The following is a 72,089-nucleotide window of genomic DNA, read 5'->3' on the forward strand; positions in this document are numbered from 1 at the left end:
TAATTGAGTTTTTAATTTTTAATTAATATTTTGACGGGAAATTGTTGGCCTCACCGGAATCTAAACAAATATGTGTGAAAAAAGGAGTAAAGTGAGACAAAATGAGTTTCAAGGGGCAAAGTGAGACTCAAATACACTTTGAGGGGGCATATCATAAAATAAGCCTTAATATTTTGGGAGCTTTAAGCCCTGTTTGGTATCCTACTTTAAAAAGTAAGTTCAAAAACTATGATTCTTGTTAAAAACATGAGTTTTCAAAGAGTGATTTTAAGATCATAAACTTGTTTAGTATTGAACTCCAAACTATTTTCAAGATCTAAAAAATTGGAATTAAATGAGCCCAAGAGAACATGTGTTGTATGACAACATAAGTTAAATGAGCCCAAGAAACACTATGGCTAAAATACAAGGATGGGGTTTTGCTTCATCTTTTGTATTGGCTTATTTAAGCCACACTTAGACCATTTTCTTTCTAGGGTTTGAAGAATCCAACTTTGGAGCGGGTTTGAGAGGAGAGAAATCTCCACTCTACCATGCTAGAATGGGCCACCAAGAGGAGAGGGCTAGCACCTTACCTCCTCTTGGTCATCTTCTTCATCTCTTACACTACTTTTGTGTGTATGAACTAGAGGGTATCTACTTTGGTACCTTGTGAAGACTCTATGAAGCAAGCAACAAGGAAGAAGGTCTTTACAAAGGTGAAAACTCGAAGACCATCAAAGAGAGCTTCAAGGATAAGAAAGTCACATCCTTTCCTCCCTTTTTCTTTTGTGCATAAGTGAGATTAGACCTAGAAAGATACTTGGAATTTGGTAGCATTAGGCTTAATAAGATATAAAAGTCGCTTCGGCCTCTTTAAATGTTTGATTCATGTATGTTGTAGCTTAAAATCCATGAGTTTAAATTAAACTGCATGTTTCCTTCATAGGCTGAGTTATGGAGTCTCCTTAGAGGTTTGCAAATGGCTTGGGCTAAGGGTATTAGGACCCTTGATGTTGAATGTGACTCTTTTATCTGTTGTTTCTCTGATGGCTAAGGCTTCTGGAGAAATGAGGAAACAAGTAAGAAGTTCTTGGAGAAATAAGGTGAAATAGCAATGACAATGGATGGGCTGCCAGACAAGTTCTTTGCGTCCCTTATCATGGAAGACATTAAAGTTGATCTCCTTGAACCCGGTCGTACTGTTTGCTACCCCCTCGTTTACTGAAGGGAGGCAATTTCATGCATGGTGGAGTCTTTTGGTGTTGTCAATGTTGGGGGGAAATATTGTTGTCAAACTGGTGCTTCTCTCTACACTAAATAAAGTGTGAACGGCTTGGAACCAACCATTCAGTGTTTCAATTTACAAATTTGTGCTCATGATTATAGTTCGCATAATTTGACATGCAAGCAATGCTTAATTGCATCGCTCCTCAGGCTGATACCAATTCAAAAAAGTTATTTAAAAAAACCAGAAGTTTTAATTGCTTAACCTTTTGATCGTAACATGATACAACTGAATCATGAAAAAAGAATTGACTATTTGAGTAATTCATCAAAATCGCATTCCTCATCTAATTGTATTCGTCATCATAGATCCATTATATTCGTCATTTGCAACATATGTATCATCATCATGGCCTTGTCTGGCTTCAGCCTCTTCACTATATCCATTACTTTCATGCTCAAAATCATCATCATGGCTGCCTTCAAAACTGTTCTTCTCAGTTTACAGTTGCATATCACCATGACTGCCACGATTAGACTTTGTGCCTTTTTCGAATGCAGGTGCATAACCCTGATTTTACACATGGGGAAAAAAAATAGAAAAGGTTCTAGCAATTACTCGCAGAAAGACACCTCTATTCTCTAAAACCCACCAGGATTTCTACCTAGGAATTACATTGCATGGCAAAAAAAACTATTCTTTTGGAAACACCTCTCTTTTGGAAACGGCCAGATATTAGGCATATCCTGCTTAGTTTTCTAAACTTGATAATTAATTTATTTGCTACAGTCAATAACACAAGACTAAAGAATATGGAGAGAGAGAGAGAGAGAGGAGGTAATAACATACAGTTTGGTGATATGGCAGGTAGTATTTTTGTCATGAGATACCACAAGTGATGGATGGATTATTCTCTGGCGTTTCAAACTCGCTTCCATTGATGGCAAATCCAATGCATTGCTCTCCTCCACTAATAGGCAGGGCTTTCATGTCCCATTGCTTGAATATTGCGATCAACGCGCCATCATGCATTCTCAATTCAATCATTGCGTACACATCACATAACGTATTTATGCTATACCTGAAAGATGGCTAGTACCTTGGATGGATCGGCAGAGTAGCATTTTGAGCCATGGACACATGAAACGAGCGAAGTGAAAGCACTGCACCTAAAAGAAGCCAAAGGACGCCGAAAGAGGCCATTGTTGTTTCAGACTTTCGATCCAATCGCATGTTCAAAATCGCCTAAGCGCGGCGGCTAGGTGGCTAGGCGGTCGCTAAGCGGGCTTGAGGCGTCTAGGCGTCGCTAGGCGGGCTCGAGGCGGCTAAGCGGGCAGAGGCTGCTAGGCGGTCACTAGGCGGCGCGAGGATGCTAGGTGGTCGTTAGGGGCTAGGCGGTAGCTAGGCGGGCTCTAGGCGGCTAGGCGGTAGCTAGGCAAGCGCGTAGGCGAGTTGGGTCTTTTCGTTGCCGAACCCGAAGGACGGCAGCGAAACCAAAGAAAACAAATCGAAGCTTGAGTTGATAGAGCGAAATGGCTTGACTGCGAGTGCAAGTTTCGTTACTCCGCGAGTGCAAGCTTGGTGTTCGTCTGGGATATATTTCAAAAGTATAGCCGTTCGGCTATACTATTAAAATATTCCAATGTCTTTGAATCGGCAATAAAGAAACAAGACCTTATTGGATATTTTGGACGACAAAATGTCAAATTGTCAAGGATGATGAATTGCCAAGCAGTTTGATGATGTGGAAACTAAGCCCTACTAACGTCATCATAGAATCGATTTTTTTAACAAAAATATTCTTTTACTGGATAATTATCCTTCTTTTATTTGACACAAGTTTTCAGCCATTAGATTAGAGTACAATGAATGGCTAAAATTAAACAAACTAATTTTTTTATTATATATAATTATATGTTGTAATTACTTTTTTATTGACTTTCCCATTCCATTTTCTCTCTTCGTATTAATATTTGGCTAATTTTTTTATATACCCCCTGAAAATGTATTTGAGTCTCCCTTTTGCCCCCTGAATAAGAACGGATCCATGTACAGGCTAGGCTGGGCTCTAGTACGGGGTAAATTTTTTAAAATACTAAACTTAGTACAAATTTTATAAGCTAATCCTACTCCAAAAAATATTTGCCCACAATCTTTTTGTCTCCTGACCTGTGATTGTTTTTTGTTTAATATTAGCTCACCTCTTTTGACTAAAAAAAACACATTTATGACTATTTTTGGAACAAATAACATGGTAGCAATAATAAATTACTATCAAAACAAACATGGGAAATATTTAATGTCTGCCAACATGAAAATTTAATAATTTATTCATGCTCTATGTTCCCTAGTAGCCGTAAACCCCCTTTCCTTTTTTGCCAAAATAAACTGTAAACCCCTCTTCTTTGGCTATATTTTAAATATTTTTACAAGTATCAACTAATTAAGTTGAAACTCCAAGGCCTGAGGTTAAATAGTGGTTGGTCTGGTCCCTCTGTAGTTTAAATTGCTTATGTTGAATTGCATTTGCATTGCTTCTTCTAGCTGCATAGTATTTATGAGAGAAAGAGAAAGGTTTGTTATAGATTTTTTATTTTTTTGTTTTTTAAAGATGTTATTTTATTATTTTATTTGTTACTTTCTAGATTTGAAATATTTTAATTGTTATTATTATTATTATTATTATTATTATTATTATTATTATTATTTTATTTGGAGTCCCCAGAGCCAAGAAAAATATTAACCCACTTTCTTGAATCCGTCCTTACCCCTGAAACTCATTTTGTCTCACTTTACTCCATTTTCCACACATATTTGCCTCACTTTGCATCGATTCCGGTGAGGCCAACAATTTCTGATCAAAATATTAATTAAAAAATCAATTTCTAATAAGATTAAATATTTAAAACATAATGTATATTAATTGAGTTTTAAATTTTTAATTAATATTTTGACAGGAAATTGTTGGCCTCGCCGGAATCTAGACAAAGTGAGACAAATATGTGTGAAAAAATGAGTTTCAAGGGGCAAAGTGAGACTCAAATACACTTTGAGGGGGCATATCATAAAATAAGCCATAATATTTTGGGAGCTTTAAGCCCAATTTGGTACCCTACTTAAAAAAGTAAATTCAAAAACTATGATTCTTGTTAAAAACATGAGTTTTCAAAGAGTGATTTTAAGATCATAAACTTTTTTGGTATTGAACTCCAAACTATTTTCAAGATCTAAAAAAAATTGGAATTAAATGAGCCCAAGAGAACATGCGTTGTATAACAAGTTAAATGAGCCCAAGAAACACTATGGCTAAAATACAAGGGTGGGGTTTTGCTTCATCTTTTGTATTGGCTTATATAAGCCACACTTAGACCGTTTTCTTTCTAGGGTTTGAAGAATCCAACTTTGGAGTGGGTTTGAGAGGAGAGAAATCTCCACTCTACCATGCTAGAACCGGCCACCAAGAGGAGAGGGCTAGCACCTTACCTCCTCTTGGTCATCTTCTTCATCTCTTACACTACTTTTGTGCATATGAACTAGAGGGTATCTACTTTGGTACCTTGTGAAGACTCTATGAAGCAAGCAACAAGGAAGAAGGTCTTTCCGAAGGTGAAAACTCGAAGACCATCCAAGAGAGCTTCAAGGATAAGAAAGTCTCATCCTTTCCTCCCTTTTCTTTTGTGCATAAGTGTGATTAGACATAGAAAGATACTTGGAATTTGGTAGCATTAGGCTTATTAAGATCTAAAAGTCACTTCTGCCTCTTTGAATGTTTGATTCATGTATGTTGTAGCTTAAAATCCATGAGTTTGAATTTAAATGCATATTTCCTTCAGAGGCTGAGTTATGATGTCTCCTTAGAGGTTTGCAAATGGCTTGGGCTAAGGGTATTAGGACCCTTGATGTTGAATGTGACTCTTTTATTTGTTGTTTCTGTTATGGTTAAGGCTTATGGAGAAATGAGGAAACAAGTAAGAAGTTCTTGGAGAAAGAAGGTGAAATGGCAATGACAATAGATGGGCTACCAGACAAGTTCTTTGAGTCCTTTATAATGGAAGGCATTAAAGTTGATCTCCATGAACCTGGTCGTATTGTTTGCTCCTTCAAAGTACCCCTTCATTTACTGAAAGGAGGCAATTTCATGCATGGTGGAGCCTATGCTTACCCTGGTGAGGAAGTTGAGATTGAGGCCAAGGCTTTACAAGTTTAGAAGGTTGTTGATGTTGCCAGTGTTGAGTTAAGGAAGAAGAAGACATGCTCAGGGCTATCTTACCAAGTACCTTGCTCTCGTTAGCAAAATCTGAACAACTTGGAAGTTGGTATCGAGACAATTCAGTATGTGTTCCTATGTAAAGATTTTCAACATTGAATAAATTTAGAGTGGTGATTTCCCCACTCCTTTTTCTCATATTTTATCCACTTACACTCCTTTTTTATAACTAAAAGGAGTGTAAGTGAGATAAAATAGAGTGTGGAAATCATTGCCCTAAATTTAACTGAATTATATAAATTCACAATTTGAGATACAAACCAATGATCAAATTTTCATCAAACTCATATATAATTTTGAGAAGTCTTTTGGTGTTGGCATTGTTGGGGAAATATTGTTGTCAAACTGGTGCTTCTCTCTACACTCAATAAAGTGTGAAAAGCTTGGAACCAACCATTTAGTGTTTCAATTTACAAATTTGTGCTCATGATTGTGGTTCACATAGTTTGACATGCAAGCAATGCTCAATCCCATCGCTCCTCAGACTGATACCAATTCAAAAAAGTTTAAAAAAAAAAACCAAAAGTTTTAATTGCTTATCCTTTTGATCATAACATGATACAACTGAATCATGAAAAAAGAATTGACTATTTGAGTCATAATTTGTTAAAATTTCATTCCTCATCATAATTGTATTCGTCATCATAGTTGCATCCATTATATTCGTCATTTGCAACATATGTGTCATCATCATGGCCTTGTCCGACTTCAGCCTCTTCATTGGCCGTGCGGCTATACTTTGTTTTTTTCCTAGTATAGCTGCGCGGCTTAACTGTTTTGACCGATGGCGCCTAGCACTAAACATGTCCTTTTTTTAATATATATATATATATAGTATAGTCGTGCGGCAATACCCCTTTTTTTATTTTGTTTAAAAAATAGTACAGCCCGAACGGGTATACGCATTTTTATTAAAAAGGCTCACGTCAACACTCCTCCTTAAGTTGGTGCATATACGTCACCAATGCCAACTTGGTAAGTGAGTCATAAAATACTCTTCCATAAACAGCTTTTGTTAAGACATCTACTAGTTGATCTTCTTATTTTACGAATGCTAGGCAGATTATCTTATTCTCAATTTTTTCTTTGATGAAAATTCCTATCCACCTCAATATGTTTGGTTCGATCATGTTGAACTGGATTGTGAGCAATATCGATAGCTGACTTGTTGTCACAATGCAACTCCATTGGCTTTTCTGGTTTGAAGTTGTTGGGGTCTTTTTCCGTCGGAAGGCTCATCCGAGCTTGTTGATTCTTGGACCGTCATAGAGTGGTGAATCAAACCTTTGTTGCCCCTTTTCTGAGTTAGCGAGAACTAGACCCAAAGTATCCCGAGGGAGAAGCAAGTCACATGGGAGTACTTTGTTCTTCTTTCAGTGACTGTGTGTTTTGTGCGGATGTTTCCGGCGACTTGACGAAGAATTGAAGATGGTGCATTGATGTTACACAGACTTGGCATGAGAGTTTGCTTTGTGAATTAAGATACTACTAGACTTGGCATGAGAGGTTAGGTGTTTCAGATATGGGATGGAGCTTTTTAGAGAGAGAGAGAGAGAGAGAGAAAAAAAAGGGTGGCTTGAGTAGATTTTCAGTAGCTTGACGAAAGCTTTGTCAAGCTCTTGGGTGGCTTGCCAGAAGAGAAAAAAAGGAAGAAATGGAATAACAGAGCTTGAAATCGAAGGGTTCCAGTGGTGAGTGGTGATGCTTGCTCTCTCTGGATGTGTTTATGGGAAGGAGAGGAAGAATATGAAAGAACACGGCTTAAGATTGAAGCTTCCAGTAATGAGTAAGGATGTTGTTTGCTATGGATGAGTTGAACATGACTTACTGATGTTGATCTAAGATTATAGCTTAGCATGAGAGCTTGGAGTGTGGGAGCTAAAGACCCACAAGTTTAGCAAATAAGAATGCTTGTGCTTGGGTTGGTGTTTGATACACTTGAGTTTGGGTGTTGAGAATTTATTGTTTGAAACTATGGCTATGGTGAGTTGATTATTTGGCTGTGATGGTTGTTGGGGTGCTTATAGCAGTCAAATGAATGGGGTTTCAAAGAGCATGGTTGAGGAAAGAAAAGCTTAAGACTTTGAAGGGTAAGGTGTTTGTGACAATGATTCTAGAGAAATTTATGAGTTTTAGAGGTGGGAGGATAAAAGGAAAAGTTTGAGGCTTGAAAGCTATGATGTTTATGGCTTGGAATGGTATGAGAAGGAAGGAAAAGGTTGGAGTTATGGTTTGTGAGGCTTTATAGGGAAAATAGAGGATTACAATGATAGAAAAATAGAAGAAATGGTTGTGATAGCTGAGGAATGGCTGGGATGACCACTGGAATGCTTGCAGCAGCTGAATGGAGGAAGGAAAGTGGTGCAGTGGTTGCTGAAGGGGGTTGATGGCTGCTGGGATGCTTGCAGCAGCCGAGGAAGGGAGTGTTGGCTGAAGAAAAATTGGTGCCTTTTACTTGAGCCATGAATGCCAATTTATAGAGGGTGAGGGTTTTCCTTTATTTCCAATAGGTAAAGGGAGGTGCTAGAACTAGCCTATTTCCAGTGGTTAAAAGGGAGCACTAGGGCATGCTATTTTCCAGCAAGTGAAGTTAGGTACCATAAACTGATTATTTCCTATGGGTAAAAGGAAACATTGGAAACTGATTGTTTCCAGTGGGTAATATGAAGTGTTGGAAAAGTTTTGTTTCCAACGGGTAAAGCTAGGTATTTGACAAATGACTATTCCCTATGGGTAAAAGGACGTGCTTGAAAAATATCTCATTTGCTCACTCACATTGGAGAACTCTAAGTAATGGGCTTGGACTTTGGTGCTCCCAAGTAGCTAGCCCAAAGTCTCCATTATCCAAGAGCTTCCGTGGGCTTTGTAGACCTCCGTAACCTTCGACACCACAATCCCTCATGCAAGCCCTGTAAACCACATTACTTGGGTTCATGTGAGCTTGATAGGTGATTGGCATGGGAAAAATGTATTATTAGTTTGGCATGGCATGTGCACTATTTCTATATTTATTTAATGAAATAAATCCCAAAATACAGCTTGGATTAATGCATGACCGACATTATATGTTATATTGGGCTTTAAATGTCTTTAGGCTTCTTATGATTTTTTGGGCCTCAACAGAAGCCCAATTCGGTCAAGAGTCTTTTGATCCACAATAATTCACAAACTCCTTGAATCATTCCTTGATACTCTACTTATGCACTAGAGCGTCTATCTGTAATGGAACTAGCCCAATTGGCATATGTATATCCAACAACTTCAAGATCTCCATTTTTTAGAACATTAATCCCTTCCCATGAGTTGATTTTAAGTATCTTAAGATCCGATCAACTACATTCATATGAGAAACACTAGATTAATACATAAATTAACTAACCACACTCACAACATATGCAATATCTAGTCTTATGTGTGCCAAATATATCAACCTTTGAACAAAGCATTGGTACTATTCCTTATTGGTTGGTACTTGGTCCATGTCTTCACACAACCTGTTTTAGTAAGCAGATCCATTACATACTTCCTTTGAAACAAAAATATACCAATTTTTGACTTTGCTACTTCGATTCCGAGAAATTACTTTAGATTACCTAAATCCTTCATCTCAAATTCCTAAGAAAAATACTTTTGCAGCTTCAGTTGTTCTCCTGTGTTGTTTCTAGTTATGACAATGTCATCCACATAAACAATCAATGTAGTAAGTTTTCCTTCATCACGCTTCAAGAACAGAGTGTGATCTGAATTACTGTGTGTATATCCAAAATTCTTTATAGATTTAGTAAATCTACCAAACCATGCCCTGGAAGATTGCTTTGACCTATATAATGACTTTCTAAGCTTGCAAACTTGATTCTTCTTGTCACAAGCTAAATTACATCATGGGGGTAAGTTCATATATACTTCTTCCAAATCTCCATGTAAGAATGCATTTTTTACATCAAACTGATGTAATGGACAATCGAGATTTGCCGTTAGAGACAATAAGACTCTAATAATGTTAATCTTGGCAGCTGGGGCAAAGGTCTCCTAATAGTTTATCCCATATCTCTGTGTGTACCCCTTCGCCACTAATCTAGCTTTATATCTTTCAATGGATCCATCTGCTTTAAGTTTCACAGTATAAATCCACATGCATCGTCTTCTTTCCATGAGGTAAGGGTACGAGTTCCCATATGACATTCTTTTGGAGAGCTCGCATTTCTTCATTCATGGCTTATTTCCATTTTGGGTCTTCTAGTGCTTTAGTTACACGGTTAGGGACAGATACACCAGCCAACTACTTCACAAAGTATATACGTGACTCTGATAATCTGTTGAGAGATATATAATTATTGATGGGGTATTTCCCTTTGGCTTTAAGATTTGCTTCATATTGTACTCGAGATTTGATACGATTCTTCCTTTCTAAAAGTTGATATGTAGGTTATGTGCCTTCTGAAATCAAATCATCATGGGCTATTTCATTAGTATTATCAATTTCAGGGAAAGATGTTACCTGAATGACTTCCTGAGCAGGTGATTAGTGTGGTACTAGAGCTTAAGGATTCTCTGGAGCAGGCAAAATCTCATAAAATGGTTTAATTTCCTCCTTTTGATTTTGACAACGTGGAGACAACCGGTCGCTATCTTCTATCAACCGGTGGTTTTAAAGCAAGTTCTCCATGTTCAAAAAACTAAGGGGGCGACTGGTCACATTCCACTGGTGATTGGTTGTTTTGAAGTAGATTCTCTCGAACTAAGGAGGTAACCGGTCTTTCCACTGGCGACGTCGTTTTGAAGCGAGTTGCATCCTGGGGAAAAGATAAAGAATTTTGGGAGTGGTTGATTCTCGATTCTCCTCCTGTGATACTGAGAAATATACGTCGTGTTCTCGGAACACAACATTGATGGAGGTATAGACCTTCTGACTAGGAGGATGATAACACCGATATCCTTTCTAATGAGGTGTATAGCCAATGAAAACACGCTTTTTAGCTTGGGAATCCAATTTTCTTCGTTGGTAATCATGTATAAGTGGACAAATACAACACAGCCGAAAATTCGAGGTTCTAGGTTTGGGGTGTGAGGTATTTGGATATGGTGGTGAAGTGTTTGAAGTGGTGTTTTACAATACTGAAGGGAATCCAATTGACAAGGTATGCTGTAGAGAGGACAGCTTCTCCCCAAAAAGACCGAGGCATATTGGCATCAAACAGAAAGGCATAAACTATTTCCAATAAATGTCTGTTCTTTATATCAACCACTCCATTTTGTTAGGGAATGTAGGGGCATAAACATTGATAGATGATGTCATGATCTTGTAAGAACTAGTTAAGATCATGGTTGAAAAACTCTTCACCATTTTAGGAATGAAGAACCTGATTTCTGGCTTGAAACTGAGTCTCCACCATTTGATGGAATTGTTGAAACTTGGAACTAACTTCCCCTTTAGTTTTGAGAAGGGAAACTCAAGTCATGCATGTGTAATCATCTATAAATGTGACAAACCATCAAGCTCCCCCCAGAGTGGTCATTTTAGCATAGCCCTAAACATCATAATGAACAAGAGAAAACGGAACCAAATTTTTATTTGAACTTAAGGGAAAAGGAACATGATGACTCTTGGCCAATTCACAAATGTCACACTTAAAACTAGAAATATCTAAACTAGTAAATAAGGATGGAAATAACTTCTGTAAATATCCAAACGAAGCATGTCCAAGAAGCCTACGCCATAACCGTACTTCGGCAGTTTTCTTCTCAACACTAGCACCCCCAATCTTGAAAACTTGACCGACTTTGGCTTCACCGTCAGGTGCCAAGTCCAGTAGTAGAGTTTGCCCCTCCTAGTACCATTACCAATCGTCTTGCTGCTGAGAATGTCCCGAAAAACACAATGAGTAGGCCAAAATGTTACAATGCAATTCAAAGCCGTAGTGATTTGGGCAACAGACAAAAAATTATGATGAAAGGACGGAACAATCAAAACAGAATCCAAATTAAGGGAGTTAAAGAGAGAGAGTGAACACTCCCTAATCACAGGGGAGGAGGTACCATTAGCATTAGACACCATCAATTGAGGAGACGGTGTATGAGAAGCAATTTATCCATAATCAAATGTCATATGATCAGTGGCTCCAGTGTCAATGATCCATTTGTGTTTCTTTGATGAAGTATTTAAAACATAACCTTGGGTACCTGTTGTGGCTATAGAGGCAGATGCTAGACCGATGTAATCGAAATAGTAAGACTTACAAGATCTTATTCAAAAGATGTGTTTAGTGATTTGCTCATATTCTTACAAGGAGCTTTGAAAGGGTCCCACCAATCAGGATACCCAATCAATTTGTAACAGCCAGCACGGGTATGTTTGTTTCCACCACAATGGGTGCATTTCGCTTCGGACGAGATCATGTGGCCTTAATCTGAGAAGAGCCATCGATAGAGATCTGGGCACCCCTTTGACATTGAGTGACAATGATAGCGATTTCTGGCGCACTAGTCATGGTCAGATCGTTGTTGAGCTTCGCGATGAATATAGGCAAATGTTTGGTCAAGGTCTAATTTAGGATTTTTTTCGTAGGATTTTCCCCTAGACTTGATCAAACTCAGGGTCAAGACCAGCAAGAAAAATGCGAACATGAAGATGATCCAGATTTGGCGCTCACGTCGGCATCGCAGGTGCATGCGGATAAGACTGCGATGGTCAATTTCTGAAAAATGCTTTGCTGCTGGCAGTATATTTGTGAAATGGTGCACCATTATGTTTAATAGTGAACGCCCGTTTGTTGATATCAAAAAGATAAGCTTCATCCCTACCATCATAGTAGGTCTTCTTGACGGCAGCCTAGATTTCTTTGGCTGTACTTAATCAGATGAAGCAACTTATCAAGTCGAGAGACATGGAGTCAATGAACCACCCCTTGACCCAAAAGTTCTCGATACACCATTTACTGTAGGTGGACGAGAGCTGAGAAGGCTATGGAATGTTGGCAGCAATACACATCTCCATGACTTGAGACCATAAGGCATAATTGGTCTTAGTCAAGGTGATGCCAGTAGGGAAAGGGAAATTGTCATTATGAATAGTGAGGATTTGGGGAATGGAGGTGGAGTCGTCAGTGTGGGGAAACGAGATGACATCCATGGCAGCTGAACGATTTAAGGGTAAGATAAAGGTATGTATTTAGGGATTTTGATAAGAGGATTTGAGGAATTTAGATTTGAGGGATTTGGATTTGAAAAATCGAAATATGATGAATTTGAAATATGAGGAATTTGATTTAGGGTTTGTGTTTGAATATGAGAAATTTGATATGAGGGTTTAAAGACCACCTAGAATCGATTGCTCTGATACCATGCTAAAATATGAATATGGTTTGAATACTTTAGGCTAAGTTGTATTTTTCTCCATAATTAGGTATATATAGGAGTTTACATGAGTGCTTTACAAGAAAATATATACTGTAATCAATGAGGATAGTATCTCCTAATTATACAATGATTTGTCAACTATATAAAATAAGAAAGTAAATCCTTTAATTAATCAAGGAAATAAATCTCCTTGATTAATTAGGAAGGCTCACGTCAACATTTCTCGTAAAAATGAGGGTTGTTCATGAGTAAGCCTCTCAAAACTGAATCATGCACTTATTGTTTGCTTATATTGTAATAGGTGCATTAATAACACCATATGATGGCGTTATGTTCGCATAGAAATTTTTTTGTAAAGATGCTACAATTCTTGACTTCACACATCATCACGCCTTCTACTTGAGTTTTTCTTTTTTCTTTTTTTAATTGTGAAATATACGGTTGTATAAATTTGTCTATATTTCAACCAACTGTCTTTTGCTGTTTCCCTATGGATATGGTTTTACCTCTTTTATCCATTCAAGGCAATGTGTCTTTTTTCGGGGGTCGCTCTATGACTAGCGAGGAGAGACTTGCTCTTTCAAAGTTTTTATACTTCCAGCTCCAGTCGTCATCATCCATCATCGTCTTCACTCTATCATCGTGATGTAATTTGTAAATCACCTTATCGCAGCCTATGTTGGTTCACTCTTGTCTCTGTTTGATCCTAGATCAGTTTTCTTCTCGATCCGCCCGTTATGCTCTTTTTGTTCTTGTTGTGGGACTGGTTCGTTGGCGTCGCTTAGGGCTTGCACTATGAGCTTTATGCCCTAATGTCGGACTCGCGTCTCGTCCCTTCTCAGAGTCGGCTGTTGGTATTCTTGTTTTCTTTTGGCTACTAGTGCGTGTGGTGGTGTCACCCTCTCACGCAAGCCAATCACAAGGGTTTTGGTTCCGATCTGGTATTGGTCTTCTCCTTTCCTCATCGTTGATTGAGTAATGGTGCCCTTGGACAGTATGGCCTTTGTGTGTTCTAGGATCTTTAGTGTGGGGCATAAGTTTAGGCAACTAGGGTTGTTAGTTGTGCCCTATGTTCCTCTCTCTCAGGGTTCTGTTGTGCTAGGGCTCTGGGATACAAGTGGTGATCGAGATTTTACTATTGTTGAACAATTTATATGCATAGATGAGTTTGCTGCTAAGATGATGGAGGCCAACCTCGAGGGGTCTCCTATTTCTCCCTAATGTGCTCGCCAGAATGTTTGTGGGCTTGGCATCCAATAAACGTTCCCATTATGATGTTCTTCTATTGGAAGTTCGTCAAGCTAAGAAGTCAATCTTGTTGGGGTCTTGTTTATGGGTTTTTAGTTTATATTTAGCTGTATGTTTCCTTGTTTTGTTGATTTCGTGCAGCACTTCTCTACTCTACACTGACCGAAGAACTATGTTTGGTCATAAGAGGTTTTCTTCGATAGGTTATGAGTTGAAGTGAGGTGCTTCTTAGGGTTCCTTTTCACTATTGTTTTGTGTTTCCTTCTCCGTGTTCTCTCCTAACTTCTTCTATTGGTATGACTTGCAGTTTGTGCGGGTGTCAAAGGACTATGAGTTTACTTATAGACAGCTTCTTTTAACAGTTAGGATGTTCTGCAGTCCTCTCTTGTGGGTCTACTATTGCAGTTCTCATTGGAGGTCTTTATGTAAGTTTTCATTTTTTTATTTGTTCTTTATTGTACCTGAATCAAACTCTCTTGTTAGTCCATGACATGCATGGTACTCTTTCCTCTCCTAGGGTTTGTCCCGTGAGGTTGTCCTACGAAGGTTTTAAAGAGGTCAATGTACCGTGTCTCTTTTTGTATGCCTTTGGTTTTATGAACGAAATCTCTTTCTATAAAAAATAAAAAAATAAAAAAAATAGCAATGTCTGGATTTTGATTAAGAAGAAACAAAGTTGATCACTATACTTCTAAAACTTCCAACGACGGTTTCCAAGTCTTCTCAATGTCAATGTTGTCGTCCATTCGTTAATTTACGAAAGAAACAAAGCACAATCCAAATACATATAGACAAGAAATTCGGACCGTCAACAATATTATATTTTAACTTCAAGAAAAGTCAACTTGCAAACAATAAAAATCTAAAATACAACAAGATGTTGGCGTGACTTGTGGATATTTACTTACTTTCCTTACACACCAAGAATTCCTATTATAATTGTAATTGATTTACTTTAATTCCTGATTTCCTACTGTAAATAGATTTAGGAATTTATTATTTACTTGCCCATTTAGGTTTCATTGTATTATAAATATTACCTCCTACAAGAAGAAGAACACACAGAAAATTCCCACAAACAAATATTCTCTCATAGTTTTCATATTTTAGCATGGTATCAGAGCGGCGATCCTGGAATTGTTGACTCTAGTTTCAAACCATCGCCGCCGCTATAGGGGTTGATGATTTTTTCATCCCTCATAGAGGTAGCACCACCAACTCCTTCTCAACCCACCATAACCGAGTTGAGTGCCCAGATGGCTCAGCTCCTACAAATGCAGACTTTGGCCTCGAATCTGATCTGAATCAGGATCCTATTTTGACAACCCCGACCCGGTTATGACGGCACGACCCCAACTCCGACTCAACGGCGGCCCGACCCCACTCGGATAATAACCCGACCCGACCTCGACCTAAATTTGTCTCGATTGATCCGATCCCGACTTTGACTCCGACTCGGCCCGACTTAGCTCGGATCCCGATCCGAATTCCAACTAAACATGTATCCTATGCATCTTCCGCTGCATAGATTATGACTTCTTGACTAACGACCCCGAACACATGGATCAGAATGCACATATTGTGGTGATCCGAGACACACTCGTGAGACTTGTTTTAAATTGCATAGCTACCCCGATTGGTGGGCTACTCTTAAAGATCAAGGACAACGTAATACGACCAGTAATGAATGCTGGTTATGGATTTCATACTTCGCTCAGATTGATTCCAAGGGATGGATAATTAATTCCGGTGCAACTGATCATATGACGTTTGATCCTAATGATTTTCTGAATACTACACAACCTCAACGAACTTGTATTGCAAATGCCAATAGAGTTACTTATCCTGTGACAGGGGTTGGCACTGTTGAACTCTCATCCTCACTCTCCTTTGTCTAATACTTTACTTGTTCCATCTTTATCCAATAAATTGTTGTCAGTTAGTCAGCTTACTGAACAATTGAATTGTTGTGTACTCATTTACCCGAGTTTTTGTTTGCTTCAGGATATTCATACTAAGGAGATTCTTAGTCGTGGTACTAAGGGAGGAGGGCTATATTATGTAGATGACTTCAGTCTCGACGTGGCTAACAATGTGACGCATCCCTTTGATAGCAAACAACAGCAAATCTAGTTGTGGCACCGTCGATTGGGACATCCGTCTTTTAGTTATATGAAGCATCTTATACCAGATTTATTCTCAGGTTTCAAGGACTCCGACTTCACATATGATACTTGTATTTTGGCCAAGAGTCACCGTGTGCCTTACCCTTTGAGCACAAACAAGTGTACTACTCCATTTACGTTAATTCACTCTGATGTCTGGGGACCTTCACCTATCACTGCTCTTGTTTGTGCTTAATAAATCACGGTCATGAACTAATTGAAGGGACTTCCCTTTGGCCCTGGCGCCTACCATTTCGTCAAGCATTTCGCCTTCCTAAAAACAAAAGAAAAGCTGCAAAGGCAGAATCCTCTCGACCTCGTGACCACAGTATTGAAGGCCAAGGCTGAAGGCCGTAAAAGACACGGCTTAAAAAAGCTGTGGTTGAATCACCACGTGGCCTCAGGGCCCCACGCTCCATTTAATGAAGTAATGCCTCTGACTTCGCAGCAAACCCACTAGCCACAAGAAGCATTTAATGTACAAGGGAAGTGACTAAAGTCAGGATTTGGTGATGGAAATCAGGGTGGTTAGGCGCAGACATTCTCACAAGTAATCTTACGACTTAAGGTTGGATCACCAACCACCAGACTAGGGCATTAAATGCGTTCTCACGGCCAAGGGGCAGAACCCACGATCAGGCGGTGGTCAAGATTTACAGAGATTTATGGGGGTCACACCACCATGCTTCTCAACCCCAAACCGCCATACTTCACGATCCCAAATGCCGATTTGACTATCCACTTGCCCCGGTCAGACTCCACCGCGCAGGTCTTGTCAGCCTCGAATGTCCCTTCAAGACTCCTATAAATATTAAGCTCAGGACCACATTCATCAAACACCAAACCAAAAGCCTCCCACGGACCAAATTATATTTTCCTGTAATGCACTTTCAATACCTTTATTTGTTTTCTTAGGAGTAGTTGTAGATTGTAAGGAAAATCCATTCATCAATATATCATACGACCCTTGATTTTCAAGGCGCCGGAGTACCATCCCTGTTATCACATCACTCACCCCATATATCATACGACCGTCTCTCTCTGAGCAGCGCCGGAGCACCGGCTAAAACACGCCACCAACACCACCACCAAACGGCCTTGTAGCTCGGGCCGTGAACAACGGCGAGATCGGCTCCTCTCTCGCCACGATCGTTTGATTAGAGTCAAGCGCAAAGCAGCGCAACATTTAAACCATCTTCTACCCGAACCTCATCATCATCTCGGCACGATAGATTGTGATGGCACGCCCACGCACAACCGCTGCATCTAAAGAATGGCGTCACGTGTTGGCGCATCCTTCGCCGGCGAGCACGGGCCGTGAGATTATGCGACGGACAAACGGCTCATTCTAGTGTTCGATGGTTTGTCACATTCATAGATGATTGTACACGGATGACATGGCTTTATTTGCTTTGAAGAATAAAAATGAAGTGTTTTCGTTTCGATCCTTCCACAAGCAGATGAAGCTTCAGATTTAATGCTCAAATCCAGATTCTTCGCTCAGACAATAGTGGAGAATTTGTCAATGATGACTTTCAAACTTATTTCCAACAACATGGAATTATCCATGAGACGACTTGTCCTCAGACACCGCAACAAAATGGTGTTGCTGAATGAAAGAATCGACATCTTCTTGAAACCGCCCGAGCACTTCTTATTGGCGCTCATGTTCCTGGCCATCACTAGGATGATGCTATTGTCACCGCAGTTCACCTTATCATCTGTATGCCTTCTGGTGTATTGACCTTTAAAACTCCCTTACAGGTGCTTGCGCAGCACAGACCTCTGCTTACTATTTTGGTACTTACATCCCGAATCTTTGGATGTGTGGCTTTTGTTCATCTCCACAAAAATCAACGTAGCAAACTTGATCCATGTGCGCTTCGTTGTGTTTTTGTAGGTTATGCCACTCATCGAAAGGCTACCGTGTTATCACCCTCCTACCCGACGTACCTATGTCACTTTGGATGTGACCTTTCTGGAATTTGAGTTGTTCTTCCATGACCCATCTTCCAATTCTACGCTTCAGAAGGAGATACACAGTGAAGAAGCGAATTAGAGCAACTTGGAAAACAAAGAAATTCTCCTCTGTACAGAAATGATCGATCGTCTCGAGTCTGGAGCACGAGATTACTCTTTGCCGAAAAGGGATCAATCGCCCATTCATAGCGATCAATTGCCTTACCCACCTGATCCATACAAAGATATTTCTGATCCGAGTCTCACACCTACAGACAATACAGAACAACAAGATGAAGACCCCCTCTCTAACTCAACGGTCCCAACAGACTAATCTCCTGAGAATATCCTTGAGGTAACTACTCCTACTAGACTTGTGCATTTAGAAGATAAAACTATTGGATATCAATTACCTTTCAGGAAAAATTGTGGGAAGCCACCAAATCATTATTCACCTGATATTGGCAAGACATCCAAGTATCCAATTGCAAATCATGTATCCACTGAGAAGCTGTCTAAACCACTCAAGGCTTTTGTGCACCAGTTGTCTACTATCCATATTCCGACCAAGGTCTCTGAAGCATTGAAAGAACCTAAGTGAGTCCAAGCTATAAAAGATGAGATGAAAACTCTTGAGAAAAATCAGACTTGGACATTGGAGACAATACCATGAGGAAAAAAGACTATCGGATGTAGATGGGTGTTTACTATAAAACACAATGCAAATGGATCTATCGAGTGATACAAGGCAAGACTTGTGGCAAATGGGTACACACAGACTTATGGTATAGAATATGAAGAAACCTTTGCTCCAGTTGCAAAGTTAAACATCGTCAGAGTCTTATTGTCCCTTGCAGCTAATTTGGATTGGCCACTACACCAGTTTGATGTAAAGAATGCTTTTCTACATGGAGAACTCACAGAGGAGGTGTACATGGACATTCCTCCTGGATATAATACTACTTAGACTGGAACAGTTTGCAGGTTACGAAAAGCATTGTATGGATTGAAACAGTCACCACGTGCATGGTTTGGACGGTTCACCATGGCAATGAAGAACAATGGTTTCAAACAGTGTAACTCAAATCATACTTTGTTCTTGAAACATCGGAAAGGGAAGGTAACAACATTAATTATCTATGTTGATGATATGATTATTACTAGGAATTATAAACAGGAAATATCACAGCTACAAGACTATTTGGCTACTAAGTTTGAGATGAAGGATCTAGGTGGACTCAAGTATTTCTTGGGAATTGAGGTGGCTCGATCGCAGCAAGGCATATTTCTATCTCAAAGGAAATATGTCTTGGACTTGTTGACAGACATAGGAATGCTAGATTGCAAACCTGCGGACACTCCTATTGTTCAGAATCATCATCTTGGAGAATATCAGGATCAAGTTCTAACTAACAAAGAAAAATACCAAAGGTTAGTGGGAAGATTGATCTATTTGTCACATACTCGACCAGACATTGCTTATGCGGTGAGCGTTGTCAGTCAATTTATGCACTCTCCAAGTGAAGACCACATGAATGCAGTTCTTTGGATACTTAGATATTTGAAGTCTGCACCTGGAAAAGGACTTATGTTCTTAAAGCATGGTCATCTAAATATTTATGGTTATTCAAATGCAGATTGGGCAGGTAATGTAACAAATAGAAAATCCATATCGTGTTACTTCACATTCGTGGGAGGTAATTTGGTGACATGGAGGAGCAAGAAACAGAATGTAGTAGCTTTATCAAGTGCAGAAGCCGAGTTCGGAGGCATGACTAAAGGGATTTGTGAACTTCTTTGGTTAAGAAAGTTGCTTACTGAACTTGGTATAAACCTACATCCACAATGAATCTCTTTTGTGACAACAAGGCTGCTATAGCCATTGCACAAAATCCAGTTCAGCATGATCGTACTAAACATGTTGAGGTGGATCGACACTTCATCAAATAAAAGCTTGAGGCTAAAGTGTTTCAGTTTCCTTTTGTGAAATCCGAGGATCAATTGGCAGATATTTTGACAAAGACAATTTCCAATAAAGCATTCCACAATTCACTGGATCAGTTGGGCATTTGCGACATCTATGCACCAACGTGAGGGGGAGTGTTGGCGTGACTTGTGGATATTTACTTACTTTCCTTACACACCAAGAATTCCTATTATAATTGTAATTGATTTACTTTAATTCCTAATTTTCTACTGTAAATAAATTTAGGAATGTATTATTTACTTGCCCATTCAGGTTTTCGTTGTATTATAAATATGACCTCCTATAAGGAGAAGAACACACAGAAAATTCCCACAAATAAATATTCTCTCATAGTTTTCATATTTTAGCACAAGATACAAGAACTCAAACAGAGAGTCTCTCTGCCATTGCCCAGCTGAAAATTGATTGACTTCAAATGGAATCGTTTGCATATGTACGAGGACGGCGTGCCAGCAACCAAACATAAACAAATACCATGTCAAACTGAAAGGTCAATTGTTTGCTTTCGAACACTTCCATAAAGAATGAACTATAGTTCCGAGGATATTTGTTCAGATATGAATTGGTAAAAACAATGGCTACGCTGGAAACTTTTTTTTTCTGTTTTACAAGGGGGCAAAACCCAGCAAGCAAAGAAAGATTAAAAAAAAGAAACAAGAACAGCACCTTTGGTAGCTTTAACTCTGCAGTGATCTGCATTCTGCACTATATAAGATATGATTATTCTGCAAACAGTCTCCACAAAAAGTTAGATATGGTTTTCAATAATTATGGGAAAGGGATCATCCCACTACACTCACCAGTGGCGGATCCATGAATTTTTCAAGGGAGGTGCAATGTTTAAAAGGCTAAAAATTTACAAAGGACTCAAGCAAGACCCTGGGTTCAAGTCGTAACATCTGAGTAGTGTGTTAAAAAAAATAAGGCTAAAAATTCACAAAAAAAAAATTATACAACCAAATGCCGTTAGAATTTAACCAATACTAATGTCATTCATAATTAAAACAAATAAGAGTTTTACATCTACAACTAATTGATTATAGTCTATATGGATATCAATTAATATGAACAAAATCCTTGTCATTGACACAATTAGTTTACCAAAATTCATATCAAATATGAACAAAATCTATGTCAATTACATATTTAATCTAACAAAAGTCAATACCAATTAATCTAACCAAAAGCACATGTAAATTGGAGGTCATGAAACAAAAGTACACATGATTAAAAGTTTGGGGTAATTTTTGGTGAATTTTTTGGCACACATATGAGTTCTTTAATTTAGACCAATTAGAAATAGACATGTGTTGGCTTGATATTGGAAAATTTTAAAAAGAATCAAAATCAGAAGCGCTAACGTCTGACGCGGAGTCTTCTTCTTCCTTGAATTGTGCCTCTACAACTTAACTTCAAATATTCTAGAAAAACTTCGAAAATTCATAACTTTGGTTGTGGAGCTCCGATTGATGAGTCGTTTTCTCCTACATGCTCATGAGATCGAGCCCAACAATATATGGTAAATATTTAGGGTCTCACAATGCAGCAAACAATACAACGTCTTTGAGGCATTTAGTCGAACAATTGGTAGGCACGAGCAAATGGGCAAATTATGGCATCCCCAAGGAAGTTTCCGGCGAGGGGAGGTGCAGCTGCACCTCCTTGCGCCTCTGTGGATCCGCCAGTGACTCACAACCAAAGCTTATGTTCCTGCTGTTTCTCTTCTTTCTGTTCAACCCTTTTGCATCTCCTTTAATCTTCAACTTCCCAAGCTTTTCCAATGTCACCACCAACATATCCCTCGAGGGTGTTGCTGATATTGATAGCAACCTCATCACTCACCAGAAATCCAGGAGAAACTGAGAACGTCGGTAGAGCTACCTACCATGTGTTGGAAAAAATAACAATCAGTGACTAATAAAAAAATGATTATATATATCAACAAAATATAAACACCAATGAAATTGAATTTATAACAAACTGTAATTTGAAATACAGTAAATAATAAATAAATGAACTAATAACTTGGATTCGAGATAGAGGCTTGTAGATTTGATGCAATGTCCAAAAGATAGTATTTCACCCCTTCTCGGTGTTTGAAGTTCTATAGGTGACTGCCCCCAGAATTCAACTATCTGTATTCTAAGCCCTAGTGGCAAACTTTGATTGTTTTCCTCTCAAACAATATGAATGTGCTTGTAGAATGTTTTTTTCTGTATTAACGAATGAGGCTTTGTTTGATTTAAATAAACTTCTAAAACTTTATCAGAAAAGTCACAACTATTAGAAAACAGTTAAAAAAACCTAATCCAAATTAATAAAAAAATATTAATTCGAAACTAAAAAATATTATCAAGACATTCAAGTTCGAAGTTCCTCTCCTTCGTATATTTTTTTTTAACCATAAACAAAGGTACATCTAGAACTTCCGAATCGGGTCGGGTCATTAATCATGACCAATGACTATGCATTTGCTGAAAACCCGAACTCTCAAATCTGAATTCTAACCATTTCCAATCCAAGCCTTCTTAATCCACCGAAAAAGACATTTTAGTTCCCACAAAACATGTGTCAGACTCTCAGCCCACGCCAACCAATAGAACTCCACACAAAAGACACAAAGTAATAAACAAGAAAATTTAGACCATGATCTTTCTTTAATCTTAAGGCACCAGATTAATTATTAGGAACAGATGCTGAATGATGAGGCCAATATTGTGAAAACAACTAATTGGCTTGAAATTGGATCACTTAAACTTAATATATTCTACCAGGACGGCAATCCTGCATAAGTAATTAAATAAGTGCATGTCAAGCGTGATCAAGTTCAAGGAAAATTATTTTGATTTGAATTGGTAAGAAACCAACTGCTGATTAAAGCACTTTCAAATATTAAACTCTCTATACACTCTCTGTTCTATTTTAGACGCAACAATTTGATCTGTAACCTTACCAGCAAATTAGAAATGGTTGTCATTCTTCTTCTCTTGTTTCTATTAGCCCCTTGTGCAACCTCATTAAACTTCAGTTTCCCCAGCTTCCCAAATGGCATCAACACCTATCTCTCGAGGGAGATGCTTCCCTCGATGGTTTCCTCCGACTCACCAAAAGCGCTGCTGACCAGGTGCGATACCAAAGCGTCGGCCGAGCCACCTACAGCCAACCCTTCCTCCTCCGCGACAACGCCACCGGAAAACTCACCGACTTCACCACAAATTTCACATTCGCCATCGACTCGCTAGGCAACACAACCTATGCAGACGGGCTCGCCTTCTTTTTTGCGCCAAAGGGGTTTGCACTCAACACAACAATAGGCGGAGGCGGCTCTCTTGGCCTCCCCGTCAAACACTCAGGAACAAACGAGTCCACGAATCTGTACCCGTTTGTGGCAGTGGAGTTTGACATCTTTTACAATGTAGAGGCTGCTATCAAAGATCCCAGGGGCGATCATGTTGGTATTGATGTCAACTCTGTCAAGTCTAGAGTTACCAAGGCGTGGAATGGGCATTGGTAAGAAACCAACTGCTTGAATCTTCAATTCCTTATTTATGTAGATACAAGGAAAATTATTTTGATTTGAATTGGTAAGAAACCAACTGTTGATTAAAGCACTTTCAAATATTAAACTCTCTATACACTCTCTGTTCTATTTTAGACGCAACAATTTGATCTGTAACCTTACCAGCATATTAGAAATTGTTGTCATTCTTCTTCTTTTGTTTCTATTAGCCCCTTGTGCATCCTCATTAAGCTTCAGTTTCCCCAGCTTCACAAATGATGACATCAACAACCTATCTCTCGAGGGAGATGCTTCCCTTGATGGTTTCCTCCGACTCACCAAAAGCGTTGCTGACCAGGTGCGAGACCAAAGCGTCGGCCGAGCCACCTACAGCCAACCCTTCCTCCTCCGCGACAACGACACAGGAAAACTCGCCGACTTCACCACAAATTTCACATTCGCCATCGACTCGCTAGGCAACACAACCTATGCAGACGGGCTCGCCTTCTTTTTGGCGCCAAACAGGTCTGCACTCAACAGACGTATGGGCACAGGCTTCTCTCTTGGCCTCCCCGTCATAGACACGGACAAAATCGAGTTCACGTACCCGTTTGTGGCAGTGGAGTTTGATATCTGCTCAAATAACTACGCTTCTGTCCAAGATCCCTCCGGCAATCATGTAGGTATTGATGTCAACTCTGTGAAGTCTAATGTGACGCAGCACAAGCAAATAAGGTTTCAAACGAAAACCTTGAGTAACAAGGAAACTGGAATCCACCAGAAATTAAGAGAAACTCTCTTTGATTAATTTGATTAAAATCTGAACTGCCAAAAAACGTTAGACGAACCCGTCTAAATACACAACTCTCAACCCTTGTAACTGCTAGGGGAGTTATTACAAATAAAACTAAACAACAGAATTAATTCGGAGACTTAACTACGTAACTCCGAAACTGAAAAAACAGAATTTATTTGGAATTAACTCCGAACTTCGAATGCAGTTTTGAAAGGCCAAACGACTCACCACGTCCCTTTTCTTGCTCAACCGCGATTAAATCTGCCATCTGTTCTACATCAGTCCTCTCTACCTCCGAAGAACTCGACCCCGAGTTATGATCTGGATAAAGAACCTCATCTTCACGGAACTCATATAAATCTGCAACATTAAAAATATTGGAAATTCCCATGGAATCCGGTAACTCAATAACATAGGCATTATCATTGATCCGTTTGAGCACTTTGTAAGGACCATATTTCTTCGGTTTAAGCTTGCTGTAAGTGCCAACTGGAAACCTCTCCTTCCTCAGAAATATCATCACAGAATCGCCTTCTTGAAACACTTTAACACGTCGATGCCTATCCGCAGCAGCTTTGTACTTAGCATTTGTTTGCTCAAGTTTCTGCTTGACTTCATCTCGAACGGCTACCACTTCCTCAGCCAAATTTTTCGCTGCCATACTGGTTTGCTGGCCTCTGGCAGTTTCACCAAATCTACAACATGGTTAGGTATAGCAGTATAAACAATGGAAAATGGAGACTTCCCAGTAGCGCTATGGACTGCACTTTGTTGTATGCAAACTCCACTGCGGTAATGCATAATCCCATTGTTTGGCTTCTCTCCACAGACGCTTCGCACCATATTGCCCAATGTCCGGTTTGTAACCTCAGTCAGCCATCGGTTTGGGGATGGGCAGTGCTGCTACGATTCAAAGTAGTCCCAAACAGTCTCCACAAAGTGATCCAAAAATGACTCAAGAACTTGGTGTCACGATCAGATGTAATGGATGTAGGAACCCCATGCAAGCGAACAACCTCCCTGAAAAACAGTTTGGCTATATTTGATGCATCGGCAGTCTTTTTGCAGGCTATGAAATCGCCATTTTGAGAACGATCAACCACCACAAATCTGAGTCCACTCCCTTTGTGTTGGGGCAATCCGAGGACAAAATCCATAGCAAGATCCTGCCAAATATCGTTAGGAACTGGTAATGGCATATATAATCCAGTGTTTTGTACCTGCCCCTTCGAAGTTTGACAAATGTAGCACTTGCGCACAATAGTTCCAACATCACGTTTGAGCTGTGGCCAGTAAAATCTCTCCTCCAACAATGCAATTGTTTTGTCACGGCCTAGGTGGCCACTTAACCCTCCACCATGCAAGTCCCGAATGAGCTTCTCCCTCAAAGAAGAAACTGGAATACACAGCTGGTTGCCTTTGAACAAATAACCTTCATTGAGAAAGTAATCTGCCATTGGCTCTTGATTAGTGCACTTAATCCAAATTTCCCGGAAATCATCGTCACCTGCATATAATTCCTTGGACATTCAAACCCCACAACTTCTTGAGTCAGCGTGACTAATAATGAAGCTCTCCTACTCAGCGCATCTGCCACACGATTGGTCTTGCGGAGTATGCTTGATATGAGCGAAAATTTCTGCAAAAGTCATCCATCTAGCATGCATTTTATCAATATTTTTCTGGCTGTTAATATACTTCAACGCTTGATGATCTGTAAACAAAACAAATTCCTTCTAGATAAGATAGTGCTCCCATTGCTTCAAAGCTCGAACAACCGCATAGAACTCTTGGTCATAAGTACTCCACTTTTGGCGTGCATCGCTCAACTTTTGAAAAGAACGCAATTGGCGCTTGTCTTGTGAGAGCCTGGCTCAGACTCCCACACCGCTGGCATCACATTCAACTTCGAAAACTTTCTCAAAGTTTGGAAGAGCTAGAACCGGTGCGGTGCAAAGCTTTTCTTTTATTTCTGCAAAGCTTCTTTCTTGCTCCTCTCCCCAATTTGAACCGGCCCTTCTTCAAACATTCTGTGATAGGTGCAGCAACGGTGCTAAAATGCTTCACAAATCTTCTGTAAAAGGTGGCCAAGCCATGGAAGCTTGAACTTCAGCATGTCTTTGGAGCTGGCCAGTCAAGGATTGCCTTGATCTTCTCGTCATCTACCTGGATACCATTCTCACCAACAACAAAACCCAAGAACAGTAGCTTATTTGTGCAGAAAGTACATTTTTTAAGGTTCACATACAACTTATTTTCTCTCAACACATCTAAAACTTGTCTCAAATGCACAAGATGTTCTTCTTTTGTGGTACTATAAATTAAAATGTCATCGAAATAAACAACGACAAAAGAACCAATGAATGGTCGAAGAACCTGATTCATGAGCCGCATGAAAGTGCTAGGTGCATTTGACAATCTGAATGGCATCACCAACCATTCAAATAATCCGTCCTTGCTCTTGAACGCTGTTTTCCATTCGTCTCCAGGTCGTATGCGAATCTGGTGGTATCCGCTTCGCAAATCTATCTTAGAAAACACCCTTGAGCCGCTAAGAACGTCCAGCATATCTTCTAACCGTGGAATGAAACAATGTACTTGACTATTATCTTGTTGATTGCTCGGCTATCAACACACATTCGCCAAGTTTTGTCTTTCTTTGGAACCAGCAAAACAGGCTGCGCAGGACTCAAACTCTCCCTGATAAATCCTTTCCGCAGTAATTCTTCAATCTGTTCTCTCAGGATGTCATTCTCCTTGGGGCTCATCCGATAATGGGGCAGATTCGGAAGGCTAGCTCCAGGCACCAAGTCAATTCGATTGTTGTATGTCCCGCATAGGAGGCAGCTCGTTTGGCAGATTTTGAAAGTAGTTCTGAAATTGATTCAAAATCTGCTGCACATCTTGTGGAATGTCACCTTCTCCTCCGCCAATTTTCAACAACCCCTTCAACACCAAGGGACAAAAACACTCCGCTTCTTTGTGACCCTCGTTCAACTCCTGCTCATTGTGAATTAGGGTTAGAAAACTAGAACTCCTCGTCTTGGGCTCAGCAGTTGCTTTGGGGCTGTGTGGTTGCCATTGCAATTTTGGTTGTTCCAAGAGAACAAATTACATTATCTCGTCCCTTGAAAGTTGCATCCACATCAAATTGCCAAGGTCGCCCTAACAAAATATGGCATGCATCCATGTCAATAACATCACATAATATTTCATCTCTGTAATGCTTACCAATTGTGATGGCACTCGGCAAGTCTCAGGCTACACGAACCGAAGGGCCTTTTTTAACAACCTAGTGAGTAAGGGCTGACGCGAGGCTCCGTAGATAACTGCAAATACTCCACCAATTTCTTTGACACGAAATTCTCGCAACTTCCATTGTCGACGATCACATCACATACCTTGTTTTTGATTGAGCAGAGGGAACGAAAAATACTATGACGCTGCCCTTCCTCCTTTGGTGCCAAAAGAACTCTCTGCAAAACCAAGGTAATCTTCTCCATTCCTTCCTCAACTGCAAATTCAGCCCCTACATAATCATCTTTTCCGACTTCATCGTTTTCCTCATCTTCATCGGCTTCTTCGATAAAGTTGGCCTGCTTCCGTTCTGGACAAACATTAGAACGATGCCCTGGTTTTTGGCAACGGTAACATATGTCCGTCATGGGCTTAGCATACGGATTCTGGGACTGATTTCGGGGCTGCCCTCTGTTGTAATTCCGGCTGCTACCTTCGTTGAAATTTTGTTTTGTGGCTATTGCTTTGGTTTTGTCGATCCTCCAAGATTCTGCTCTTGTGCTTTCCCCTTATCTCACGAGCCACTAGAAGCACCAGCAGTATATTCGAGGCTTCAAATCGTGTTCTGCGGAAGTTGGGTTAGCGTTCTCCTTCTCCAACAATTCAGCCTTCAATGCCATGTTAATCGCCTCACTGCAAAGTCCATATATTCTGCATACCAATTTTTTCTGGATGGAAATCTTCAGCCCATTATTTGTACCTCGCGACCTTTTGGTTGTCAGTCTCGGTCAAATGGTTTCGCTCTGCCAAACGCATGAATTCTTGGTATATTCAGAAACTGAGCGGGTGCCTTGCGCCAGCCTAGGTACATACTGATGAGAATCTGCTCATAATCTGTGGGCAAGAATCGTTCCATCATAAGCGACTTCATCTTCCGCCATGTTCGAACCCGCTGCTTTCCTTGCCTCTGCCGTAAATTTTGCAATTGATCCCACCAAACAGCCGCTGTAGCTTTAAGACGGAAAGCTACCATCTTCACCATCTTATGCTCAGGAACCTCCATAATATCGAAAAACCTCTCCACTTCTACAAGCCAATCCAAGAAGTCTTCAATCTTCAGATTTCCCCAAAAGTTAGGAATTTCTGCTTTAATCCTATAGTCGCCAAAATTCTCGTAATTACGATTACGATTACGAGGATTATTAGCCGGTGGTGGTGGTTCTTCAAGTTCTTCTTCTGACTCTGACTCACTATCCGGAATAAGTTGCCTTCTATTATCTCTTCTCTCGCCATCTCTACCTTCTCTTTGATTATTATCCCTGCCTTCTCTTCTTTCGTCATCCCTGCCTCCTCGCCTATAGTTGCCACCAAGAGCTTGCAATAACAATTCGCATCTCCCCAAATTGGGTGGTTAGGTTGTCGATCCGTTGGTTTTGAGCGTCCAGGATCCGCTCGAGTAATTGGGGCTGGGACATCAGCTTCACGATCACCCATGATAAGACAAGAATACCAAGACGGGAGAGACCCGCTCTGATACCACTTGACGCAGCACAAGCAAATAAGGTTTCAAGCGAAAACCTTGAGTAACAAGAAACTGGAATCCACGAGAAATTAAGAAACTCTCTTTGATTAATTTGATTAAAATCTGAACTGCCAAAAAACGTTAGGCGAACCGTCTAAATACACAACTCTCAACCCTTATAGCGCTGGGGAGTTATTACAAATAAAACTAAACAGCGAAATTAATTCGGAGACTTAACTCGTAACTCAAACTGAAAAAGCAAATTTATTTTGGGAATTAACTATGTAACTCCGAAGCGGAAAAACAGAATTTATTTTGGGAATTAACTATGTAACTCCGAAACGGAAAAACAGAATTATTTTGGGAATTAACTATGTAACTCCGAAACGGAAAAACAAAATTTATTTGGAATTAACCCGAACTTCGAATCACGATTTTGAAAGGCCAAGACTCACCACGTCCCTTTTCTTGCTCAACCGCGATTAAATCTGCCATCTGTTCTACATCATAATGTTACCAGGACGTGGAATGGTAGTATAACACAGGGACAAGTCAATTATGCTTGGATTCGTTATGATTCTGGATCGAAAAATCTTAGCGTTACCTTTACTAGTTATGAAAATGGTGTCCAGGTTAGAAGGTTTTTTTATTACATGGTTGATGTGAATGAGATTTTGCAGGGTTGGGTGATTGTTGGGTTCTCTGCTGCAACAGGTGCTATGACTGCTCTGCAAAGATCAACTCATGGAGTTTCAATTCGACATCGCTGATTGTTGAACCCGGGTCAGAAATGCATCAGCATTGGACTTGTGGTTGGGCTGGTTGTTGGTGGGTGTGTTCTTTTGGTTGGTGGTTTTTGTTTGGTTTGGTTCATTTTTGGAAGAAGGGAACAGGGGAAAGTAGGGACAATGATGAAGATCCTATGATCAACGATCAATTGATGGCGAATTCGAAAGGGCGGGCCCAAGAAGTTTTCGTACAAGACATTGGCTCAATCGACAAATGATTTTGATGAGAGAGAAGCTTGGAGAGAGGGGTTTGGTGGGGTTTACTGAGGCTTCGTAAAAGACGAGGCCAGTGATTGATTCCCAGCACTGACTCACCTACACACAAAGAAAAGACACCATGTTTTTCCCTCCAATCAATTACGCATTGTCACTCTCTCCTTATGCTGGGAGTTCTCAAGTACCAAATTGCCAAAACACTCAAAGGATTTACCAACATGTTCAGATATTGTAATCATCTAAATCTATCATTACAACAACAAATTAACACCAACCAATTGTCAATTGATGCCATTAGCTAATTCCTATGCCAACCAATAGAACTCCACACAAAAGACACAAAACATGTGTCAGACTCTCAGCCCACGCCAACCAATAGAACTCCACACAAAAGACACAAAGTAATAAACAAGAAAATTTAGACCATGATCTTTCTTTAATCTTAAGGCACCAGATTAATTATTAGGAACAGATGCTGAATGATGAGGCCAATATTGTGAAAACAACTAATTGGCTTGAAATTGGATCACTTAAACTTAATATATTCTACCAGGACGGCAATCCTGCATAAGTAATTAAATAAGTGCATGTCAAGCGTGATCAAGTTCAAGGAAAATTATTTTCATTTGAATTGGTAAGAAACCAACTGCTGATTAAAGCACTTTCAAATATTAAACTCTCTTACACTCTCTGTTCTATTTTAGACGCAACAATTTGATCTGTAACCTTACCAGCAAATTAGAAATGGTTGTCATTCTTCTTCTCTTGTTTCTATTAGCCCCTTGTGCAACCTCATTAAACTTCAGTTTCCCCAGCTTCCCAAATGGCATCAACACCCTATCTCTCGAGGGAGATGCTTCCCTCGATGGTTTCCTCCGACTCACCAAAAGCGCTGCTGACGACGTGCGAGACCAAAGCGTCGGCCGAGCCACCTACAGCCAACCCTTCCTCCTCCGTGACAACGCCACAGGAAAACTTGCTGACTTCACCACAAATTTCACATTTGTCATCGACTCGCTAGGCAACACAACCTATGCAGACGGGCTCGCCTTCTTTTTGGCGCCAAACGGGTCTGCACTCAACAGACGTGTGGCCACAGGCTTCTCTCTTGGCCTCCCCGTCATAAACACGGACAAAATCGAGTCCACGTTCCCGTTTGTGGCAGTGGAGTTTGATATCTACTCAAATAACTACGCTTCTGTCCAAGATCCCTCCGGCAATCATGTTGGTATTGATGTCAACTCTGTCAAGTCTAATGTTACCAGGGCGTGGAATGGTAGTATTACACAGGGACAAGTCAATTATGCTTGGATTCGTTATGATTCTGGATCGAAAAATCTTACCGTTTCCTTTACTAGTTATGAAAATGGTGTCCAGGTTAGAAGGTATTTTGATTACATGGTTGATGTGAACGAGATTTTGCAGGGTTGGGTGATTGTTGGGTTCTCTGCTGCAACAGGTGCTATGACTGCTCTGCAAAAGATCAACTCATGGAGTTTCAATTCGACATCGCTGATTGTTGAGAATGCAAATAACAACAGACCAGTAGCCCCTGAGCCAACCCCCATTGTTGAACCCAAGTCATCAGGAAGTGCCAATATAAGACTCTTGATTGGGTTGGGTAGCGGTGGTTTTCTAATCTTGGTTGGTGGCTTGTGTTTGGCTTGGTTCACCTTTTGGAAGAGAAGGAGAGTAGCAGAGGAACGTGATGAGAACCCTTTTGTTAATAAACTGATTCATGAGGAACTTGAAAAGGGGACCGGCCCCAGGAAGTTTTCATACCGTGAGTTGGTTCGAGCAACGAGTAATTTTGAGGAGGGAGAGAAGCTGGGAGAGGGAGGATTTGGTGGCGTTTATAGAGGCTTCATAAAAGAGTTAAACTCATATGTTGCGGTTAAGAGGATATCCAGCGGATCTAAGCAAGGTTTGAGGGAGTATGCATCAGAAGTGAGGATCATTAGTAGACTTAGGCATCGAAATTTGGTGCAACTCATTGGTTGGTGCCATGAAAAACAAGAACTCGTGCTTGTCTATGATTTCATGCCCAACGGCAGTTTAGATTCTCATCTTTTCAAAGAAAAAGGCTTGTTAACTTGGCAGATAAGATACAGTATTGCTCAAGGTTTGGCCTCTGGGTTATTTTATCTACATGAAGAATGGGAACAGTGTGTGCTGCACAGGGATATCAAGTCCAGCAACGTTATGTTGGATTCAAATTTCAATGCGAAACTTGGGGATTTCGGGTTAGCTCGACTTGTGGACCACGGAAAACAGTCACAAACAACAATTGTGGCTGGAACCAGGGTTACATGGCTCTGGAATACGTTACCACAGGAAAGGCTAGCAAGGAATCCGATATCTACAGCTTTGGAGTTGTTGCTTTGGAAATTGCTTGCGGGAGGAAACCCATCGATCTCAGTTTAGAAAGTGGCCAAATCGAAATGGTGGAGTGGGTGTGGGAGCTTTATGGAGAAGGCACACTTATTCAAGCAGCCGATCCAAAACTTTGTGGACATTTTGATGAGAAACAAATGGAGTGCTTGATGATTGTTGGGTTGTGGTGTGCTCATCCGGATTATAAATTCAGACCTTCAATACAACAAGCGATCCAAGTGCTTAACTTTGAAGTTCCATTGCCCATTCTCCCATCCAAGATGCCGGTGGCCACCTATTTTGCTCCTCCAACATCACTCTCTACAGTGACCACTGACACTACTAGTTCTGAAAGAGGTCAAACTGAGTCTCATGACACGGTTATAACACCGATTCCTCACAATTCACCCCATCTTCTACAACAAAATGCGTCTCCATCAACATCATTTCAGTCTCCACAATAAGTCTAAGTAATAATTGTGATAAACTGTATTAAAATCTTTTGGAATTTATCTTTCAATTGTATGCATTTAATAGTTGACAGCATTGTTGTGTTCATGTTGCTAAGTATTTAGGAAAATAGAAGAGAGAGGAAATCTGTAATTAAGGAAGAGAGCTTCGAGAATTCTAGAATGGTGGGAATCAAATCTGTTTTTCTCATTACCACTATACACGTACAGTAGAGCCTTTATACTTAGGCTTTGCTTAATGGTTAAGCATTTGAGCTAACAACCTCTAACAACCTTCACGCGCCTCCACATGTTAAACATAACTAATTACAGACACGTGGTATACTAATTCTAATCATTAGCTAAACATCCCCCCTCAATCTCAAATTAGGGACCTAATCTGAGATTGGTACAATGCTTAGAGAAAACGGGACTATGAAGACCCTTAGTCAAGACAATGCCGACAAATTATCGCAATACAGAATGGGAGGCTCAGACAAATATACATGTAGATCAACAAGAAGCTGCTGAATCCAGACGACATTTGCTGAGGCATTAGCAAGAGCCACATGCTCGGCTTTAGTGGAACTGCGTGAAACAGAACCTTGCTTCTTGGATTGCCAGGAAACCGGGTTAGACCCCAAGTACACCACAAAGCTTGTAGTTGATCTGCGAGTGTTAATATCACCCGCCCAATCAGAATCGCTATAAGCGGATAAAAGTAAGGGACACGAGCGAGAATAAGTAAAACCATACAGGTGTGCCACTGTAGATAGCTTGAATCGTTTCACCAGAAAGAAATGATGCTTGGTAGGATTATTCATGAATTGACCGACAATATTAAGAATGAGCAATGTCGAGCCTTGTAAAGGTGAGGTACTGTAAAGCACCAACAATGCTACGATACCGTTTGGATCCTTCAAAGTGATACCATCAATGAGTAAAATCTCTGTGTGAGGTTTCAAAGGTGTAGGACAGGGTTTACAAGAACTCATCCCAGACTTTGCTAACAAATCAGTAGCATATTTTTGTTGACTAACAAAGATGTCTCCATTAAAGTTATAGGAAATCTAAAGACCAAGGAAATAAGTAAGTGTGCCCATATCCTTAAGCACAAACACTGATCCAAGCAACGTGATTACCTCTGAATGATCATGCGTTTGATCCGGTGAGAATAATATAAATCGACATAGAGTACTTGAGAACCATAATAGCGGAGTCAGATACTTCAAAAATAAATTGGGATCACTGTGAGACATCTTGAACCTAAGCGCTAGAAGAAAACTAGTGAACTTAGCATTCCAGGCTCTTGAGCTGTTTTAAACTCATACAATCACTTCTGAAGTTTACAAACATAGTCAGGATGGTGAGGATCTTCGAACCCCTGAGGTTGCTTCATGTACACTTCCTCCTCAAGTTCCCCATGTAAGAAGGTGTTCTTTACATACAATTGATAAAGAAACCAATGATTGTAAGTTGCCAAACTGAGAATGATCTGAACTGTAGCATGACGAACAACTGGGCTAAATGTCTCTTCATAATCAAAACCAGCCTATTGACTAAAACCCTGAGCAACTAGGCGTGCTTTATATCTAGAAATGGAACCATCAGAGTGCCTTTTTAACTTATAAATCCATTTTGAACCAACAATGTTTGTATTAGCAGGAGGAGGTACCAACACCCAGGTACCTTGCATCTGTAATGTTGAAATCTCTTCGTCCATGGCCTTGGTCCAATCAGCCGAAAAAGAAGCAACACGATAGCTAGAAGGTTCATCCAGAGAAGTAGTATCATAGATACCAGTGTAACACTTGTAGTTAGAAAAATCCTTCTTTTTAACAACCCCAGTTTTAGATCGAGTAAGCATAGAATGAGAAGGGCCTGCCGGAGCAGATTCAATAGGAAAACTTGGTTGCACATACGCATTAGAAGAAGAACTAATATAATCAATAGAAGGTAGAAGAACTTGTAATTGCTGCTCAAGCAGGCTGGTATATAAGGCTCGGTGAGACAGGCAATCGGGAGGCTAACAGTGCGGAGGTGTAATACTAGGAGCACTAGAGGAACTATGAGAAGCGGGCACTGAAGGTGATGTAGCAGGATGTAGGTAACATCGCGAGGAATAGGTGATAGAACTGTTGAAGTAGAACAGGGTGAGGTAGTCAGAGATAGGCGGTGCTTGAAAGGAAAAATGGTTTCATCATGAATAACATTTCGAGACACCAAGAATTTGCCATCAGAACAATTGTAACATAACACTCCTTTATAGCCCAGTAGATATCCCATGAAAACACACATAACAGATTCGAGGTTGAAGCTTAGTAATATTAGTGGCTCTCAAACATGGATAGACAGTAGTACCAAAGACACGGAGGTGTCTTATATCAGGATGCTTAGGAAGAAGCCTATAATATGGATATTGATTAGAAAGCACTTTACTAGGCATGCGATTAATCAAATAGGCAGAATGAGCCATAGCATGAAACCAAAACTGATCATGCATAGAAGCTTCTTGTAAAAGGGTTATAGAGGTTTCTAATAGCGGCGATTCTTTAAGCTCGATAAGTCCATTCATGGGGGTGTGTAAGGGCAGGAAACTTGATGGACAATGACGTGAGATGCGAGAAATTCATTGAATTGAGTACTCATATGTTCACCACCACCATCACTTTGAAAAAACTTAATAGAGGCATTAAAATGAGTTGTAAGAAAAGCAACCAATCTGGTAAACATTGTAAACACCTCAGACTTGGCATAGAGAGGATATAACCACAGAAAACCAGCGTATTCATCAATGAAAGACACTACATATCGATAGCCAGAAATTGATTTACATGGATAAGGACCCCAAACATCACTGTGGAGTTGATAAAATGGAGAAGATGCCTTATTGTGATGACTAGAAAATGGTAACCGATGCATTTTACCACCTAGACAAAAAGAACACAACCTAGAAATTGAATCAGATACCACTGGGATTTGAGCAGCTGTAAGCATGAGTTGAACAACTTCATTTGTAGAATGTCCAAGCCTACTATGCCAAAGAGATGACGAACTTGTTGACCAAGAAAAGCACTTTTCTGTGAGTGAGAGGCTCGGCTACTAGCACAAACTGAACTACTACTACTTGAACCAACTGAGGATAAAGAGGTAAGAATAGGATACAAGCCATGATCACTCTTGCCCTGGAGAAGCATTTTGTTGGTGACTTTGTCCGGTATTAAAAATCCATATTGACCAAAGATCATGCGACAATTATTATCATGACATAGCTAATACACAGATAAGAGATTTGCTGTAAGTTGAGGCACATATAAAACTTTAGAGAGATTAAGAAAAGAAGAGACAGTGGGAATATAAGATTTGCCAATATGAGCAATGTACAAACCTTCCCTATTGCCGACTACAACATTCTCAGCTGAATTACAAGGTGTAACATTATGCATTATAGTCATGTGTGGCACCATATGGTGACTCGCTCCACTATCGGCAATCCACACTGCATCATGAGAGAAAGAAGCTTGAGCTGCCATAGCAGTGAGAGAGGATGGTGGAGGAGATCCATGATAGGCATAGTTGGAACGATGATAGCAATCCAATGGACCATGGCCCTTCTTGCCACAAATTTGACACTCAATAATGGAAGAGCCTTGAGATGGGGTAGAATTGCAAAAAAAGTAATTTGCGGCTATGTGACCTGTCTTACTGCAAATTTGGCATTCTAGAATAATACCAAACTTAAGAGGACCCAGAAAACCACGACCAAAAGGCCTAGAACCAAAAAATTTGCCTCGGCCACCAAAGGAACCAAACAATCGACCATGTGTATGTGAGCTCATATAACCAATAGGAGAAAATGAAGTCACTGAAGGAGTAGGGAGAATACTAGCACCAGAGAGGTTAGGAGAAGAGGTAGAAGAGGTAGATCCAGTAGAGGTAGAAGAATGGCTGAACATACCAACCATAGGAGAATAGGGCAATATCACACAAGAATCAGCGGCTTGTTCAGCTGCAAGCAAATGATTGCGGAAATCTTTGAAAGAAATTGTAGCGTCAAGAGCAATAAGCATAGTCTTGATCATGTCATACTCAGAAGGAAGGTCATTCAACACTGCAATCATCAAATCATCATCGGAGACGAAATACGGCGACGACAAGGCGTGATCGGGACATGTTAGAGGTGAAGTAAGAACTTCTCGATAGAATCAGCGCCTTTTTTAGCAGTTTGAAGCTTTGTCTTCAAGAGATTCACATGAGCACGAGACATAGTAGCATATCGATCCGTCAAATTCATCCACGCCTCAAAGGTAGTCTTAGATCCGATCACGTATTCAATCGCCTCATTGGAAAGTGTTGCAATCAACAAGCTCAGCAACGCTTTGTCAACCTTCAACCAGTCTTTATATGCAGCAGTGATTTTCGACGTGACACCTTCCTCATCGAGAATTGCATATTTCGGTGGAGCAACAATGACTCGGGTCGTCCAAGGATATTTTAGTCAAATATAAGGATATATGGTGAATTTCTGATATATTATTTCTTCTCTCAAAGGAGGTGTATTATAGTGTACAATGCCTTTTTACCAAAGGAAAAGATAAAAGCTAATCCTGATAGAATAGGTAATACAATATTTACAAGAATCCTTATATTAATTTCCTACCTAAAATAGGACTCACGCCAACACTCCCCCTCATGTTGGTGCATAGATGTCACCAATGCCCAACTTGTCAAGTGAGTCACTAAATGCATGGCTAGACACTGCTTTAGTCAAAATATCTGCAAGTTGTTCCTCTGATTTCACATGTGGTACACTAATCACATTGCTTTCCAATTTTTCATTAATAAAATGTCTATCAATCTCCACATGTTTAGTACGATCATGTTGGACTGGATTATTAGCTATGTCGATTGCAGCTTGACTATCACAATACAATTTCATGGCATCTTTAGTCACGAAGCCCAATTCCTTTAATAATTTCCGAATCCACAACATCTCACATACGCCATGTACCATGCTTGATACTCAGCTTCCGCCTGGACAAAGAACAAACCTTCTGTTTCTTGCTTCGCCAAGTAACAAGGTTACCACCCACAAATGTAAAATAACCTTGATGTTGAATGCCTATCAGTTCGATTTCCTGCCCAATCGGCATCACAAAACCTTCAATTTCCAAATGTCCATGTTTTGAGAACATCAGCCCTTTGCCAGGTGCGACTTCAGATACTTATGTAAAATTCGCATAACTACTTCCATATGAACTTCACTAGGCGAATGCATAAATTGACTCACAACACTAACAACATAAGCAATATCTGGCCTGGTGTGAGATAAATAAATAAGTCTTCCAACTAACCTCTGATACCTGTCTTTATTTGTTGGAACTTGATATGGAAGAATCTCAAGATTATAATTATGCATAATAGGAGTATCAGCAGGTTTACACCCAAGCATCCCAGTTTCATTCAATAAATCTAACACACATTTTCTCTGTGACAAGAAAATACCCTGTTGAGATCTAGCCACTTCAATTCCCAAAAAATATTGCAGCCCTCCAACATCCTTCATCTCAAACTCAGTTGATAAATAATGTTTCAATTTATCAATCTCTTATGTATCATCACCTGTTATTATCATATCATCAACATATCTAATTAAAACAGTGACCTTCCCTTTCCACCTCTTCAGAAACAAAGTATGATCTGCATTGCTTTGACGATAACCATATTTCTTCATGACACAACTGAATTTGCCAAACCAAGCTCTAAGAGACTGTTTCAACCCATAAAGTGACTTCCTCAACTTGCACACCAAATTTGGATTTTCCGATAAATCAAATCCTGGAGGTAGGTTCATATAAACTTCTTCCTTCAATTCTCCATGTAGGAAAGCATTTTTCACATCAAATTGTTGGAGTGGCCAATCTAAATTTGCTGCAAGCGATATTAGAATACGAACTGTGTTTATTTTTGCAAGTTGGTGCAAAAGTTTCTTGATAATCAACACCATATGTTTGAGTACATCCTTTGGCAACCAATCTCGCCTTGTATCTATCAATGGTACCATCTACCTTGTGATAAATTGTGAAAATCCACCTGCATCCAACTGGTCGTTTTCCTTGTGGCAATGAAACTAAATCCCAAGTTTGATTTTTTTTCAAAGCCAGCATCTCTTCATCCATAGCTTTCTTCCATTGAGGAGCAACCAAAGCATCTTGCACTTTAGATGGAATAAATTCAGTTGTCATCTGATTAGCAAAAACTGCACGCTTCGGATAATCGATGAGTAGAGACATAGTTTGCAATTGGGTAGTTCAACTTCTTTGAATTTTTAGGTGAAAAACGATCTGGTGGAATTCCTTTATTAGGTCTGGGGAGGCAATTGATACCTTGTTTCTGCAACACTATCAATATCATTTGTAATTAAATTGTCAGTATTAATCAAATTTGGTTCTGTACTTACCTCAGGGTTATCCGAAGCCTCAGGAATTTGGACAGGTACTGTTGGTGTACAAGAGGGAGAACAACTATGTGGGATATGTGGAGTTGCAGGGAACAAAGTGGGGTTAGCAACATGTGACGCCAAGTCCTCAACTAATGTGACTACATTTCCTTTGTCATTGCATATCACTTCTTCTCTTTCTATGGTAATATCAAGTAACATAATTGTCCAATTCCAATTCTACTCTTCAATATTCTCCTTCTCCCCCTGAAGAGGAGAGTTGGATTCATGATGAAAATACATGGACAGCTCTGAGAAAGTGACATCCATTGTGACATACGTACGCTTTGTCAGAGGATGGTAGCATCGATATCCTTTGGAATATGGGGAGAAACCCACAAACACATATTTAAGAAAACATGGATCCAATTTAGACCGTATGTGTTTAAGGGTGTGAACGTAGGCTATACAACCAAAAATGCGGGGATGGAGAGTCAGGGACTGACGGTAGGGGATGTGTCGAAGTCAAAACATCCAGTGGTGTCTTGTATCCATGGATAGAAGAGGGCATACGATTTAATAAATACACTGCATATAATATAGCATCACTCCAAAACATCTTAGGCATATGAGCTTCTATCAAAATACTCCGGGCCATCTCAAGAATATGACGATTTTTCCTTTCAGCAACCCATTTTGTTGAGGGGTATAGGGACATGTAGTTTCATGGAGAAGACCATTATCCTGAAAGAAGGACAGAAAATCATGATTCACATATTCACCTCCATTATCTGAGCGCGGAAACTGAATTTTTGTGGAGAACTGTGTCTGAACCATCTGATAAAATTGCTTGAAGAGACTAAAAACCTCACTTTTATTTTTCATAAAATATATCCATGTCATTCTCGTATAATTATCAACGAAAGTCACAAACCATCTAATGCCAGAGATTGTAGAGACTGGGGAATGACCCCATACATCAGAATGAATAAGAGCAAAAGGTTTATCATTCTTATTGAAACTAATATGGTATGAAACGGGGTGACTCTTGGCAAGAATACAAGTTTCACACTGAAGACTAGAAATATCCAAATCCAAAAATAAAGCTGGAAATAAATGTTTTAAATAACCAAAAGAAACATGTCCTAAATGCCAATGCCATAACCAAATTTGTTTCTTCTTGTCTGCAGCTGAGTCATGAGCAATAAGGGTTTTTCTTGTGCAAACATCATCCACATAATATAGTCCTCCTCTCTTAGTACCACGCCCAATTATTTCCTGGGTTCGAATATCCTGAAGAAGGCAAAACAAAGGATAGATTAATACAAAACAATTTAATTGTTCAATCACTTGTCCAATAGATAATAAATTCAGAGATAAAAAAGGAACAAGAAGAACATGTTCCAAAGTTAAATTTGGAGAAAGATCAACAGTGCCTGCCCCAATCACAGGGTAGGATTGGCCATTTGCATTCACCATACTAGTAAGGCTAGGAGTAGTACGAGTCTTCAAATTTGTCGAGTCAAATGTCATGTGATTTGAAGCACCTGAATCAATAATCCAACCAGAACCAATACCTAAGCCAGTAACAATAGCAAAAGCACTACCTGAGATATTAGAAGAAGTGCCCGAATCACCTGTAGGGAGGGCAGCAAAACCTGGAGGAACAGTGGAGGAGGAGACGGATGGCATAGGGGAAGCTTGTGGGACAGAAGGGTCAGGAGATCCTATGCAGAGTGCGACCTTGCCTTGTGCGTATCGTTCAGCGACTACTTTGGCCTTGTTACGCTCCTTGACTTCATCCCACCATTCTGGATAGCCATGTAATTTAAAACAATCAGTTACAAAGTGATTCATGCTGTTGCAATGAGTGCACATTTCGCCATTCTGAGGTTTAACTCGTTGTGGACCATTGGGTCTTGTAGAACCTGCAGGTCCGTTGCTGTAGAACCTGCAGGTTTGTAGGAAGAGGCAGGCATAGAGTGCCTTGTAGGTCCATTAATTGTAGAATCGACAGGTTTGTAGGAAGAGGCATGCATGGAGTTCCTTGCTACCATAGCAACTCCAGTGTTCACCAGGGTTGGTGGTACCATCATGGTGGATCGCCGCTGGTTTTCTCGCCTGACACATGAAAAAACTTTCTCCAAGTTCGGAAACGGATCCATTCGAAGAATATCGCTACGAACTCTGTCAAACACATCATCTAATCCAACTAAAAATACATAAACCCTCTCAATCTCAATCATGGTGGATCGGCGCTGGTTTTCTCGCCTAACACATGAAAAAGCTTTCTCCAAGTTCAGAAACGGATCCATGCGAAGAATATCGCTACGAACTCTGTCAAACACATCATCTAATCCAGCTAAAAATACATAAACCCTCTCAATCTCAATCTCAATCTCAATCTCAATCTCCTGTTGACGAAGCAAAATATCTGATGAATTAGTAAATTTATTTGGTCGTCAGTAATCAATCTCATGCCAAATACTTTGCAATTCTGCATAGTATGTGACAAGTTGTCGTCCAGACTGTTTCACCTTGAATGCCTAACAAGTTAACTCATAAATCTGTGACTGATCTTGGCCATCATAGTATGTTTTTTTTCACATTCTCCCATCCATCTTTGGCAGTTTTGTAGGGAAGGAAAATTTGCATAATATCAGGCTCCATAGACTGAATCAGCCATCCCTTCACAATTGCGTTTTTAGCATACCACTTATTATAATTGGAGTCTGCCAGAGCTGGTGAGTCTGCCAGAGCTGGTGCAGCAGAAGCACCTGTCAAATACCCATATTTTCCCTTCCCAGCAACATGTAACTCAAGTAGTTGGGACCATACTGATTTGTTCCATTCAATTTGACAATTGTAGGAGCAACGGAAGAATCATGATGAACATTGACAATTGACATAGGCTGACCAGAACCCCCTGAGGTAATTTGTGGTACCTCATTGGATTGGCCATCTTCATTAAACAAATCCTGCATATCCCCCATGGAGCCAAATAACTCGGCAAGGAATTAAAACAAAATAATAGGCAAAAAGGAAAAAATCTGTAGCAGTAAGGGAGGTCTGCTATTCTAGGGCAAATATAACCCTAAGCTCTGATACCAAGTCAAATAAAAGGATATATGGTGAATTTCTGATATATTATTTGTTCTCTCAAAGGAGGTGTATATATAGTGTACAATGCCTTTTTACCAAAGGAAAAGATAAAAGCTAATCCTGATAGAACAGGTAATACAATATTTACAAGAATCCTTATATTAATTTCCTACCTAAAATAGGACTCACGCCAACAATTTTTTCTGGTTTACAAGGGTGCAAAAGCCCAGCATGTTGAGAGTGTTTGTCCCACATTGAAAAGTTAGGTATCAAAGCAGGTTGATTGATTGGGCCTAAATTACTGGGCCTTTACCCTTACCCCTTACCCCTTACCCAATATATGGTATTCACATATTGACTTGAATGTTTACCCTTACTAATATGTGGTTCTCACGTGTTAGGCAGATGTTTGACTCATAAGTGGACTTGGCGCAAGCCACGTGTACTATATGGTGGTCCACCATGAGAAGGCGTTTTGAAGAATATGAGTTCCACATCAAAAACTTGACTAAATAAAATACAAAATATAATGAATGGTTCTACTATTAATAACATCGAGGCCTTTTGTGATAAAACCTCACACGTACTGGGCTTTGTAGGTGGTTAAGTTGGGGTCAATATAGATGTTGTTAATAGTGGGCCACTGGCCCGTCTCTTTGAATTTAACATGGTATCAGAGCAAGGCTTCACGTGTTGGCCCCAATAGCGCATGTGCTCCGTCATCCGATATATTGTTGTCCACATGTTAGACTTAAAACTTCACCACACGTGCAGGGCGTGTTGAGAGTGTTTGTCCCACATTGAAAAGTTAAGGAACTTAACCTAAGTTTATAAGGAGTTGGGCTACTCCCTCACATCCCAATTAGTTTTGGAGTGGAACCTTAACTTCTTTCACAGCAAGCAAAGAAAGATTACAAAAATAATAATAAATAATAAATAAATAAAGAACAGCACCTTGGTAGCTTTAACTCTGAAGTGATCTGCATTCTTCACTATATAATAAGATATGATTATTCTGCAAACAGTCTCCACAAAAAGTTAGACATGGTTTTCAATAATTATTGGAAAGGGTTCATCCCACTACACTCACCAAAGCTTATGTTCCTGCTTCTTCTCTTTTTTCTGTTCAACCCTTCTGCAACTCCTTTAACCTTCAACTTCCTAAGCTTTTCCAATGTCACTACCAACGTATCCCTCGAGGGTGTTGCTGATATTGATAGCAACCTCATCAGACTCACCAGAAACCCTGAAGAAACTGGGAACGTCCGTAGAGCCACCTACCATGAACCCTTCCTCCTCCGGGAAAATGCAACCGGAAAATTTGCGGACTTCACCACAAATTTCACATTCAGGATTGATAATGGTCATGCCGATGGGATGGTGTTCTTCGTAGCGCCAAATGGATCCTTACTCAACAGCGCAGCATGAGGTGGTGGCAAGCTTGGCCTGCCTGTCGACGATCTGCCGGGAGACACCACAAAGGCAGAGTATCCGTTTGTGGCTGTGGAGTTTGATATCTTCAAGAACACAGTGCCAACCATCAGGGATCCAAACGGCAACCATGTGGGGATCGACATCAACTCTCTCAAGTCAAATATTACCATGCCTTGGAATGGCGATATTGCACAAGGCAAACGAAACAATGCATGGATTAGTTACAACTCTAGCTCAAAAAATCTTAGCGTTGCCTTCACGAGTTTTCTAAATTATACAAATGGTATCCAAGTGGAGATAACCAGTTATCTTTCTTACATTGTTGATCTAAAACAATACTTGCCGGATTGGGTCATTGTTGGGTTTTCTGCTGCAACCAGTAATGACCTTGCTGTGCATAAGATCCTCTCATGGAATTTTACTTCAACTGCTCTGGTTGATGAGGGCAACAAACCAGTATTTCCTGTGTCAATCCCCACTGTTAAACATAAGTCATCAGGAAGTGCCAATATCAGACTCTTCATTGGGTTGGGTGGCGGTGGTTTTCTAATCTTGGTTGGTGCTTGTGTTTGGCTTGGTTCACCTTTTGGAGGAGAAGGAGAGCAGCAAGGGAACGTGATGAGAACGCCTTTGTTAATAAACTGATTCATGAGAAACTTGAAAAGGGGACTGGCCCTAGGAAGTTTACATACCATGAGTTCGTTCGAGCAACGAGTAATTTTGAGCAGGGAGAGAAGCTGGGAGAGGAATGATTTGGTGGGGTTTATAGAGGCTTCATAAAAGACTTAAACTCATATGTTGCGGTTAAGAGGATATCCAGCGGATCTAAGCAGGGTTTCAAGGAGTATGCATCAGAAGTGAGGATCATCAGTTACTTAGGCATCGAAATTTGGTGCAACTCACTGGTTGGTGCCACAAAAAAAGTGAGCTACTGCTCGTCTATGACTTCATGCCCAATGGTAGTTTAGATTCCCAACTTTTCAAAGAAAAAAGCTCGTTAACTTGGCAGGCCGGTAAGATACAATATTGATCAAGGTTTGGCCTCTGCCTTATTTTATCTACATGAAGAATGGGAACAGTGTGTGCTGCATAGGGATATCAATATGTTGGATTCAAATTTTCAATGTGAAACTCGGGGATTTCGGGTTAGCTTGACTCGTGGACCATGGAGAAAAGTCACAAACAACAATTATAGCTGGAACGAGAGGCTACATGGCTCTAGAATATGTTACTACAGGAAAAGCTAGCAAATAATCAGATGTCTACAGCTTTGGAGTTGTTGCTTTGGAAATAGCCTGCGGGAGAAAACCGATCGATTTCAACTTAGAAAGTAGCCAAATCGAACTGGTGAAGTGGGTTTGGGAGCTTTATGGAGAAGGCAAAGTTATTCAAGCAGCCGATCCAAAACTCAATGGAGAGTTTGATGAGAAATCAATGGAGTGCTTGCTGATTGTTGGATTGTGGTGTGCACACCCGGATTATAAATTCAGACATTCAATACAACAATTGATTCAAGCGCTTAACTTGGAAGTTCCACTGCCCATTCTCCCATCAAAGATACCTGTGGCTACATATTTTGCTCCTCCTAGATTACTTTCAACATTGCTCAGTTAAACTATTAGTTCTAAAAGAGGTCAAACCGAGTCCTCAGGAAATCACCAAGTCCTCTCAATCACCCCATCTTCTACAACAATATTTGTGACCATCAAGAATACTTCAGTGAGCACAGCAGACCTAAGTTAATTTTTGTGATAATGCTGCAATTTTTTTTTTCAAGAGATTTTTGTATGTATTGTGATATTGTCACATTGCCGAGAAGGAGGAAATATCGGTTGCTGTCCAAACTAGCTGAACAACTAACATGAGCAGTGGCGGATCCATGAATTTTTCAAAGAGTGCAATATTTAAAAGGCTAAAAATTTACAAAGGACTCAAGCAAACAGGCCTTGGGTTTCAGAATCTAACATTGTCAGTAGTGTATTTAAAAAAAATAAGGCTAAAAATTCAAAAAAATTATACAACCAAATGCCCTTAGAATTTAACTAATACTAATGTCATTCATAATTAAAACAAATAAGAGTTTTACATCTACAACTAATTGATTATAGTCTATATGTATATCAATTAATATAGAACAAAATCCTTGTCATTGACACAATTAGTTTACCAAAATTCATATCAAATATGAACAAAATCCATATCAATTACATATTTAATCTAACAAAGTCAATACCAATTAATCTAACCAAAAGCACATGTAAATTGGAGGTCATGAAACAAAAGTACACATGATTAAAGTTTGGGGTAATTTTTGGTGAATTTTTAATATATGAGTTCTTTAATTTAGACCAATTAGAAATAGACATGTGTTGGCTTTATTGGAAAATTTTAAAAGAATCAAAATCAGAAGCGCTAACATCTGTGTGAGTCTTCTTCTTCCTTGAATTGTGCCTCTACAACTTAACTTCAAATATTCTAGAAAAACTTCAAAAATTCATAACTTTGGTTGTGGAGCTCCGATTGATGAGTCGTTTTCTCCTACATGCTCATGAGATCGAGCCCAACAATATATGGTAAATATTCAGGGTCTCACAATGCAGCAAACAATACAACGTCTTTGAGGCATTTAGTCGAACAATTGGTAGGCACTAGCAAATGGGCAAATTCTGGCATCCCCAAGGAAGTTTCCGGCGGGGGGAGGTGCAGCTGCACCTCCTTGAGCCTCTGTGGATCCGCCGGTGCCTACAAGGTCCATGTCAGCTAATTAAAATTTCAATAGTGTTGATCCGTTTCCTTTCATTTTTGTTTAGTTTAAAGTTTAACCCACACCTAAAGCAGAATTAGTCAAATGAAAATTAGGAAAACCCACATTAACACTCAAACCTAAAATAAGATGGAGAGGAAAGGACCATGAAATTCACTTAAAAATACCACAAATCTTGATTACATCACGTTATCACTTCTAGAAAGGAGTAAGAAAAACACCATACCATATGATAAAAAATTTAATTTAAAAAAAATTGTGAGCTACGCGGTGGTATAAATTTGTCCATACTTCAGCAAACTCTGTCTTGTCTAGTTGTTAGTGCATATAATTTTTATTTATTTTTAATTCTTATTAGATAAAATATATTTCATGTGTGAAGGGATCCAACATTAGGGCCAACCCTTCAACGTCTTTTTTTTAAATATATTGACACGGACATATGATGAGTATCAAGCCATTTAAGTTAGATGTTACGGTCGTACACGAAATTTCTCTCTCAGCATATCTCTTTTATCCATTCAAACAAACTTGGTTAAGTTCATGTATGTCCCAAAATCAGGAATTTAAATCAACTAGTAGGGGTAGTAGTTGATCTTATTCTAATTCCTTATTCCCAAATTTTTAAGTTCTCCGGTTCATGACTTCTCTCATTCCTTATAGGAAAAGGTGATTTCAATTCAATTTCAGCGTCGAAAGCAAGAATAGCACTCTCCTAGGCCCAAATTGAGTGGTACATTGAGTCCAAATGGCTAATGACTAGATTAATTAGTCGGTGATTGTGGAATAATTCCACATTATACAAAATATTCAAACTATCAAAGTACCACTAACTAAGGTACTTATTGGGAAGACCCACATTCAAAAGGCTACATAAAAATCAAAATTAAAATAAAATGGAAGAGATTTCTTGCAACCTTAATTATCCAAGTAAACCAGCACACCATTAATAAAAAAAATGGTAAAAGTATACAGTTGTACAGCATTTGCCCATATAATTTTAGTTACTTGTTCAGTTTTATAATTTGTTACATAAAACCTAGAGGTACATGTAGAAACATTTGAATCGGGTGATTAGCCATCGTCAGCAAGATACTGCGACTCTCGAATCTGAATTTTAATCATTTCCAAGAGCCTTCTCGATGTCAATGCATTTGCACCCAAAATAATAAAAATAAAGATTCGTACACCAAGACCATTATCCAAGTGGAAATTAATTGACTTGAAATTGAACCATTAACATATATAAAAGGATGCTTCCCGGCAACTGAACATAGATAAATATATGCCGTATCTCAGACTAAAAAGACAATGGCTGCTGGTTCTGGTTTGAACCACTGTTTTAAGCGCCTAGGAAACCTTGCATACGATCTGCACAACCATTAGATGACAATTCTGCACGTACAAAAAGTTTGAAATGGTTGCTAATAACTGAGAAAGTTTAATGTATTCTATATATGTGTCTTACACTACAAACAGATACAGCAGCTTTATACATACAGAGCAAGTCTATTCTAAGTAAATACATACTAATTATTTTCTAATTATATTCGGATCCTACAATCTCTCAATCTCATATCATTGACTGATTGCCAAATATATTCTGATCCTATAATCTCTCAATCTCAGATCATTGACTGATTTTCTTTCCTTTAACACTCCCCCTCAAGTTGGAAGGTGGATATTGATGACACCTAACTTGCCAAGAAATGAACAGAATGCGGGTGCCCTCAATGGCTTGGTAAACAAATCCTATCACATTCTCCGATTTGCACATATCCAGTCTTGATCTCACCTCTTTCTATTCTTTCACGAACGGTGTGACAATCGAGCTCAATGTGTTTGGTTCGTTCGTGATACACTGGATTTGCTGCAATATATAGGGCAGCAGTTATCACAAAACAACTTTGCAGGTTCATCATGAGTAACATGCAGATCATGCAATAGATATCTTAACCAAGTGAGTTCACATGTAGCTGCAGCCATTGAACGATATTCAGCCTCGGCAGATGATCGTGCAATTGTAACTTGCTTCTTGCTTTTCCAGGACACCAGTGAGTTACCAAGAAAGATGCAATATCCCGTGAGTGACCGGCGTGTCATTGGGCCAGCGAGCCCAATCAGACATCACAATAACCAATTAGGTTCAACATTTCTGTGTGAGAATAACAGCCCTTGCCTGGAGCTCCTTTAAGGTAGTGAAGTAGGCGATTCTGACATCAAGATGTTGGCGTTTGGCTCTTGCATAAACCGCTGTGAAGTGTATTAATTTACATAAGTAATTCTGCCTTATAATTGTAGAGATAGATTAGCTTTCCAACTAAGCGTCGATACCTAGTAGGATCTTTGAGCGGTTCACTGTGAAGATAATGTTATATCGAGTTCCATAGGAACCTTGGTGAGTTAGCTCCAAGTAGTCCAGCTTCTTCCAAAATGTCAAGTATACTTGCATTGACATATAGAAATTCCCGTTTTGTGACCGTGCCACCTCAACACCAAAATATTTCAAGGGTCCAAGATCTTTGATTGAATTGGCTGCCAAGAAATGCTTCAATTCTGATTACCTCCTCATCATTTCACATGATGATCATGTCATCTACATAGAGCAATATAATAGTCAGGAACTTCCATGTACTGTGTGAACAAAGAGTAATCCCTTAGATTGCTTGAAGCCAATTCCACATATAGTAGATGAAAACTTTCGAAACCAGCTCTAGTGGAGCTTGTTTCAATCCATACAAGGACTTGTGGAGTCGAGCAAACAACTGCTTGCTCCCCACAGCCGCGTGAACCGGCGGGTAGCATGTAAACCTCCTCGTGGAGGTCGCCATGGAGAAAGCGCATTCGAGCGTCCATTTGATGAAGAGACCGGTTGCGAGCAGCCATGGCCGTGAGTAAGCGGCGGATAGTAATCAACCATGGCGAGAGCAAATGTGTCGGTGGTGAAGTCAATACCTTCCGTTGGTTGAATCACGGGCAACAAAGCGGGCCTTGTAACGATCAACAGAGCCATCGGAGTGGTATTTAATCGAAAAATCCACTTGGAACCAATGGGGCGATGGCCAGGGAGGCGGAGGAACCCGGCGACAGTGTGGTTGTCTTCAGAAACTGCGGCTCGAGTTCATTCTGACAACCCGTTGAGGTCATAGCGAACTTTATTCATAATAAGAGGCTCTGTCGGGATATATTACACACATAATTCCGATGCGGGGAAAGACGAGTAAGATACATATCGATGAAGGGGATACAGTTCCCGACGTGGAGGAAGAAGCTCGGTAGGCAAAGCGGTGTGATGAGCTTCATAGTCCAGAAGATAGAGTAGGAGGGACGGGAACACGGGCAGCCGTCGAAGGTAATGAAGATGAGTCAGAGAAGGAGGATGAGGTGTGAAGAAGGGTCAAGGGACGACGGTGATCGGTCGAAAGAGGGTGGCCGGGGATTGAAGAACAGCCGCCATCGAGAGAAGGGAGCGGTGTGGAGATGGGAAGTAGGGTTTGGAAGGTATCGGAATGAGAGATTGGCTGATCAGTGGGTGGGTCGGAGTAAGTGGGGAATGGGCTGGAGACATCGGGCGGGTAGAGAAGGAAGGTCTCAAGTAGTAGGAGGAGTAGGCGAGAATGGGCTGAGTCCGTGGGAGGATTAGGAAAAGGGAGTGAGAAAAAGGAAATGAGACATTGAAAATGACATCCTGAGATACAAAATATTTTTCGTTCTGGCATCAAAAACATTAAGCAGTTTTTCTGATTAAGAGGATACCAAGAAAAGACAACTGTATTTCAGCCCGTAAGCCACCTCCACAGAGCTGGGTTAGAGGGTAGAAGCAAAGGCACCCGAAACCCGTAGGTGAGCAATAAGAAGGTGATTTCTATGTAATCAGTCATAAGGGTTTTAAGGAGAGTATAAATGGGAGTCGATTTATGAGGGAACATGTCGCTTGGAAGAGCTGCCTCCCAAATTGCAAAGGTGTTAGCTTGGAACCGGCGAAGCGTACTAATGTTTTAAGAGATGACGATGGTGCTCAACGACCTATTTTGTTGAGGAGATATATGTGCAAGAGTGTTGGAAATTGGGTGCTATGTTCAAGAAAAAGAATGGACGCATGGATAGGAATTCACTACCATTGTCGAAATGAAGAGTTTTAATGGTGCGGGCTAAATTGAGTGGCGACCAAGAGAAAATGATTTCAAAATGGTTTGTGTATCGGGATTTAAATTCATAAGATGAACCCAAGTGAAACGTAGTGAAATTAATAACAATTACTGGTGACAACGCGGCTCGAATGTGTACGGGGTATTATGAGGGCCCCAAATGTCACATGAATAAGATCAAAAGGTGCAAATCATGAATTGAACTAGAAGTAAATGGTAACTGAAGTTTGTTTAGCCAAAGTGGCAAACATCACAAATTTGCCCTCGTAATGAAACATTATTTCGTGAATAGTCTTGGATAAAAGAGTGAAGGTGTGATGTCCGAGACGCTATGCCAAAAAGCATGGAGGTACGCTAACATGAGTAGCAAGATGAGGATTCGGTAGGTGTGGAGGTAGTAGTTTTAAGCCCATCAAAATGCTTGCCCAAAGCCAATCGTCTTCTTCGTATCCACGTCCTGCACAACACAATAATTTGGAAAGAAAATTACTATACGTCGAAGAGCCTCGTGTTAATTTACTAACAGACAACAAGTTAACACGAAATTTTGGAACATGTAGAACTCCATCAAGAGTCAAGTCGGGCGATAAATTCATAGATCCAATGTTACGATTATTGTTCTCTCGTTGGGCAAACTAACAAATTCATGATGTGTGGCAGTTTGATTATGTGTAGGAGCCGAATGAGAAATGTGATCGGTGGCCCCGCTATCCACAATCCAATATAGCGTGGAGTGTGGATCATGTTGTGCAATATTACAAGTGGGTGTAATGATACATGTTGCATGTGCTAGAGGCTGACTTTTACCCTTCTTATTACGAAGCATGGTAACAAGTTCATTGTACTCCTCAGTGGTGAAGGTTGGGCCATCAACGGGGTTGTCTTGGTGATGGCGATAGGTTGAATCGGCGATCGAATGGCTTCAATGTTGTGGTGTTGGGACCGAATACGCTGGTTTACAGGCTTAACATTTTGCCATGCCATTTATGTCCCACAAGGAAACCAATAATAAAGTAGCATCGTTCATTGGATGACCATCTCCATGCCAATATGAGCACTTGAGGACTTGCGGATTGTGACCAACTTTGTGGAGAGATTGTGACCAACTTTGGAGGAGTGGTGGCCACGAAGAGCGCAATGTTTGCATCGCTATGGAGTAACCGATTGTCATGCTCACTGTGGTTACCTCTAAGCACTTTCGTGTTGGAGAACCAGGCCGTGAACTTTATGTGGTGTCGGTAAGGGATTCATCATGAGAATTGATCCTCGAAGTAGAGTAGGTGTCGCTCAAACCCATCAAAATTGCATCACCCTTTCTTTCTCTTCTCTCTCAAGAAGATTTTTAGTCCTTCACAATCACAGATAAAGGGCTCTTGGTATGAAGCCAACTCATCCCAAAGAGCTTTCAATTTTGTGTAATAGATGGAGATAGTTTGTTCCTTGTCTGCACTCGACAATTTCTTATCGAATCGATAAATTCTCGTCATTGCTCGCGTGAAAACGGTCTCAAGATCTGTCAAACAGCGCCGCTGTTTTTTAGCATAAGGACAACATTAGCGATGTCTGATGAAGAGAGTGCAAGATCCATGACAATACCATGTCATTGCAGCCACTGCCAGTTGAAATTCTCGGTCATTGGATGAAGGGCCTTGGTATTCCTGATCCAACCCAAGCTTGTTCTTAGCGCTGAGGCTGAGATGCATAGATCTGCTCCATTGGCCATAATTGTGACCTTCGAGTTTGATGTTAACGAGGGAAAGTCCCGGTGTGTCGGAGTTGTGCAAAGACAGAGGATCGGAAGAGATAGGAGCTGTTTCTGTAGATTTTGATTCACTCATGATGTTGTGTTTCAATGGTGTTTGCAGTACGTTTGTGGTTGTAGCGGAAGGTGTTTGGGCAGAGTCACCAAGATGGGTGCTTTGATACCATGAGAAAGTTTAATGTATTCTATATATGTGTCTTACACTACAAACAGATACAGCAGCTTTATACATACAGAGCAAGTCTATTCTAAGTAAATACATACTAATTATTTGCTAATTATACTCGGATCCTACAATCTCTCAATCTCATATCATTGACTGATTGCCAAATATATTCTGATCCTATAATCTCTCAATCTCAGATCATTGACTGATTTTCTTTCCTTTAACAATAACTTCGGGGACGGGATCATCCAACTCCACTCGCCAAAGCTTCTATCCTTCCTTCTGCTCTTGTTTATGTTAAACCCTTCTGCAACTCCTTTAACCTTCAACTTCCCCAGCTTTTCCAATGGCACCACCAACATATCCCTAGAGGGGGATGCATATATTGATGGCAAATTCATCAAACTCACCAAAAAACCCGAAGAGCTTAAAATGGCTGAGAACATCGGTCGAGCAACCTACTACAAACCGTTCCTTCTCCAGGAAAAGCCACTGGAAAACTGGCCGATTTCACCACACATTTTACTTTCATCATTAATTCCGGCCACGGTGACGGGTTGGTGTTCTTCCTAGCCCCAAAGGGATCCTTAGTCAACATTGCAATAGGGGGTGGTGGCAAACTTGGCCTCCCTGTTGAAGACTTGCCAGGAGGCATGTCTAGAACTCAGTATCCATTTGTGGCAGTGGAGTTTGATATCTTCCAGAATACACAGCCAAGCATCCAGGATCCCCCGAACGATCATGTAGCAATCGACATCAACTCTCTCAAGTCTAATATTACCACGACTTGGAATGGTGGTATTGACAAAGCAAAACTAAACAGCGCTTGGATTAGTTATAACTCTAGCTCAAAAAATCTCAGTGTTGCCTTTACTAGTTTTCTAAATGGTACAAATGGCACCCAAGTGGAGATAATCAGATATCTTTCTTACATGGTTGATCTGAAACAATACTTGCCGGATTGGGTCATTGTTGGATTCTCTGCTGCAACGGGTAATGACATTGCTGTGCATAGGATCGTCTCATGGAATTTCACATCAACAGCTCTGGTTGATGAGACTACAATGAACAACACACAAGTATTTCCTCCGCCAAGTCCCAGTGCTAATCCCAAGTCAGGAACTTCCAACATACGACTCCCCATTGGGTTGGGTGTTGGTGGATGTATTATCTTGGCTGGTGGATTGGCTTTGGTTTGGTTCATGTTCATCTTTCGGAAGAGAAAAGCAGTGGGGGAAAGTGGTGAGGATCCTGTTGTCAACTGTTTAATTGACGATGAATTTGAAAAGGGAACTGGCCCGAGGAAGTTTTCGTACAGGGAGTTAGCTCGAGCAACGAGTAATTTTCATGAGGAGGAGAAGCTGGGAGAGGGAGGATTTGGAGGGGTTTACAGAGGCTTTATAAAAGACTTGAACTCATATGTTGCAATTAAGAGGATATCCAATGGATCTAAGCAAGGTTTGAAGGAGTATGCATCAGAAGTAAGAATTATCAGTAGACTTAGGCATCGGAATTTGGTGCAACTCATTGGTTGGTGCCATGAAAAAAGAGAACTATTACTCGTCTACGAGTTCATGCCCAACAACAGTTTAGATTCCCACCTATTCAAAATAAATAGCTTGTTAAGTTGGCAAATCAGATACAAAATAGCTCAAGGTTTGGCCTCCGGCTTATTCTATCTACACGAAGGATGGGAACAATGTGTGCTGCACAGGGATATCAAGTCCAGCAACATTATGTTGGATTCAAATTTCAATGTGAAACTTGGTGATTTTGGATTAGCTCGACTTGTGGACCATGGAAAACAGTCACCAACAACAATTGTGGCTGGAACTAGAGGCTACATGGCTCTGGAATATGTTACTACAGGAAAGGCTAGCAAGGGATCAGATGTCTACAGCTTTGGTGTGGTTGCTTTGGAAATAGCTTGCGGGAGAAAACCGATCGATCTCAATTTAGAAAGTAGTGAAATCGAAATGGTGGAGTGGGTTTGGGAGCTTTATGGAGAAGGGAAAGTTATTCAAGCAGCCGATCCAAAACTCTATGGACAATTTGATGAGAATGAAATGGAGAGCTTGATGACTGTTGGGTTGTGGTGTGCTCACCCAGATTATGGATTCAGACCTTCAATACAACAAGCGATTCAAGTGCTTAACTTGGAAGTTCCATTGCCTATTCTCCCATCAAAGATGCCAGTTGCCACCTATTTTGCACCTCCAACATCACTTTCATGTTAGAATTCTTAGTTTGCATATGTATTTTCATATTAGGAATAGGTGTATTTTCTGGAGATTTTAGCTAGAGAGAATGAAGAGAAATGGGGAAGGCAATCGTTCTATTGAATTCTTACAATCTGACTTACATAGTGTGTCCGACAGAGAGAGAAATGTGATTCTCTCTAATGTAATTACAACTGTCACCCTATTAGGTGCTTACACGTGTCATACCAAATCTAAGCTAGAGAATCCACCTAGACTATGATCTAATGGTTCTCATTACATCATTTAAAATAGACTTAACAGTAAAATAGAAAATGACTTCAGCTCTAAGAAATCAGTAGAAGGATTATATTTCAACACTCCCTTCTAATCCTTTAGCTGATTACACTCCAAGCAAGCTTCTCAACCTCACAAACCGATCCTTAGGCAGAGCCTTAGTCAAAACAACTGTTATCCGATCTTCTGTCTTGCATACACCAGTTCAATTTCTTTTGCTTGAATGGCTTCCCTTATAAAATGAAATTTCCTGCATGTGTCTTGTCTTTTGGTGATGAACTGGATTCCTTGCTATTGCAATTGCAGAGGTGTTGTCACATAGAATTGGAGTCCCTTCTACCTGTTCTTCACCAAAATCTTCAAGCACAAATCTGAGCCACTTAGCTTGTGAAGTTGCTTCTGCAGCGCTCACATACTCAAATCAGTAGATAAAGCAACCGTGTTTTGCTTGATGGAAGCCCAAGAGAACATGCCTGAGCCTAGTGTGAAGGCATATCCTGAGGTGCTCCTCATATCATCCTCACTCCCAGCCCAATACCCAATTAGAGTAGCTGTTTTCCCCTTTGCAAACTCAATTCCAAAATCTAATGTGCCTTGTATGTATCTCAGCACCCTTTTAGCAGTTCCCATGTGTTTCTTTGAGGGATTGTGCATAAACCTAGCAAGCAAGCTAGATGCAAACATGACATTTGGTCTTGTGGCAGTCAGATAAAGCGACTCTACAACTGTCTCAATTCATTTTCATCTCTGCTTCACTTCCATCTTCTCTAGACAATTTCTCATTCACCACTAATGGAATTGCCACTGACTTGCGCTCTCATTCTAAACTTCTCAAGAATTTTCATGGCATATTTCTTTTGATGAATGAAAATATGCTTATCACTTTGTTCCACTCCCATGCCAAGAAAATGGTGCAATGCAGACTCCAAGTCTGTCATCTCATAAGTGTTGCATCATATCTTGTTTAAACTCTTCAAGCATTTTAGGACAGCTTCCAATATATATAATGTCATCTACATAGAGTGAGACAATGATAATACCTGAGGTGTCACTTGTTTTGATATAGAGAGTAGCTTCACTTAAGCTCTTCTTAAAACCTGCAGTGTTGAAATAGGCATCTATTTCATCATACCAAGCCCTGGGGCTTGTTTCATTCATATAGAGCCTTGTTCAACCTGTACACCTTGGTTTCCTTGCTCTCTTGAACATATCCTTGAGGTTGTTCAACATAAACTTCCTCCTTTAGAATGCCATTGAGAAAGGCGGACTTCACATCCAGCTGAAATAGGTTCCATTCCTTTTGTGCTGCAAGGGCTATCAAGGTTCTGATGGTGTCAAGTCTTGCCACAGGGGCAAATGTCTCATTATAGTCGATTCCGGCTTCTGTGAATAGCCTTTAGCCACAAGCCTAGCTTTATTCTTCCACAGTACCATCTAGGTTCAGCTTTGACCTTGTAGACCCACTTAACACCACCATCGGGTTTGTCAAATGGCTGTCAACTAATTTCCATGTATTGTTCTTCTTAATCATCTCGAATTCAGCCTCCATTGCACTTCCATGATTCATCCAAATCGCTTTTTGAAGTCACAGTTCTACAATGCACATGTTGCATTGTGTCATGATGTCATTAATACTCCTCCACTTGTGAGGTGTGTGATCAAACCTTTGAGTCTCATCAAGCATTTCTTCCCTTGAGGTGCAATTTCTTCTTCCATCTGCATTTGAGTATCCAAAACCGAGATTGTTCATCTAATACCTTCTGCTTCTGCTAGTACCTTGATTTCCATCCGCATAGGCATTCTCACATCTGCATTGCTAGGATTCTCCCATTTCCATGAGGCTTCTTCATCAAAATAGACATCCCTAGACAAGATAATCTTTCTAGTCTTAGGATCATACAGTCTATAGCCTTTTTCACACAATCCATAGCCCACAAAAATGCATTTGTGACTGTTTTCTTCCAACTTGTGTCTCAAAGCAGAAGGAATAAGCACATGACATAGGCATCCAAACACTTTCAAGTGTGCAATACCTGGCTTTCTTCCTGTGAAGGCCTCAAATGGTGCCATTTTCTTAAGAGACTTAGAAGGACACCTGTTGAGAAGATAGACTCAGTATGAACAGCTTCTGCCCAAAACTCATATGGAAGTCTCTTTTCATGTAGCATAGACTTTGCCATCTCAATTACAGTCCTGTTCTTCCTCTCAACAACTCCATTTTGTTGAGGGGAATATGCTACAGTCAGCTGCCTTTGTATTCCAGCCTCACTGCAATATGCAAGAAATTCATTTGACATAAATTCTCCACCTCTATGTCACTTCTAAGTGATTTCACCTTGTGTCCACTCTGCAATTCTGTCATTGCTTTGAACTTCTTGAAACATTCAAAAGCATTAGATTTATTTCTGAGAAAATAAACCCAAGCCATTCTTGTATAGTCATCAATGAATAACAGGAAATATCTGTTTCTGACATTGATGCAATCTGCATAGGACCACGATGTCGCAGTGTGGACTAATTCAAGTGGAAACTGAGCTCTCCAAGTAGATTCTGCAGGAAATGAGTCTCTATGTCGCTTCCCACTTGCAGCCTTCACAAACTGCAAAATCCTTCTCCAGACTAGGCAGTCCATGAACCATGTCTTGATTTGCCAGCATCCTGATGCTTTGATCATTAAGATGGCCCAGCCTTTTATGCCAAGTCTGCAAACTGTGAGTCACACTTGCTCTCAGCACCAACTGAGTAGCAGGTACCATTGTGAGAGAGAAACACCTATTGATAGTCATTGGAACCTTAGCTATAGGATTTTGCAGTGACCAATCATCAAAAATTGTCACCATTCCCTTTCCAAATACTAAACAATACCCATGTTCCATCATCTGACCAACACTGAGCAAGTTCTCTTCTAAACCAGGCACCAACATCACTTCTTGAATGTGTTTTCTGCCTGTCTTGGTTTCTATCACAAGTGTGCCTTTTCCTGCAACTTGAACTGTCTCTCCAGTCCCCATTTTCACCTTGGAAGTTACATCCCTTCGAATATCTATCAATAGCCTTTCATCTCCAGTCATGTGGTTACTGCAACCACTGTCCACATACCAAGAATTGTTCAATTTCACATCTGTCACGGCATTGCATGCATAAAACAATGTTCCAGTTACTTCAACCTGATTGGCATAATTCACCTTCTGCACAGGTTGATTTTCATGGCAATTTCTAACCATGTGACCAAACTTTCCACATCCTCTGCATTTTGGTTTTCCTTCAAACCAGCACTTGCCATAGTGCAGTTTTTCACAGTGCTTGCAAGGTGTTTTAGTTCCATCATTTGATGCATTTGGTTTGGGATTAGAATTGGACTTGTTATTCCAATTCTTCCCATTTTCCTTCCAGTTCCTCTGAGACTTGTTACCTCCAGAAGAACTTCCATTCTTAGAGCTTTTACTCTCTATGTTCAGGCTAGTAAAAGCCTTTTCTGTGGAATTTTCAGTGTGCCTATCCAACCTGAGCTCAAAGTTCTTGAGAGACGCAACCACTTCTTGAATTTCAAGAGTGTCAAGATCCTTTGAATGCTCAATCACAGAACATATAGAGTCATAAGATCTAGGCAAGCTAATAAGTAATTTCTGCACAACTCTTTCTCTAGGTAACTCTTCACCATAACTTTTCATTTGATTAATTAGATCAAATAGTTTAGCAACATAACTAGAGAATGACTCACTATCCTTCATACGAGTGTATTCAAACTCTCTACGTAAGCCTTGTAGCTTCACACTTCGTACCTGCTTATCGCCTCTAAACTCCTGCTTGAATATCCCATGCACCTTTTGAGGTTTCTTCATTCACTATTCTGGGAAAAATTTGGTCTGAGACTGCACCTTGGATCAGTCCAAGTGCACGAGCATCTTTCATCAAAATCTCAGCCGTTGTAGACTTCTCTTCTTCAGCAGCTTTAGATCCTTCTTCCTTTCCTTTTTTTTTCTTTGGATCTGAAGCATCAAAACCATTTTCAACCAAATCCCACAGTCCATGAGATTTCAGAATGGTCTTCATTCGAATGCTCCAAAACTCATAGTTTTCTCCATTGAAAACTGGTGTACTGAAGCTCAGAAGAGCTTGATCCTGCCATGTTAGACATCAGACGCAGCTAGAAAAGCTTCGTGAAATTTTGAGTGAGCTCAACGTCAGCCCAGCCAAACACCAGCTCGATTCTCACAGATTCACGCCCAACAAACAATCGAACCTGGCTCTGAGGCCATGTTAGAATTCTTAGTTTGTATATGTATTTTCAGATTAGGAAGAGGTGTATTTTCTGGAGATTTTAGCTAGAGAGAATGAAGAGAAATGGGGAAGGCACTGTTCTATTGAATTCTTACAATCTGCAGCTTACATAGTGTGTCTGACAGAGAGAGAAATGTGATTCTCTTCTAACAGAATTACAACTGTCACCCTATTAGGTGCTTACACGTGTCATACCAAATCTAAGCTAGAGAATCCACCTAGACTATGATCTAATGGTTCTCATTACATCATTTAAAATAGACTTAATAGAAAATAGAAAATGACTTCAGCTCTAAGAAATCAGGTAGAAGGATTATATTTCAACATTTCAATGTTGTCCAATCAAACGACTACTTCTGAAAGAGGTCAAACTGAGTCAGGCTGCTATAGGTATAGCACCAATTCTTTCCAAGTCACCCCATCTTCTACACCACAATTCTTGTCCACAGAGACTGAAGCCCAAATTTTGTCAGGATACAGTTACAGCACCAATTCCTCACAACTCACTGCATCTCCTACAACGCAGTTCTTGTCCATCGACACTGAAGCACAAGTCTTGCCCATTGACGACACTGCAGCTTGAGCAATAAGCCTAAGTTAATAATTTCTAATAGACATGTATATATTCAAAGTTTTTTGTAATTTACTTTGTATTTTATCATTAAACTTAGGTACTTGACAGCATATTGCTGTAATTATGTTGTAATTATTTTATTTGTTTACAACTTAGTGTTTTGAGATATACCTTTAGGCAGATTTTTTTTTTTCTTTGGACGAAATCTTAAGGCAGATACACTAACACAGAAAGAGTGCAGAAACTGATGCTGAAAGAGCGCAGGATAACAAACAGGGAGTCAGAGTAGCATTTCACTATCTTTAAACTGATATATATATATATATATATGTAGAGTAATACAAATGTTCGGATTATACATAAAATCTGGTTCTTCATTAACATAGTGATGGATGTCTGTTAAATCATCCACATTGACATTCATTCTCTTCTGTTTGTTTGTTGGAAAAAATAAAAGTGTAGGAAAAGCTTTCTTACTTTTTCCGTTGTCTTCTCTGCACCAGGCAATGATGTGTGAACGGAGGGGTTGGGGGAAAGGGAGAGAGAGGGGTTGTTAGGGCTTGGGGGAATTTCTTTTCATTTTTTGGTTTTAAAAATATTATTTTTAAAGAATTTTTTATTTTATTTTTTCACACATTAGCATAAAGTGGAACTCCACTTGCCACATCGCCAATTTAACAAAAATTTAAATGGTGAAGTTGACGGAATGTGTAATTTGGTTAAATTTAAAAAGGTTGAGTTTCATATTAATGAAATTGAAACCCCATGACCCATTTTAATACCGACCCCAAACCTGTGAGGGTAAAATGTCGTTAATCCATTTCATATCTTTTACTTTTAATATCAAGCCATTCAAGTTGGACCATTATGGTCGTGCAGGAAAATTTCTCTCTCAACTTATCTCTTTTATCCATGTTGACCAAAACAAAACAAGGTGATGAAACTCAAATCTGACTCGAGCCTTCTCAATGTCAAATGTCACTGAATTTGGACAAAAAAAATTCACCTGCCACACCATATGAGCTGGCCATTCTTTAAATTAGACAGAAATTTTAGACCGTCACCATGGTCATTGGTCTCCTGCCATCACCACTCTCTTAAATATTGACCAACCACTACTTGAATACGACAATGAATTAAGAAAAGTCACCTTTGCAAACAACAAAATACAAGATTCAAAGAGTCTAAATTTCATGTGTATATTTTTATTGCATACCACGTCAAACTGAAAACTGAATGCAACTAAACATACATAAATAGCATGTCAAGCTAAACACTCAATTGCATGTTTGCTAAAGTCTCTGCAAAAAGGTTAGATATGGCACTCCAATCACTAAACCTTCTTCTATCCCTCCTCTTCTTTCTGTTCAGCCCTCTTGCAACTCCTTTAACCTTCAACTTCCCAAGATTTTTCAATGTCCCCACCAACATATCCCTCGAGGGTGTTGCTGATATTGATAGCAACCTCATCAGACTCACCAGAAACCCCGGAGAAAATGGGAACGTCGGTCGAGCCACCTATCGTGAGCCCTTCCTCCTCCGGGAAAATGCCACTGGAAAACTAGCTGATTTTACCACAACTTTCGCATTCATAATAGATTCAGGCCACGCAGATGGGATGGTGTTCTTTGTTGCTCCAAACGGATCCTTACTCAATAGCGCAGCAGGAAGTGGTAGCAAGCTCGGCCTCCCTGTCGAAGACCTTCCTGGAGACATCTCAAGGACTCAGTATCCATTTGTGGCAGTGGAGTTTGATATCTTCAAGAATACAGTGCCAACCATCAACGATACTGACGGCGATCATGTTGGCATTGACGTCAACTCTCTCAAGTCTAATATTACCATGCCTTGGAATGGTGGTATTGAGGAAGGAAAACAAAACAGTGCTCGGATTAGTTATAACTCTAGCTCAAAAAATCTCAGTGTTGCCTTCACAAGTTTCCAAAATGGTACAAATGGTACCCAAGTTGAGGTAATCAATTATCTTTATTACATGGTTGATCTGAAACAATACTTGCCGGATTGGGTCATCGTTGGGTTCTCTGCTGCAACAGGCAATGAGGTTGCTGTGCATAAGATTGTCTCATGGAATTTTACTTCAACTGCTCTGGTTGATGAACCCAAGTCAGGAAATGCGAATGCCAATATAGGACTCCCAGTTGGTTTGGGTGTTGGTGGGTGCCTAATCTTGGTTGCTGGGTTGGGTTTGGTTTGGTTCATTTTTTGGAAGAAGGGGAAAGCAGCAGGGGAACATGATGAGAATCCTTTCGCTAATAGCTTTATTCATGAGGAACTTGAAAAGGGCATCGGCCCAAGGAAGTTTTCCTACCGCGAGTTGGCTCGAGCAACAAAAAATTTTGAAGAGGGAGAGAAGCTTGGAGAGGGAGGATTTGGAGGCGTGTATAAAGGCTTCATAAAAGACTTAAACTCACATGTTGCTGTTAAGAGGATATCCAGTGGATCTAAACAAGGATTGAAAGAGTATGCATCAGAAGTGACTATCATTAGTAGACTAAGGCATCGGAATTTGGTGCAACTCATTGGTTGGTGCCATGAAAAAAAAGAACTCATGCTTGTCTATGAGTTCATGCCCAATGGCAGTTTAGATTCTCATCTTTTCAAAGAAAAAGGCTTGTTAACTTGGCAGATAAGATACAGTATTGCTCAAGGTTTGGCATCTGGGTTATTTTATCTACATGAAGAATGGGAACAGTGTGTGCTCCACAGGGATATCAAGTCCAGTAACATTATGTTGGATTCAAATTTCAATGTGAAACTTGGGGATTTTGGGTTAGCTCGACTTGTGGACCATGGAAAACAGTCACAAACAACAAATGTGGCTGGAACCAGGGGTTATATGGCTCTGGAATACGTTACCACAGGAAAGGCTAGCATGGAATCCGATATCTACAGCTTTGGAGTTGTTGCTTTGGAAATTGCTTGCGGGAGGAAACCCATCGATCTCAGTTTAGAAAGTAGCCAAATCGAAATGGTGGAGTGGGTGTGGGAGCTTTATGGAGAAGGCACACTTATTCAAGCAGCCGATCCAAAACTTTGTGGACATTTTGATGAGAAACAAATGGAGTGCTTGATGATTGTTGGGTTGTGGTGTGCTCATCCGGATTATAAATTCAGACCTTCAATACAACAAGCGATCCAAGTGCTTAACTTTGAAGTTCCATTGCCCATTCTCCCATCCAAGATGCCGGTGGCCACCTATTTTGCTCCTCCAACATCACTCTCAACGTTGACCACTGACACTACTAGTTCTGAAAGATGTCAAACTGAGTCTCACGACGAGGTTATAACACCGATTCCTCACAATTCACCACATCTTCTCCAACAAAATTCGTGTCCATCGACAACATTTCAGTCTCCACGATAAGTCTAAGTTAATAATTGTGATAAACTGTGTTGAAATCTTTTGGAATTATCTTTCAATTGTATTCATTTAATAGTTGACAGCATTGTTGTGTTCATGTTGTAAATCTATACATATAAAGCAAAAGGTAGAGAATGGTAAAACATTCAAAATACCAGAAAATGTCATTGGTTAATGCAAACATTAAGAATTGAAATTATTAATTAAATGATGATAATATGGTAAATTCACACTTTTTTATATTAAAAAATTTAAAATTAAAAGAAAAATCAGATAATAGATCCTATTTTTATAGAATACAATTACCAATTATCTTTTTTTAATTCTAAAATAAATTTAAATTTTTTTAAGAAAAACCTCTCTCACAAACACAGAAGCGCGTCAGAAAAGCTAGTACTTTTATTAAGTTTTAACTATTTTCTTTTCTTTAGAAAGGCTTCTTTCACTGTATACTTTATAATATTTATTATATTATAAAGTATCTCTATTATTTGGGGAATGGGCACTTTCTTTGTAATCTTTACATTATACATCATCGTAAGAATCTTTACATTATACATCATCGTAACGTCGTTTAAAATTGCCCAAAGATTGATCTTAGTGATCATCTGTTACAGAAAATATAATAAGTTTGGTGCAACTGTGTCTCACACATAAACTTTCACTCAAAGAAAATGTCAAAATACAGCGCATTACAATTTCAATCTTTTTTATTTATAAGCTTAGTCCATGCACGGAGCAGAATATTCAAATTCAAACTCAGAAATTATTGAGAGCGAGACAGTAAAAAAAATGACCAACAAACAAGCTAGTTCTTCTTCTGCAAGCAAATAACAAAGTTCATCTATATTTAATTTTGGGTATACTAATGATTTGCCCCCTGAACTTGTACTAAACTTTCGATTGACCCCCTACCCTTTTTTTTAGAAAATTAAGGATATAAACTTTTTTTTTCCCTCCAATTTCCCCCTTACCGTCTAAATTCTCAATATCTCATCCAACTTTCAGTTAAAAAATTATTTTTTTGGAAAAAATTGAAGAAAAAGAGTAAAGCTAATGCCAACCCCTTCCATCTCCTCCCTTCCTCTCCTCCCATTTCCCATGACCACCATCATTTACTCCCAAACCAATCTCCTACCCACACAGACCCTTCCCCACACCTCCCCTTCTGTATTTTCATCCCCAAACTCAGCCCATCCCCTCTCCTCCGGTTTTCTTCTCCTCCCATTCCCCATGATCATCACCCTCCACTCCCAAACCAATCCCCACCCCACGGACCCTGCCCTCACCTCTTCCCTTTTTTTTTTACCCCTCCCCATGGGTTTTCTTCGTCTACACCTGCAAGAGAGAGAGAGAGAGAGAGAGAGAGAGTATTATTTGAATTTTTCTGGTTTTTACTCTATTTTTCATTTATTATTTATTTTTAATGTACAAAATGACCATTTTACCCTCATATTTAATAGCAAATTAGATGAAATGTTGCAGATTTAGACGGCAGGGGGGAAATTGGCACCAAAAAAAAAAGTTCATTTCCTTAATTTTCTAAATAAATAAAAAAAAGGATATGGGTTAATCGAAAGTTAGATACAAGTTCAGATGGCAAATCACTATTATACCCTTTAATTTTGAATAACTAATCCTCCTTTTGGATGAGGGAAAATAACTTGGAATTTAGCTAAAAAGAGAAATTGACAATTCCCTTGTTTGGTAACTTAAGTGCATAATTTATTAAACAACACGCAGAAAAGATCATGAACATTGGGGCATCAAATTCTCAAGTTTAATTTCCATTAAAATAGGCGTCATTTCACAATTTTCACAGTGTTATTTATACATAAATCCACGAAGGCATCAACCCCCTCATGGGACAAGTGATGTTCCAATCTAGCCTGATACAAAAGCCCAAAGAAGAGTGTGACTACACAAAGCAACCCACTTAACTAAGGGCATCCTTGAGTTACGAGGTTCGCATGGATTGTTCAACAGCCATCACGGTCACATCGTTATGCCATGTTACTAATTTACATGGTATAACATTGACGGATGACATTGTTAATATTTCATGGGCTTATAAGTATATTATTAATAAATATATACACGTATTATGATATAAGTGGATTGACAACATCATGTCGTGGTGTTTCAATACCACCAAAAAACTTCTCAATAGACCCAGTGTATCGAAACCTTCTATCTAAAGGTGAAAACCACTCTTCCGCCAAGCAGGAACGGAGCTAGAATGGTAAAGTTAGGGGAGTCGAAATAGAAAATACAAGTATATATAAAGTACATAAGTATTCACTAGTTACATGTTTAGAGCTAAATATTTAAAATTTAGTCATGTCTAATCTGGGGGGCCAGGGCCCCTCTAGTCTTAGAGTGGCTCCGCCACTGCCGCCAAGGTATGAACTATTCCTCCATCAGATTCCTCAAACACAATTTCTTTTCAGAAAAAGAATAAAAAATTACGTGGGTTCCACGTTACTATTCGTAATCAAATACTCTTACAATAAAAAAATGAAATCAATTAGAAGAATAATTGATCCGATTCTAATTCCGTAATTACCATGTCTAAATTCCTCGATTTATAGTTTTCCCTCATTCATGCAAATTAAACATGCCATAAATGTTCCTAAGGAGGAGGAGAGAGTGAAACTTTTGCTTCTTCAATGAATGAGGGGATCCAAATCTATAAGCCCAAAGCTCAGTATGCTGGATATCGAACCCAAGCCTGCATTCACAGGGCCATAATATAATAACAATACCAGGCCCGAAACTCCCTTTAAATTTACACATAAACAAAAAAAACAAAAAACAAAAAAAAATAACGAATGGACACGTCATGTGATCCCAAACACAAAACAAACGGTCATGAATCTCATGATGGCCTCCAATCAAGTGGATCAAATAAAACACAATGCCATATCAAATCGATTTAAAATCAAACATCACTTCCATGTAGCATTCAACCCTATCTTGATACATTTCAATGGCCCCACAAAGCATCACACCTGTTTAGTGCTGGTGTTATCTGAACCATCCATCATACCTCTTTTTTATGCATCATGATTTCACTCGTGTTAACCTCTAGGCGTTGACAAATGCAAAACCTTTTAGTTTTGAGGACAACCGGATTGATTGAAAATTGATTTGATATTTTGATCTTATTCATGCATGCAACGTCAAGTTTTAATCAGTCAATTACCAAACAAAACAAAAAAAAAAAAGTAGTTTAATCAGTTTCCCAGGAATTTGGCTGAAAATTTTGCATTTTCCATAAGAACTCAGTGAACTAAAGTTTCATGAAATAAAAGTCAATCATCATGATAAATACGTTACCGGCCTAAGATAAAAATGAAAGTTTTTTCTTTTAAACGAAAACCACGTGGGTACGCAAGCCCGAAAAGATCAAAATAAAACATGAGGTAACAATTCAAAGGCAACTCATGCTCCTATAATTTGGACGGTGAAAGCCAGTACATAAAAATGAAAGTTGCAAAATATAAATAATTTTGGTGTGAGTCTTTGTTTCCCACAGGAATAGAAATTACGAAAAAAAGAAAAAAAAAACACATTAGAGTAGATTTTGGTGTATGATATGAGAAAGGATCACGAGCACCACTTGGGTCATGACAATTTTGGAACCTCATGTGACAAAATGGTATTTTTCCTGCGATAGAAAGCGACCCAAAGTAGAATTACTTGTGGGCAGGGTAGATTGATGGAATAATGCATCATGCATGCATTTTCAATCACTTTCTTGCTAAGAATCATAGAGAGATTGGTATGATTTTCAACCCAAACCTTAAAAGTGCCTCAAACCGCCTGCATATACGTATACCACTCTCATTGGAAATCCTGATGCTTTGTTTTTCATTTAAAGTCTTGTTTGGACTCAAGGAAAACGAAAAGGACTTTGTAAAAGACTACTGATGTGAGTCACAATCCATCTAAAAAGATTTTTACCTTCTGTTTTTTTTCTTTTTTGGGTCCAGAAGAATCTCCAATTTCATAGAGCGTTATGTGAAACTTATCTTACTGTTTATAATCAACAAAATGCAAAATACAGAAACACAAATACATTCACTATGGGAAACATATAAAACAATGAAATTTCTTTCCTATATGCGTATAGTGATCCGTGAATGCAATTGCACCCGCAAAACAAAGAAAATTAAGGCCGAGACGGGAGTCACAGACAACCGAATATCCAACACAGAAGAAAAATTCATGAATTCACAACTACTACGGCCGTTACTTGAGGTGTTGTTGCGCATTTGTTATTAAAGCCATTGGTGGGGTTCCTTGGAGTAAATATTTCCTACAATTAAATAGAAGACAATCAGAATAAATCAACCTACAATTTGAATGCTTCATGAATTTATTTTTGTTAACGATATGTCTAAGCCGGAGAAGTTGTACAAGCAAGCAACTGTGTGGTGTTGTAACTTGCAAGGCACAGAATTAAATTTTGGTCATGTCCCCAACCCAATGTCATTTAAATCAGGCGGCCGAAGACACAATACACCCATCAGCAATGATAAATAATGGAATCGAGCGGACATCCACGGTACCCAACCCCACGGGAGGACACGTACGGTGGACCCACAAGCTGATGTTGACGTGTCAAAATCAGAGGCGTAGGAACCATAGGGTGGCATTATTGAGACGAGACGACTGACACACGCGATTATTGTAATCAGGGCATTTCGGGGCGAGGTGGGGTTCGGGGGAAAATGGTTGCGTACAGTGCGCACCACAGTACCACCAGCGCTGCTGGGGCCGGCGACCGGGACCCACGGACCCAGATGGAGCGAAGAAATTTAAAGCGTTAAGCGCCGTTGGTGGAGGGCGGCGGGGTGATTTCACGTTGTCGTCACGCGCGATCCGCAAGCGCAAACGTGATCGCTCTCGATCCACGCGCCTTGTTTTTTATGCCACCCCACTACAAGACGAGGCTTTTTTTCTTTCTGTTTTTTTTTTTTTTTTGAAGCTCCCAAACCAAATCCCAAAAATATGAGCGAATGAGACTTTTGGTTGTGGCTGGATTCAAACGGGGTTCGGTAACTATGTCCTTTTTCTTTTTCTTTTTTTTTGGTTGGGGTGTTTTAGTCTTTTCGGTGTGTTCATGTGAAAAACATACAGAGTGTTATATTCAAAATATAAAAATAAATTCTTCTAAAGTTCGTGGATGGACATTATTATCCTTCACTTTTTTTCTCTCTTTTTTTGGTCTAAATTAGAAGGGAATATATACAACCTAATCCCAAGACTTTTGGTAACTGGATTTCAATCATACGATAAGATTAAACTATTATTTAACACTGGTGTGAATTTGATTGAATAGCAATATCCACATCATCATAATATTACAGCTCATATTGTGTTGCTGTTTAATCTTTTACAGGTATTTTTGTTCCCCAAATACACCTGTACTTTAATATTTGGTATTTCGTATCTTCCACATTTTTAAGAGCTGATATTGGATTAAGAAAAATAAAAACAAGTAAAAAGTCAAATGCGGATAAATTTTATCCGGTGACTAAATGCAACAAAAAGTTGAATTGATATGGAGAAAATCACACATAACCCACAAACTAATTAAAAATTTTGATTCAATAACCAAAAGCACGCCTACTCAAAAATACAATACCAATCCAACGTGCAGCAGTTGAAACGGCAGGTTCGTATTGAAGCCGAAAACTAAAAAGAAATAAAACTAACAAACGACAACAAACTCCTAAGAGTTCTCCACATCCTCCCGGGTAGGGGTGGGCATGGGTTAGGGGTCGGTTTCAGTCCCAACCCATAATCCAACCCGATATATAGTGATTTATGATTTCTCGAACCCATGATCTGCTCATTATTAAGCTAACCCAAACCAGCCCAAAATTTTTGTGATCGAATTGGGCAATTCGGTCAGATTAACTCAAATTTAAGCCTACTTTAAAGTTTTGGTTCAAACCTGTAACTCAATCTATACATAACGGCTTATGATTTTTTGAACCCAAGACTCGCTCATTTTTAAGGCAACCCAACCCACTATGATTAAGTTGGGCAGTTCAATCGGTTAACCCGAAATTGTGCTCATCCCTACTCCCAAGTGACCTCAAGAGTGTCATAACGCCATTCTGGCTAAACCCTAACCTAACGCAACCAGACATCTTCCACTCATTGCAACTCCAAACTCATGTTGAAGGTTGACAATTGGACCTAAATCCTTGTATATGTAGGGCAAACGTTGTCAACTATCACAACGATGACCTCGTTTCACAGCGGCTGCTTCTACACCACAAAATAAAATAACAAAGCAAAATAACAAGGGGAAGGAAAGGAAGGACAGGATAAGGGAAGGGAAGAGAGGAAGGCGGCCAACCCCCTAAAAGGGCCGTTGCTAGTTCTTTTCTTAAGTTTTTCTCATAGATGTTTTTTCTTGAGAAAGGTTCATTTGAATTTGAACATGTAAAGCCGAAATTATTAATTATTAAGATTGAGACAATTCCATACCATCTTGCATACGATAGAGAATATACAAACAAGTATAATATACCTAAAGCATGGTACCTAGTTGAACATATACCTAATATGTAGGGTTGGGCATTTCAAACTGTAAATCGAACCGAATCGGCAGGCTCAATTCACAACTAATGCATAATGCATTTAAGAGAAACACCTCACCACTGTATTGGCAAGCCTTGTTGTGCTGTAATTGTACAATCCATATGTATATAAGAGTTTCCTGCTCTAATAAAATTAATGAGAGAGAGAGAGAGATAAATCATATTTTCACTTTCCAATGCTTCCATTATTCTCATATGTCTCCCCAACTCTATCTGACCAAAATCGAGTCACACCGAATCATTGTTCGAAGAACCGACATCATTGTTTTTCCAAGATAGTGGTTTGGAGTTGGTGGCGAGACTTCCTCCACCGAGGTTAGTATAAAGCATGTTTGAAATTATTTTACGACAGGATTTGCTTGTTTAGGAGTGTTTTGATAACTAAAAGCGCTTGTTTGGCAAAAAGTTTAGAAGCGCTTACGGGTCATAAAAGCGCTTCTGGAGAAACACTGTATATGCTTCTTCAGAAGCACTCCCAAGTGCTTTTCACGAAGCACTCCCAAGTGCTTTTCACGAAGCACTCCCAAGTGCTTTTCACGAAGCACTCCCAAGTGCTTTTCACGAAGCACTTTAATTTTTTATGAAAATTCAAGATTTTTAGGATAAAAACGCTTTTGTTAGAAGTGCTTATGAGCAAAAGTACTTCCTAAAGACGCAGTCACAAACGAGCCCTAATTCATAAGTAATATACTTATTGCATAGTACCTATACATATACCTAAGGCTTAATTGCTATAATGCACCCTAAAATATTGGTCAATTTTCACTTTAAAGTGACCCACTTTTCCCCTAGGACCAAGGTTTAATGTTCTACATTGAGCACCTAGGTTTTTTAAGAGCTGATATTGGATTAATTTATGTCTCTTTTTTTTTTTTGTCATTAAATGGTGGAGAATTAAATTTTGTTGCCTCAAGATTTCTTTTACGTGAATCGACCTCTTAATGAACTTGAAAATGAATCTAGAAAACAAAGATCAGTGACACATTCAAAAAGAAATGTGAAGATCAAACTTTTATTATTATAAAGAGCGGAACAAAACCAAATACAAAGTCATTATGGTGTCAAATATGGATAAATCTTCTTTGATGACCAAAAGCAACAACAAGTTGAATTGATATGAAGAGAATCACGCACAACCCACAAACTGATTAAAATCTATAATTTAGCAACCAAAAGCACGAATACTCAAACCTACAATACAAATTCAACGAGCAAAAGTTGAGAACGGCATGTCCGTATTGAAAGTCGAAAACTAAAAAGAAATAAAACTAACAAACAACAAACTCCTAAAGAGTTCTCCATATCCTCCTGGGTAGGGTGGGCATAGGTGGGTTGGGTCGGTTTTAGTCCCAACCTGTAATCCAACCCGATATATAGCGATTTATGATTTCTTGGACCCAAGACCTGCTCATTATTAGGCTAACCCAATCTAACCCAAAACTTTTTGTGATCGAGTAAGGCAGCTTGGTCAGGTTAACTCAAAATTGAGCATACTTTTAAGTTTTGGTTCCAACCCGTAACTCAACCCATACATAATGGTTTATAATTTTTTAAACCCAAGACCCGCTCATTTTTAAGGCAACCCAACCCATTATGATTAAGTTGGGTTGTTCAGTCGGGTTGACTTGAAATTGTGCTCATCCCTACTCCCAAGTGACAGGAAGATAGCCATAATGCCATTCTGGCTAAACTCTAACCCAACGGAACCAGACATCTTCCCATCATTGCAGGTCCAAACCTATGTTGAAGGCTGACAATTTGAGCTAAATCTTTGTGTATGTAGGACAAACACCAGCAACTATCACGAAGACGACATTGTTTCACGACAGCTGCTTGAACACCACAAAATAAAA

The 72,089-nt window shown here is 39.7% G+C and overlaps 1 long non-coding RNA gene and 6 pseudogenes across 2 annotated transcripts; 6 read left to right on the plus strand and 1 right to left on the minus strand.

Annotated features, from left to right (window-relative positions):
- Positions 1-5,075: 5,075 nt before the first annotated feature.
- Positions 5,076-5,508, plus strand: LOC148918786 (uncharacterized; annotated as a pseudogene).
- A 16,019-nt stretch (positions 5,509-21,527) lies between these two features.
- Positions 21,528-23,278, minus strand: LOC148918787 (uncharacterized). The gene is made up of 2 exons (XR_016125582.1): positions 23,143-23,278; positions 21,528-22,070 (listed from the first exon to the last, which is right to left on the minus strand). It is a non-coding gene; the product is annotated as an uncharacterized LOC148918787 (long non-coding RNA).
- On the plus strand, positions 22,800-30,521 carry LOC107880751 (L-type lectin-domain containing receptor kinase IX.1-like; annotated as a pseudogene). Its single transcript, XR_016125581.1, has 3 exons — positions 22,800-23,699; positions 23,956-24,396; positions 29,752-30,521. The product of XR_016125581.1 is annotated as an L-type lectin-domain containing receptor kinase IX.1-like (transcript).
- A 172-nt stretch (positions 30,522-30,693) lies between these two features.
- Positions 30,694-33,173, plus strand: LOC148918788 (L-type lectin-domain containing receptor kinase IX.1 pseudogene; annotated as a pseudogene).
- A 10,481-nt stretch (positions 33,174-43,654) lies between these two features.
- LOC148918789 (L-type lectin-domain containing receptor kinase IX.1 pseudogene) lies at positions 43,655-45,658 on the plus strand (annotated as a pseudogene).
- Positions 45,659-53,136: 7,478 nt separating this feature from the next.
- LOC148918790 (L-type lectin-domain containing receptor kinase IX.1 pseudogene) lies at positions 53,137-55,121 on the plus strand (annotated as a pseudogene).
- Positions 55,122-61,420: 6,299 nt separating this feature from the next.
- LOC103326128 (L-type lectin-domain containing receptor kinase IX.1 pseudogene) lies at positions 61,421-63,686 on the plus strand (annotated as a pseudogene).
- Positions 63,687-72,089: the final 8,403 nt, after the last annotated feature.

This window comes from Prunus mume, linkage group LG3, assembly GCF_029339155.1.
Source record: "Prunus mume cultivar Tortuosa linkage group LG3, ASM2933915v1, whole genome shotgun sequence".
Taxonomy (NCBI): Eukaryota; Viridiplantae; Streptophyta; class Magnoliopsida; order Rosales; family Rosaceae; genus Prunus; species Prunus mume.